Genomic DNA, 72089 nt, shown 5'->3' with positions numbered 1-72089 from the left:
ATCCTCTCCATTCTTGGTGTAGGCAGTTGATGCTTGCAAGTATCACAGCTCTGGTCTCAGAGCTGTGTCCAAATCCCTGAAGCCTGAAGCTTAAGGTCCTTGCCCAGCTCTAATTTGAGAGCTTTGACTCTCACACCAGCTGACTGCGTGGATTAAATGCATGTAAATACCTTCATAGTGACTGGCAAAACATACTCGTGGTGCTATCCTAAATTGGAATGCTCTCCCTCCAGGGGTGTCAGTTTGATGTTATCACCTACTCAGCAAATAAATCCCTTTATTAAAGGAGGGAGAATTCCTGCTCTCCATCATGCCCACAAACAGCTTCTTTACCCTGTAAGTCTGTTTTCTCCCCTGCTTTGCCATCACCAAAGTTGGTTTCCCTAACACTGTGAAGATGCTGTTATTAATGCTTCGATATAATCTCTATTTCATCTCAGCTTGCTGTGAGTCACTCCAATGTTTGCACCTTGGTGCTCTGTCTTATTGGTCTATGAAAGAGTCAGGATGAGAGTTTCCATTCCAAACACTCATCTCCCTCCCAAGCTAATGGGGTCAGACAGGTCTGTCTGCAAGGCTCAGATTTCCTTAAGGGCATCATGTTGCTGACAAAAGCAATGAGAAGGTGGTCGCTTCAATGTGAATAAAATATTCCCTGGCTTACAGCTCTGTCTATAAACCTGGGCACAAGGCAGTACCTCACATCCAGCATGAAACATGCTGCATTCCCTCTCGCCTCCAAAAATACTTGAGATGCCCTACACTGGTTCCAAACACTAGTTTTCTGCTAATTTTTCTCTTTTAAGGGTATACATTAACTTCCAGCTATTGGGTTTGGGTTTTTTTACTCTGTCTTTAGCTTGTAGGTGAGCCAAATAAAAGCATTCCCTCTGTTAACTAAGTCATTTTGGGGCAGTAGACAGTCAGACTTGTTAATCTGCATGGACCACATCTTGGGCTGTGTTTCCAGGTCATGTAGGTTACATTCCTGCTGGATACCAAAATCAGTCACAGGTTGCTTTTCTTGCCCAGAGGCTCATAGGATGGCAGGACTAAACTCTGGTCCTTCTCAGTGGGGTCTCACCTTCCAACCTGCTTAGCTGAAGCTGAAGTTAGTCTGAACCCTGAAAATCATGTCTGGGAGTCTGACCTAAATCAGAGGTGTCCCAGGTGCCTTTCCCTGTCCCCTGTCAGGGCATGCTGCTAGACCAGCGCCTCCCAAAACCTCCAAACCTTCTGGAGGGGAAGTGGCTGCTGGAAAAAAAAAAAAAAAAGCTGGTAGAACAGGCAGCTGGAGATGGGAGACAATCAGAAATTGGGAAGGGAATGGGGGTGCAGAGGGATGAAATATGGGTGGCATGGGATGACCTGAGGACAGCACCAAGCTGTTAACGTGACCAGGAAGCGCACAGAGAGCAAGTGCTGCAGTGCTCAGAGCAGCTTGGTAGTCTGGATGACGGCATTGCAGCACTGAAGTCTGTGTCTGGTCGTGTCTTGTTCAGTGGAATAGGAATAATCTCTTTGACAAAGGGCTCTTCCAGCTGGGGAGAAGCCTGGGAAGTTCCCTAGGACAGGCTGCTTCTCCATCTGTTCAGTCCCAGTGAGAAATCTGGTTGGTTTGTCAAGCCACCAGAAAGTGTGATAGATGCTGGTTTGAGAGTTCTCCTTGGTAAGCTCCTAGAAACTGGGAACTTTGGGGAAAGAATGTCTTCTGATTTTTTATTTTTTTCCCACTATGTTTAACCAATCTCATAATATTTTAAAAAATAAAAACAGATAAGCAGAGCTCTGCATTCATGTGTGTGTATACATGGAAATATGTGATTTCAGGAGGAATTTCTGAAAGCAATTCACCTGGAGAGGACTTCTCATCTCCATCCTGGGCTTTTGAGGACATTTTCCTGAGCCAAAACATGTTCTTCATTTTCTGAGGATGGAAAAGGTAGGCTATTTCTAACTCTAAAAATGAGTGCAACATTAATGAAGCCAAAGCCACAGAAGGGCTCAGTTACACTTGCATCACAAAGTAACCACAAAATCTAACGGTGGTGGGGTTCAAATATCTGCTGGCTTGCAAGAAGATGACCACAGAGAATGGAAAGCACGAGCTGGCTACTGCTGTCACCACTCCTGGGGAGAAAACCTGCTGGGCCAGAATGCCCAGCATTCTGTCCCAAGCAGAAAATGACCCAAGATGTGGGTGCAGTTTGGTGTTGTTGCTTCCTGCTCGTTAAACCTCTTTACTTCATGTTTTTCAGCGATGTTCCTTGTGCTAGAGACAGCTCACTTCGCTGTGTGACAGCAACATCACCCCAGGACCCAAGGCCAGAGTGAGACAAATGCATCTGACTCAGCAGTAAATCCACTTTCCTTCTCTCCCTGTGTGCAGCACAAGTGCTGCTGAGCCACAAAGGGTGCTCTGGGCAGCTCTCCCAACAGCAGCTGTCCCTCTGTGCCGAGCAAAGAGGCATCTAAGAAATCTCGGTATGTCTCCTGCCACACTCAGCAGGAAGGCTCAAACTGCACCGCAGGCTAAAAGTGATCTTGCAGCAGGGCCAAGAGGTTCAACACCCAGTCGTCCTTGTCATAGCACATTAAAAGCTGGTGATCACTCAGCTGTGAGCAAGCAAAGGCTTTTATGTAGAGCAAATGTAATTTCTGCCGCAGATCGGCGTGAGAAGCAAGTTCCAGGGGTGGGCTTTCTGCTGACACTTGGAATCTTTATAGAAAGATTGCATGCTGGGGTCTCTGAGAGGGGAAAACCGGTCGAGGACTCCCTTTTTCCTCTCAAGATGCTTTGTGAAGAGCAGTGGCAGTGGATGTCCTCCAGCCTTGGGGCAGACTCAGTCTGTCCTGCTGCCCATGGCTGGTGTTTGAAGCTCAGAGGGCCATGGGATGCTTCATGGGAGGCCACGTTGCAGTCCAAGAGCATCAGCCATGCCAAGGTACACTCAAGGAGCACCAGAGCTCCTCAGCTCTTTCCCTCCCCCAGGCACAGGGGTCTGCAGCTCATCACTGCTTAACTCTTGGCCAGGATTTCTCCTAACTTTCAGTGAGAGCAGTGCTGCCAACAGATGGTTTTCTTTCAATAGCTGAACAAAGTTCCAAATTCAGATCATTTGGGCAACTTTATGTTAAACATTTTGACTGAAGCAAAACTATGTTTATATTTATTAAAGGCAGCTTTGGCTGAAGACACTGTATTGAAATATTGTGTTCATATTGTTCAAATATCAATATCTGGACTCCTCAGTTTTCTCTCTGAATATGCTGGTTCCTTTACCTGACTTTTGTTTCATTAAGATTCAGGCTACAATTTCAAGGTTTGGTCAAGCTTAGGCATCCAGCTCTCACCAGTTGTTTCTGGCACTGCTGGCAGAATTTAATTCCCCTCTACTAGGACTCTGAAGCTGTCCCATGTCCTGGAAGTGGGAATCTCCATTTCCCACTGGGGTTTTTGTAGCACCTGGAAGTGCCTCTCCAGTGTTAATGCAGCAGCGAGCAGAGCTGGGAGCTGCTGCAGCAGAGCACTGTGATTTCAGGTGCAGGAAATCTGCCCCAGCTCTGCCCAGATCCAGCCTGCTCCCCTAAAAATCCATGTCAAGCCCAGCCCTGACCTTGAGAAAAACCAGTCCTTGTCCCAGGTGGCTGATGCTGTAAAGAACCAAGTTCATCTAATATCTCTCCAACGTATATATTCTTAAAATGCTATTGACATTTGAACCATGTCCAGCCTCATGCATATTTGAAAAAGGGGTTGAGAAGTACCCTGCTGTCCATCAGCAACTAAAATCTGTTACTTGAAGCCTGCTTGATCTGCTGTAACATTTTTTGGCTCCTCTGCCATGTTAGCTTTCCCCGGAGCAGCCTAAGAAAATGGCCACTGTCCTAGAGGGTTTGGGTGGCAATGGTGATGTCAATAATCACTATAATCACTTGCACAGCCTCCTTCCAGCCACACAGTGAAATGTTGCCTCTCTGGGTATTGCTGGGTCTGTGGGACTCAGCCTGTGGAGTCATGATGACTCACAATCCCTTCTCTTGTTGTTTTTCAGCAGAAGCATGGGAGCTGGGCTGAAGACACATGGCATGGACTGCCCAGTGCCAGCAATGCCGTGGCACCGTGGAGCTGCCACTCTTCTGCTACAATCAGCTTTATGAGAAGGTCAGTGCTCTTCCTCCTGTGGGACAGCACCTCTAATATCCTTGATTAGTTGACTGCTGAACCATTTGTGGTGGGATTCAGCTGACAGCTGCTCTTAAACAGCAAATACATGATCACCTGCTCTTGCACTCCATATGAAGGAACAAACCCAGTGTGACCATCCAGCTCTATACTTCCATGTCTCACTTTAAGGACACAAACCCCTAAGGACAGCCTGCCCATGTGTTTCTGGTGGGTTAGAAAATATTTACATTGCGACAGCCATTGCTGAAGTGTGGTCACTTCTGGGAAGCAAAGCAGCTGCTGTTTACCAGGAGAGGGAGGTTTTGTGGTTTGGACAGTGGCTGGAGCCCAAGATTTTATTCTGGTGACACCCCTGCTAGGAGCTGCAGCATTGTGTAGACATGCCTTTGGGAAGTAAATGGGTGTTACACAGCTCAGGTACTGATGGCAGTGTGACCACAGACATGGGGCAGAGCCTTCTGAGCACTGATTCATCTGCTGGCTTGGGGACATGTTTCAGCCCATGCTGTTCTAACCTGATGGCTGGAAGTCAGCAGGCTTAAAATTAATTCAGGTATTGCTGGAACCCAGCCTCAAAAGGTCCTGAAATGCAACCAAAGGGTTACAATGCAGAATAGATCCTTGAAGAATCTGTCAGCATGCTCTGCCCTTTGTGATATGGGTGAATGGATGGAGTGTGTGTACACAGATAGATGGAAGTGCAAAAAAAGGAATAATTACAGTGCTAATTAGAAGGTAACACATGTCCTCAGCCCAGCAAGGTCCAATCCTCTCTTGGCTGAGGCTCCATCTGATCTGCTACCTTTCAGGACTGTGAGTGGAGAGGTTGTTACTCAGATGAGACTGGAAAGTAGGAAGAATCTCCTGAGTAGATCTTTTCAAGGACTTTATGAGGCAATTTTTTTCCCAGAGAAGTGGTGGATGCACCACCTCTGGAATTATTCAAGCTGGGCCAGGTGGAGCTTTGATCCGCCTGGTAGAGGGGAGGGTTCCCTGCCCATGGGAGGGGAGTAGGAACAAGATGATCTTTAAGGTCCCTTCCAACCTGAAAGATTCCATGTATCTGTGATTCTATGAAGTCTAAGGCACTTTTGAACAGCTTTCACATCTCCTTTCAGTTCCTTTCTCAGAAATGTCCCTTCTCAGTGGGGATTTAGGAAATGAATGAAGTAAATTGGGAATTCTCCCTCAGCTCCATACAGAGAGATGGGATGTCCCATGGTGTAAACCATGAGAATGTGGCACTCCCTCTCATCTCCCCACCTGTCCCAAGAGCAGGTAGAAATAGCAAAAGGCTGGTTTTGCCAGATATCAGAAAAAAACAGAAGATGTGAAGCTGGAAATGACCAAATGGGGATGAGTAGGAGGCGGCCTGATGATTATTTTACTTTGTGAGGAAAGGGATCCAGTTGGATCCTGTCCCTAGTATGGCTTAGCCTTCTCTGTAAAGGTAGCATAAGGTCACCACTGGTAGCACATATCTCAAACCAGACAAAACCAGTGTTACTAGAAATATTTGTTCATTTAATCCTACACCTGGATGAGCTTTATTTTGCAACCAAACTGCATAGATTGTTTTTTTTAATGGGATCCTGATGTGAAGCAATTTTTAAGCACTAGCAAGGAGAGATTTGAATCCACTGGGTACAGCTCTTCCTCATCCATCACTTTAACGTGATGTAGCAGCCCAGGATTTTGGAGGGATGTGCTGAGAGTCAGCAGACAGCAATGGCTGTGTCTGTCAAGCTGCAGGACACTTGGGAAGCTGAGTTTGCAGCCCCCTGGGGATGGCAGGGACTGGCACTGATCAGTCAGACACAGAAAGTCTCTCAAGGGTGGGAACGGGGAGCAGTGCTGTTGTGAGCAGCAGCAGCTGGAAATTCTCCTTCTGCTTCCCTTCCGTCTACCTGTCTGGAAAAGCTCACCCAGAGATGGCACCTGAGATTTCCTGGATCGGAGTCGGAGCACATTGGGGTAGTTAGGGTAGCCTTTTGTCAGTGAGGTGTGAAGGGCTCCCTGACGCTGTCCCCGGCACGCTGACGAGGGCCCGCTGTCCATCCCGCGCACAGGCCACAGCGCCAGGTCACAGAGCCAGGAAAGACACTCGACAGGCCAAACGTGGTGAATCACAAAGGAACATGAAGAAATGCTCAGCCAGACACACTCAGCCACAGGAACACCTCAGCCATCCTGGATTCAGTAGATCATCTTCCCCCAAACGAGACACCTGAAACTGCTACAGTCCTCAGCCACAGCCCGCAGTGCACCTCCAGCCACATGTGGGTTTAGCAGGACTTGGCCAATTTCCTGGGGTGTTTTTTTTGTTGTTGTTGCTGCTTTTGAGGCTGCCTGCTCCCACTGCAGCCTCTGCTCCAGTCCCTGTCTCCATCCCAGCTGCAGAGGATTGCAGGGAAGAGCCAGCCAGAGCGGCGGCCTCGCTGCAATCCCTGCCCGACAGAGGTGGCTGCATTTGTCAGAAAGCTCCCATTAGTCGTGCATGCCAGCTATAATCTCCCAACCCAAACACAGCAGCATCTGCTCCACAGCCAGTATTATATAACCACAATTGGCCTGTCCAGGGCATGTTAAAGCCATGGGCAGGAGAGAGCCACTGGCTCCACCGCAGAGCTTGTCTTTAATATGAGCCTTTCTGTGACTCTACAGACTTACACTGGTGGGGTTTTATCCTGGTGGGATCTGGGGGCTGTGTCTCTTGCAAGTATTATAAATCTTAAATTCCCAGTCCTGGGCTGCAAGAAATTAAGAGTTTTTTTTAAAAAACACTTAGAAACAGTGACAGTGAGAACACACACTAGAGAAACTCCACTGTGATCTGTTGAGAGGCTAAAAATATGTCCATTTTTTAGAGAAAGGGGAAAGTGACTGGCAAATAGAATTAATCTGAGACAGTCTGAGGCCGATAGAGAGATTATACAGGAGTTCATTTAGGACTGCAGCATTCATTTTCAGGCACTCCTTGGCAAAATGCTCAGTGACTCCTGTGCACCCAGCAGAAGGTCTCTGAAAGCAGTGTGAAGAGCCCAGGGAGGGACTCCAGCCCCATTATGCACAACTGCAAATCTCTGAGTAAAGCATCATTAACTATACTCAAGTGACAGCCAAGATTAACTTGGCTGAAAGCAAACATAGCACAGAAACATGTAAGACTAAATTCAAGGATGCCTCAGAAACTGTGGGGATTATCCATCACAACAGCTGTAGAAGAAGCCAAAAGAGAAGCCAAAAGGTCCAGACAGACTTTTCTGCTCTCCTATGGAACTGATGTATTGGTTTTGAGTGCTTCTCTGTGTGCATGTGCACAGCACACATGCACAGATATACACACAACCTCTCCTTTCCTCTTTGAGGTGGTGGAAGACCCTCTCAATGTGCAACCACGATCAACCACTCAGCCTTACCAACCCTCCTGCTCCTGCCCTCAGGGCTGCCAGGTGGCTTCATGAAGGATCGTGAATAAAATCTCAGGATTTCACACTCCATCTCTCTCCATCTACAAGCCTGAGAATGCAAAGAAAGGTGTTTTTTCACAGCCTACCATGGTAGGGAGGGGGAGTACACAGGAGGAAAGGCCAATCTGCCTGAAAACACGTGGGTCACTGCTTGGGATAAAAGAGCTGGGGGAGAAGAGCACCTTTGGTTTCCAACTGTTGGCTCTTGGAGGGCACCAGCAGCACCCTCTGGTGACCTGAGCTGGCCCAGACAGCAGCAGCTGCTGAGGAGAAGAGGTTGGAATCTGCAGGGCTTTTGCCTGGAGTAAATCATTCAAAACTCTGACAGCTGCTGGGGGATTTTGAGGTTATGGAAAAGTGGTAGGGTAGGAGAAGAAAGAACTGCATGCTGAGACTTCTAGGAGATGGGTGAAGGTTACCTTTGTGTAGTCATCCTGTACCAGGGCTGCCCTAGAATGCAGAGACAGTTGTTTAAGCAGGTCACAGTGATGTGGGCAGGAGAGCTTTTAGTTTTTAGGTTTTTTTTTAGTTGCTGCTGCCTGCCCCAATTTCTACCTGCAAAGATCTGGTAAGAGGTTTTTGATGCTACAGCCTCTTGGAAGGACAATTCTGTTGGTGCCTTAGAGGTTCCTCAGGCATGAGGCAGTGTCCTACCATGAGCAACACCTACTAAATGCATGAGCATCACCCAGAAGTTTAGTCTTTCTATTCTCTCCTGCCCAAATATCCTTTCCTACTGACCAGAGAAGCTGATGTTTGTTAATGCTTCTCATTACCTTTCAGGTAGCACAGTGCAACATGCCTGCCATGGGAAACCCCAGACAGCAGCAAGCCAGGGGTCTCCCTGGTGGTATCAGCTCCTGCACACACATTAGGACTCCTGTGCTTCCTGTGCTGCCCAGGGACTGTCAGATCAAATTCACAGTCCTTAGTCCCTACCTTGCATGTAAATATGGACCAAAGGTAATTGAAAAATTGCCTGTGGCAAAAGTAAAATTTGTGGTTTATAACTTTGATCGCTGCTGGGTAAGTCAGCAATGTGCCATGAAACCACAAAACCATTCAGGACCTTGGGAAGTCCAATGCCCTGCTCAAGCAGGGTACACTTCAAGTATTTGATGTTTAAATCAGGTGGGTCAGAGCCCTGTCTACTGAGTTTCAAATTTCAGCAAGGACAGGGATGGCACAGGCTCCCTGGGACCCTGTTCCAGGCTCCATCACTCTTCTGGGGATCTTTTCTCCTTTAATAAGTCATTTTGCCACAAATTGTGCCATTGCCTCTTAATATTTTGCTGTGATCCTTGGGAAAAAATATGGCTCTATATTCTCATTAATCCCATATCAGGTAGGTGAAAACAGCTGTGTGGTGTTAGCAGATGTTCATTCAGGACTGTTAGTTTTGACTGACAGATCTGAGGGTGGGTTTAGCTGTCACCATGAGCAATGGCACAGTGCAGTTTGCTGAAAAGATCTTAGCAAGATTTAGCTTAAGAAGATAGTGGTTGGTTCTGAACTCTCAAAAATTCCCTTTCTTTAGCCATGCTCAGCTTGTTTATTTTAGAAAAGGAAGCAATAGGAGTGAATTTTACTCTTCCCTGCCTGCATTCAAAGAAGAATGTCTATCCTTTGGGTTTTTTATATCACTGGCTCTCACATATTTTAAATGTAACGAATCTTAGTCATTAAAGCCCTATCTGTTATCTTCTCTAATAGATTCATTATATTGCTCCTCAATTTTTTTGCTTAGTCTCTTCTTTAAAGGATTACAAAGCTCCATTTGTTTTTCACTATCTTGCAGGCCTGGGGTAAGCAAAAATACTGAAAATAGCTTGTATATATATGTCTGCATACATAGTTAGGAAAAAACTGTTCTTCCTTGTGCTCATCTCCAAAAGCAGACCCAGAGTGTGATGCAGGAAAGCTTCAATGGCCCCACTAGGTTGGACAACTTTTGGTGGAACTCATTATTTTCCTAATGACCATTAGAAGGCTTCCTGTGGGAGCCCTCTACCCAAGGCATGTGGAGTCAGTCTGAGGACCAGGCCACCCTAGAAAATGCACCAGCTCATCAACCTGAAAGGAGACAAGTGGCTTTGCAGCTCAAATAACACTTCATCCATTTTTATACCATCATTACCTAACCATAGAATAATTTGTGTTGGATCTCTAAGAACACCAACTCCAATCATTAACCCAACACCACCAAGTCCATCACTGATCCATACCCCTAAGCACCACATCTACAGAGCTTTGAAACTCCTCCAGAGATGGTGACTCCACCACTCCACTGGGAAGCCTGTTCCATTGCTTGACAACGTTTTCAATGAAGAAATTTTTCCTGGTATCCAACCTAAACCTCCCCTGGTACATGATGCTTTTTCTTCTTACCCTATCCCATTTTACCTGGAAAAACAGACCAACCCCTACCTGGTTACAACCTCTTTTCAGGGAGTTGTAGGGAGTAAGAAGCTCCATAATCACATCAGCAGTTCTTGACACACTTGTGAGTGAGGCTGAGCTCTGAGTATTCTCTTCTTCAGGAAGATGTGCAGGAGGGATCATTAAAGGGTTGTGGCCAGGGTGGTGAGAATTTCAGGGAGAGGGGGACTGACACAATGTGGGTGCTTTGCTCTCCAAGTTTGGTTGTCTATGGAGGAGAGGCTTTCACTCAGCTGAAGAAAGGTCTTTTGTTCCAATTTTTACAGAGCTGACTACTGTGTGAGAAACTCAAATCATCCTTTCAAGTGTGAATTACCTTCTGTCTGCAGAGGGGTGTAATCTGCTGCCAGGTCACCTGTCTCTGGTGGGTGAGCTGTGGGGGAGGTCTGCATGAGTCACTGCTGGACCAGCATCCCACTGATTGAAGTACTTCAGCAGAAAAGCTTCCTAGAAAAATGTGGGCTCTCTGGATGGGTATTCTGCTCTCTCCACTTGGGGAATCTTTAAAAAAGTGTTTTGAAAGGAAAAATTTTAAAAACTAAATGGGAAAATTTCCCAGACTGGATAAATTAGAAGACAAAGGTTGTGATGCGGACATTGCTCTCACACTGTTCTCCTCATTCACAAAGGTAAAGTTAAAACCTGCTTTTAAGTTCCTACATTGGAAATATGACTAATTGGAACTGAGAATTTTATTTAATTTTAACCCTAACCCTTTAATTCAGGGGCTGAAAAATCCTGCTGTAAGACTCTAAAATAGCAAATCTTCTCCTCCAGATTCTCCATTTGGGTTTCCTGTGAGTTAACAAGACTTTTGTTTTCTTGCAGGTGGAATACTCCAAGCACAGGTGAGAGTCACAGAGCTACACAATTTCTGCCCCAGAATAAATGTAGAAACCTGAACCCACAGTGCTTAGGTCAGCAGCCTACTTCTGCAGCTGGGGATTGAGGATATTACTATTATTTTGAATGTGCCATTATTATTTTTAGTTCACTTTGCCTTACCACCTTCCTCACCTGCTTAACCTGATTTCCAGCTGCTTTTACAGATGGGGTGGAACACACAGTCCCAGAACTGAACAAGAGCAAGCTTTACACTGTTTTATTACCCAGCCTCTCCTGACTGCTGAGCTGGCTGTTTGGGTGTCTGCAAGGCAGAACTAGCCACATCGCTCCTGGTGCAAAGCTGCTCCCTGAATCATGGAATTTCTCAGTGCTGACTGGACCTGTCGGGGGGTGGCTGGCCCAGTTCCCAGCACAAGGCTCTCAGGAGGTGTCACAACTCCAGGTCAGCTCCATCAGGATGCTGCAGAGCCTGGCAGGTGCTCCCTGCAGGTAGTGCAAGGCAACCTTAACACTTGTGACCCAGAGCCTGCCTCAATGAAAGCAGTCTTCTTCTGGGCAGGAAACAAGAAGAAAAGAAAGGGAAATATTTCCCAGCGGGTTTGAAGGAAGAGGGCAAAATAAAACCCTGCTAGAGTGCAGGGCCTGAGGTTGGCTTCCTGTCCAGAGCCAAGTGATTTCCTATTTAAAAGCTGATTAATCCAAATGCTTTTCAATTTAGAAGGCAGAGATCAATCAATAATTATCCCATTTAATCCCAACATAAATCCTTTAATTTTTTTTTAATTAAAAGCAGCCAAGCACCACTGGCTGGGATACACAAAATTGCATTAAAACCCTGGAGTCCCAGGGGAGAGGCACAGGCAGCAAATTGTGCATGTGATTTTCTTCTTTCACTGCTGGGTTTAATGGCCATTCTCTGTGCCTCCTGGTAGAAAATGATGAGCTTGGGAAGTGTCTGGCAATGAGGAGGAAAATTAGACATTTCTTCCAAGTATTCAATGACTCACAAATCAGAGAAGTGTCCCCATTCTGGAAAGAAAACCAGAAAAGGGGGAAATTCATCAAAGCCTTCTTTCCTGCAACAGTGCCCTCCAACAGAGACAAAGGACTTTGGCCATCCAGGATCCATCAGATTCAAATTTCCTAGCTCCATTTGTGCAAGCTTTGGGTATCTCCTGAACCTGCCTCTTGGTCTGAGAATTTCAAGGGAACCTAACATCCTATTTACTACCTTCCTGCCTGCAGCAGAGGCCTCCCTTCTTAGCAATTATCACAGTGTAATTGTAGGTCTAATCAATTGTTTCACCTAAACAAGGGTTGTATCTCAGGTCTCATGAAACTGCACAGCCACCATGCCAGTAAAGGCTGCAGGACAGCCACAGGGTGTACAACAAATACCTTTGTTTGCAGCCTGAATTTGGTGCCAATTCTCAGACAAAACCAAGCTCTACCTCTGCTGGTCTAAGTAATTAAGCTGGAGTCACACCTTTCTCCTTTGATGCCGAGATTATATTCTTCATTATATTTTTATCTAAGCATGCTCCTGCCACAGCTTCAATGATTAAATTTAACTAAAATCGTCTCTAATTAAATCAAGCTGGGCTGTGTGACTGTACATGTATTTCATGCTCCTTACCTGCAGTAATGAGTCATGTGGGGGACACAGCTATTGAAAGGGTCAGAGGCTCTCGAGGTTGGAGGATCCTTTCTACAAACTGTGTATAATCCAGTTCTTCCAGCTTGATGTGAACATGGTCAGGGTTTTAAAAAATGTAGGAATTTGCTGAAAATGGTGATGCTGCCTTTTACATAGCAGGATGGCAAGGTATCCCCAAGGCACTGTGCTGGAGGGGAAGCCCTTCCCATTTGTTTCTCTGCAGAAGAAGCCTGGAAGGAACAGCAAACCCTCCGTGACTGACTGCAAGCCAGAAATGAAGAGTGAGGATCATAAAAGCAAATAGACTCAAATCCATGAAACATTGCCCCTGGCTTGTAGAGTAACTTGCAATGTAATCTGGCAACAATTTTTCTCAAACCCTAATCTGATGGCCTTTTAAAGGCTTCTTTGGATTTTAAAAGGCTGTTTATATTGAGCTAAAAAAGGGCTTTGCAGCACTGTCCACTAACAGCAACTACAGAACAAAGGACCCTTATTTAAATACCTCCTTTGTGCTCTGCTTTTGAAGTGTGGGTAATTTAGATTACTCTGTAAAAGCAACCCTTCCTTCTTTTCTTGGAGTTGGAGGGTTTATTTTCTGCCAGCTGTTCTTTGAAAGCCTTTGAATAGACCAAAGTTTAATTATCCATAGAAAAGAAAAAAGAAAAAAAAAAGGCCTAGTTATTTTGAAATGATTGAGGCTTTTCAGAAAATAAATTGCCAAATAGATGTCACACCTGGGGAAAGTAAAAGCTGTGGTAGAGCCACACTGTGCAGGCATCCCCAAAAGTGTTACCTAAGTGTTTACCTAAGGAGTACCCTGGGAATATTTTGGATTGCAGCAAAGGCTACAGCATCACAGAGCTTTGCAGTATAGGCTGTTAGGGGTGTCTTGAAGATCAAATCCATTAATTTGGATATTATGTGCTGGCCTGGCCCATCTGTCTCAGCTCTGGAACATGATATTATTTAACACAGCACCTGCTGGGGTGTCTCAGGGATGAGGCTGTTTCAGCAGCTTCAGACCTGTGGGAACAGACCTCTGACATCACCACATGTGTCAGCTCCCTGAAAGGAAAGTGTTGAAGAAGAATTCAAAAGTTGGTGGTGGTGTCTAGTGCAATCACCAATGCATAGAAACAGAGCTGTGAATGTTGGAGGAGAGGTTGGGCATTTTGGTGCTAGCATTTTAGCTGCTTTTGGAGCTGCAGGCAGTGTCTGGGAGCAGCAGAAGGTATCAAGACCTGTGGTGACGATGCCAACACAATCAACACAATCGACACAATCAACATCCAAATCTGCCTTCTGTAACTTTTGGGTATGGGCAAGTCTGGGCATTCCCTGGACATCCCACCTCCCTAGACCAGTCCTTTCCTTCATTAAACCTTCTTTTTGATCTGCCTGAGCAGCAAGTACATGGTTTGTAGTCACTCCACCCAAGTTTGCTGCACGTAGAGCCTCCCCAGCTCCTGTCTTTGGATTTTATGTTCAGGGTGGGAGTGGGAGACACCCCCCACAATTCTGTCCAAGCAGCAGCTTGTATCTCCTCCAGTTTCCTTCTCAGATCACTCCTGCCTCAGGATTAACAATTCTGCCAGCTCTCTGGGTGGCTGGGGAATGTCCCTGGGATGGGGGGCACGTGGTGCTGTCATGCTGAGGGTACTCTGCAAACTCATTATCCCTTATCAGCACCACAACAACGCCAGCACTGGTTCTTCTCAGCTGTGTTTTGAGGAGACCAAGTGTGGGTTTGGGCATCTACTGCTGTGGATAAGCAAGGAGAAGGAAGCATGCCCTGTTCTGAGCAGAAGGCATTGAGATTTGAGGTGGCCATCAGCTCCTGGGTTATAACCCTGCTGAACTTGGGCTTGTCCTCTGCTGCAGCTCTTCCTCGTGCTCTTGTGAGCATCACCCTTATCACAGACAGCTCTGCAATGCCTCCAGAGCACAGCTGTCAACATCCAACCCTTGGACTTGTGAGAGGAGGAGGGACCTGCTTGGTGTCTTGGAGATAAGGACTGAGAGCTTGGTGTGATTTGGTGCTCCCTGGGGATGTTGTGCAAGAGGGATTTTCCCCTGTGCAGGAGCAATTCCTGCAGACAAGATGTGCTATAAGCTACTACCCGCCTAATTTTCCAAATGAAATTCACCAAAGAGACAAATTTTAGTCCTTCTGCACAATGTCTCTGAGCTGCAGCAGGAACAGGGTTTGGCATACAAAGAGTTCAAGCAGTAAATCCACAGTCCTAGGGAAACTCATCCGTGCTCCAGCTGGAGTCCACATCTTCAAACAAGGGTCACATGAGTGGGTGTTGGGGGAGAGGAGAACTTCACTGCACACTGTGAGCCACCCAGAATTTTGTCCTCCAGAGTGAGGTGGCAGCAGGGTGTTGCAAGAGAGGTTGGCAGCACCTGTGTACAGTGGAGGTGGTGCAAACTCCAGGGCCACAGATGCTCTGGGAAGGTTGTCTGGGGTCTGTCAGAGGAACACCCTGAGTAAATGTCTATTATCCACTCTGGCTGGCAGCCAGGGAGCTGAGTTATGCTGCTGCACACCAGCACTGACAGCTTCTCCCTACCCTTCCAGCCCAGCACATCAGGAATGACTGGGAAGAGCTACCACATAGCATAGGCCATAATTAAATGTCAGCCCTGTCAGGGAACCCATATAGAAGAAGATGCCCAAAGCCATTATTTATCCTTTAGCCTGAAGCCTGTGGTTTAGATTAGATATGAAGAAGAATATTTTATTTTTTTTAACTTAGAGGGAAGAGAGACATTGGCACAGGTTGCCCAGAGAAGCTGTGGCTGTCCCATCCCTGGAAGTGTCCAAGGCCAGGCTGGATGGGGTGTTGAGCAGCCTGACCTAGGGAAAGGTGCCCCAGCCCATGGCAGAGGGGTTGGAGTGAAATGATCTTTAAAGTCTCTTCCAACCCAAACCATTTGATGGTTCTGTGTTTCTATGTCTTCCAAGTGAGACCCTTCCTCATGTATGTTATTATTAATGCTTTTTCCTGCCACTGTCCTGTGGTAAGACATACACAAGACATCTTACAAGGACAGAAAGGAACCCCCTGTTTCACAACTATGAGCATCCCTAGGGTGTATCACAGCCTGAGGCAGCCTCAAGTTACCTTTGCCCTTGCAGTTCCAGCATATTTTCACTTTTTAGCATGTTTCATTAATCAAAGAAATCCTTCTACTGTGTGTGAGACCTACTCTTCAAGGACATCAGATAAGCTGTTAGTGAATAATGATGTTAATGAGTTACAGTTTCACTGCTTCTGGCTTTGGATCCCGTTCTTGCACCCCCTTGATATTTAAGTTGTGTTGAGCTGAAGGAATATCCCTGGATCTGAATAGTAAATTCACATTTTAATTTGCCTCCTTCCTCAGCATGGATTGTAAGCTTCAGAAATGGACTTTGGAAAAAAAAAATCTTAATTTTTCTTGCTGTTGTGATCACACCTGCCTTCAGATTATATTCAGTGACTAACACCATGGCTTCATATAAAATGAGGACAAGAGCTGATGTATTCTGGAAAATTGACTTATTCCTTTGTAGACCTTATATTTTTGTGTTATTCAGGAAAATCATGAGGAAGTGAAGAGCAAAACAGTATTTCAAAATCTGCGTTGCAGTACAAGTATGTTCTTCTGGCATATTCTTGGTACCTAGCTAGTGGAATCCCTGTCATTTGTCATCCATCAGTAAAATTTGTCCAAGTCCTTCAGGTTGCTTCTTCCAAAGCTCTGCCAGTATTTTATGTAACCGGCTCAGATTTGTGGGCAGAAACGCAGGAAAATGTCCTGCATTTGGATTTCTACATATGCAGCTAAAGGCAAAGCTTGTTCTGCCTCTTGCTCCCGGGGTCATCTCAGTTCCAGTCGAAATCCAGCTGCAGTGGGAGGGCTGCAGGACACAGTCCTGTCCCCACATGCCCCAGCAGGCTTGCTAGACTCTGTGAGATGGGGATGTGGAGCTGCTCCTTGGTGTGACCCATGGCCAGGCCTCCAAGTATGGGCTCAGCCCAGAGAAAACTGTTGGGTGCAAATGGTTCATGCACCTAATTCAAGAGTCCTTAGCGAAGGGCTGTGGGAAGATTTCAACAGAGATAACTTTCTCAGCTGACAGGACAGGAACTCACATCTCCTAACCCTTCTTCATACTTGATTCAGGTTTTGCTTTCTGCAGCAGATTTGGGCAGCAATAGACTTTCTTCTTTCTTTCCAGTCTTTTCCCTAGGACAGGCTTAACAGGATAGGGCTGGAAGACTCAACCATGATATTTCTCTTCAGGCTGACCCAAACAGAGAAGGAAGCTGTGGGCTCCCCATCCCTGGAAGTGTTCAAGGATAGTTTGGATGAGGCTTGGAGAAACCTGGTCTAGTGGAAGGAGGGGGTTGGAATTAGATGATCTTTAAGGTCCCTTCCAAACCAAAACCATTGTATGAGTTTGTGATGATTCTGTGAAATTTGAATAAACTGGGGAAATGTCTTTCCACAAGAAAGCTGTTGATCAGTGACCTTCCTTCTGCAGTCAAAGCTGCAGACCACTGCAGGCAGGTGTGGAGGAAAGCTCATGGGGACATCACCTGGCAAGGACTGGTTATGGGTCCTGATGGAGACCCTACAGCTCAGCACCCCCTGAATGCACTGGCAGCCTAGAGCACGAGCATTAATTTATCTACAGATATATTCAGTGGACTAAAATCAGCCTGCACCCAGTGTCCACTGCAAGGCAGGTGAAACATTTCTGACCATGTAGCCCTCATGCCAGTGCTCCTGTACAAAAGGGAGAGTTTAGGGAAAAGGAAAGCTGAGCACTGTCTGTCCATCAAAATCCCCTTTCACTAGGAAATTGACTCTGCAGTGAAGCCATCTGTTCTGAGAACTGTTGTGATTAACAAGTTTCAGTCTTGTAAGGAAACCAAATCATTTTATTAAAACAACAAAGCAAAACAAACACCAGAAACCAAACCAAATCAGACCAACTTTTTGAAAAGAAAAACAAAACAAAACAAAACAACAACAAAAAAAAAACCGAGTAAATATGTTTTTGGGGAAAACCAGAATTATTCTTAACTCCTGTGTAATCCATATGTTTAGGAATGCCCTTCTTCCTAGTCACGAGTGACCCCAGACCGAGGAAGCATCTGTCTCCATGGGATCACATTCTCCTTGGATGCTGGAATTACAAATACTAATGCTCCTAAATCATGACTGGCTCCCCCTTTTTTCTCCCTTCCTGCCCCCAACAGCAAGGTGGGAGAAGGAAACTATTAAAAAAAAAAGAAAGAAAAGAAAGAAAGAAAGAAAGAAAAGAAAGAAAGAAAGAAAGAAAGAAAGAAAGAAAGAAAGATAGAAAGAAAGAAAGAACGAAAGGAAGAAAGAAAGAAAGAAAGAAAGAGAAAGAAAGAAAGAAAAAGAAAGAAAGAAAGAAAGAAAGAAAGAAAGAAAGAAAGAAAGAAAGAAAGAAAGAAAAAGAAAGAAAGATAAAGAAAGAAAGAAAGAAAGAAAGAAAGAAAGAAAGAAAGAAAGAAAGAAAGAAAGAAAGAAAGAAAGAAAGAAAGAAAGAAAGAAAGAAAGAAAGAAAGAAAGAAAGAAAAGAAAGAAAGAAAGAAAGAAAGAAAGAAAGAAAAGAAAGAAAGAAAGAAAGAAAGAAAGAGAAAGAAAGTAAGAAAGAAAGAAAGAAAGAAAGAAAGAAAGAAAGAAAGAAAGAAAGAAAGAAAGAAAGAAAGAAAGAAAGAAAAAGTTCAAATTCTCTGTTGTTTTTTTTTCTTTTGTTTCTGGCATTTCAGCATCTGCAGGTCACATTTTCAGGCTGCAGCATGAGCAGCATTTTCTCCTCTATAAGATAAAATATTTGCTTCTTCAAAATCCCTCCAAAGGAAATTGTTCTAAACACCTCATCAGTATATTCCCAAAGCCAGGACTTTAAGAACACAGGCTACATCAAAATAAATAAATTTAAGAGCAAGCATTAACAGAGTGTGCTCCTTCATGCATGGCTCTCATACAGACCTAAAGGTTTTTAACACCTCTCCCCAGATGAGGAGAGTCCTCTTTTTTGCTCACTGAAATAGTTTTATCCCTTTATTTGGTATCTGAAATGATTACTTTGTTTAGCATGCAGTGCCAGGACAACATTACCACACCCGTGGGCACTCTCTGCCCTTGGGCTGCCAGCATTTTCACAGGATGCAGAGGGAATTTTTCCCATTTTAACACTCTATACCCTGCTCCTGGTTTTGCAAACATGTGCCAGTGCCGACGCAAATATGATTTGCATCCACTAACCTTTGTGCCTGAGCCTCCTGGGAATACATTTCTCATCTCTGTATCGCCTTGTAAAATACTTACAGTGAATGGGCAGTAATACACAGATATTACTCCATGGAGCAACCATCCGATATGTAGAGTCAGGAGTTCAAAGAGGATTAAGGATTGCTGGCAATGAGCAAGCTGCATTGCTTGTGGATGTGGAAGCAGCCACAGCTGCTCTCACTTTTCATACACTGGAATTATTTCAGTGTCAGTAGAGAATTGCTCTGGAGTTTTTCCCTCTCCAAAAGCCGCTGACCCATATTTGTTGTGTTTGGCAGAATGAAAGGTCGCAGGGTTAGGGAAGGTGTCCTGCCCAGCAGATATGAGGAAGCTGTTAGCCACTCAGTGGGAGAAACCTCACTGCATGCCTGCAAGGTGCAAGGCAGGCTTTCTCCATCTAGAAACCTTCCTTGTACTCCAATCAAAAAAAGGTGAAGGATTTCCCATCCCATGTCATCCCTCTCACCACCAGTGGCTGCTGGTTCTAGTGTTTGGACTGTCACATCAGACAGGGTGCTCCGCCTGGCTCATTTCAAATGCATGTCAATTTTTCAGCTAAATATAATTAAGAGAACAGAGGTGATAGCACAAGAAAAAGGTACTACAGAGTAATATTACTGCACAGTTATGTGTACTCAAAAGAGCTGGTATTTGGGACATTTATAACAATCTTTTCTATGTTGGTAATAGAAAAGTAAACACAGGCAAAATCCTCTTGGGTGCCCTCTCCATATCCTGTCTCCAGAGTGCCATTTAAATGCTTGTGGATAAAACAGGGTGTCCAGAATTCAGACCACCTCACAAGGCATGAGAATTGCTTCTTGCAGAATCCATAATTATGGGAACAGTGATATAGATCTTAATTAGCATGAGCAAGTATTACAAACACCCACCGGCTGCTGAGGAGATGGGGACATGATATCTCTCAGTGCCATTTTGTCTGGAGGAGCCTTGCTAGATGACAGCTGCCAAAGGAAGGCTCATTCCTGCGTGGGTTGCCAGCTCTTCCCATTGTGAAAAACAAGGTTCACATATTTTTTATAGAATTTAAAAGTTTAATAGAAAGACAATCAGGAGATAAAAATAAAGTATACAGCTACGGCCGGGTGTCTCTGCATTCAGCTAAGAGAGCACACTTTACTAACAAAGGATTGTCTCTTAAAAACAGAACCTTACTGCATATTCATAAATTCTCATACATGATTCAAACATTCCTCTTAAGTTTTGGATGTTTCTTTGTTTAGTTTTTGACTCACCCCCTTCTCAATAAATCAATCTTCTTGTCTCCACCAAGTTTCACATCCCTGATATCAGAAATGCAATAAATTCCTCCCCCAGAGCTCTGGTCACTGCTGTCCTCATCTGGACAAAATAATCTAAGAATGGAGTGGGGTCTCTGACTATCTTTTTCAGTCTTTGGATTATACAAACAAAAGTAGTTTTTGTTTTAATACTATGCCATAGCTCAACATATATATATATTATACTACTATTTCTAAATTTCATCAATAGCAGAAATAGAAGGAACTATATTAATATAACAAAGTTTTCTAACCTTATACATATAACATTCATTTTAATATTTGCAAAAAGCCAATACAATATGTATCTGTAACAACATCCTCCCTTCTCCAGCCCCAGGGATGTGCCCCCAGCTCCCAGCTGCCTTGAACCTCTCACTCCTGGGTCAGGGAGAATGAGCCTTTCCAGCCCAGAGATGCTCTTGGTGCCTGGACAGCCTGCTGTCAGTGGGGTGTGGGTGGCACAGACTGACCCAGCAGCTCATCTGCAGTTGCCCCTGTGCCACCTCTCTTGCAGGTGCAGCCAGACAAGAGCTGGTGCTCTGTGCAGCAGCTGCACACAGCTGTCCATTCTCCAGCTGGGATCTCCTGATGGAAGGGTCAATTATGCAGGTAAAGCCACACTGAGTGAGGCCACCTCTTGCTCTGATTGTGTTTGTGTGATATACAGGACTACGGACCAGGAACGGGATGAAATAAGTTCTGCCAGTGTAATGGTCATTCCTGGATGCAGAACAGGGAGTGAAACTGTGCTCATGAAGTATGAGGCTTTTTTTTATTGTTATTTAATCCTGCTATTAAACTTTGTGCCAGTATTTGTAATCTGGAAGTTTTTACCCTCTCGTTACAGCTCCTGCTGGAAAGTCCTTAATGAAATTAATGAAGCCTTCATGAAATTGTGGAAAATCTTAACTTCAAGGAATTATAGAATTCACACATGGATCTTGTTTCTCTTTACTGCTCTTTTTAAGGCTGAATAGCTGAGTGCTTGCCTTCAGGGATGCTCACAGCCCATGGGTTATGTCACTGCAATGTAGGCTCTTCTCCTTTGGTGGTTTATTTGTGACTGAGATTCATGTAAATGTAAACCCAGAATATTTGATATGGGACAGTTTTGTCTCTAAGTCTGCCAGTTCACTTGGCAACAAGGTGTAATTGTAGGAGGAAACTCTCTGGAAGGCAGGTAAACTTTTTGTAGATCTGCCCAGTGTCTCCTCTGTGGAATATGATTTGGTTTAGCCATAGAGTTCCTTTCTAGAATACTCAATTTCACCAGCTGCTTTGAGGTGCAGGGTGATGTGCCCTGGGTGTTACAAAGCCATGGGAAAGGTTGCTCCAGGGGTTGTTTTTCACTGGCAGAATCCAGGTCAGTTCCCCTCTCTGACTTTCTCTCCTAAAATGATGTTTCACTCAGAGACAGAATCTCTCAGCTCCAGTGGAAGGGAATAGAAACAGGCAATTTCAGAGAGCAATTCCCCATGGACAGCTGTAGCAGGAGAAGATGGATCACTCTCCTGAGACACCTATTTCTCTCCATTAACTTAAAGACAGCCTGGAGCAATAGTTCAGATGAGGTCCCTCGGCAGAAGAGTGTCACCCTGGCTCTGTCCACCTTGTGCTCTTAGAGAAGCCACAGACATAGTCACAGACCCAGAGTTTGTTCCTTGTCCTTCAAGAGACAATTCACCACAAAAACATCCTGTCCATGTGTTCATGTCCAGAAACAGGAGGGTCTACACCTGTGTACTTCATGCCCAGAGTTTTTTACCTGCCCAGCTATCCACTGGGGACTCAAAATCCCAGATTTATCCTTCCTGGTCTCACTCCCAACAAATAAAGTAAGAATGATTTCATCTCTGCTCCCTTCAGGGTTTTTGCAAGGACAAGTACACTCAAGCCTTGAGAAAACCTGCTCCTATAGGAGTTGTGGGGAGAGATGGCAGAAGAACACCTAACTGGCATTTTCAAGAGGGCCTGTGACAGAAGCCACTGGCATTCTGTTATTTGGGAAAAGGTCGACTCATACCCTAGGAAGAAATTTTTTAAACAACTTCATTGGATGTTGAATTAAGTTTGTCATTCTGCTTTTTCAGATTATGTAAAGTTTAAACAGATTTTTAACAGAAGGAAAAGTTTTAAACCCCTGTATTCTTCTCTTGCTGTCTGTGAACACAATCTGAGCCCAGATAAGCCTCAGACAGATGTTTATCTAAAGAGCATTCTCATGCAAGATAATACCAGATGCTTGGAAGGAAGATGTCAAGTGACCTTATAAAAAAAGCCTCAGTGTGGGTGTTCAGCTCTCTGATCCTGGTGCAAAATCCTTGGCAAGATAAAAATCAAAAATGAGCAATAAAACATTATGTGAAAAACCCACTGCAAGAGCATATCTGTCTCACTGGTGATGAAAAGAAACGGTGACTTCTTAGAACCACAGAATATTAGAATGTTAATGTAGGAAATGACCTTTAAGACCATCAGCTCCAGCCATCAAGTTCACCATTAAACCATGTCCTCAAGTGCTGTATCTACACATTTTTGAACACTTCCAGGGATGGCAACTCCAGCACTCTGCTGAGGAATCTACACCAATGTTTTACAATTATTTCTGTGAAAAAAAAAATCCTCATGTGTAATCTAAACCTCCCCTGGAGCAACCTGAGGCTGTTTCCTCTCATCCTGTCACTTGTTAACTGGGTGAGGGAAGAGACACACAACCATCTCATGATAACTCTTTCAGGGAGTTACAGGGCAGGATTAGGTCCTCCCTGAGCCTCCTTTTCTCCAAGCCAAACAACCTCATCTCTCTGAGACACATCCCATAGCCCTTCCACCCCCAGTCAGAGGAGGCTGTGGGCCACAAGACCCCTGGAAGAGCCCTTGGCCGTGGCAAAAGAGAGCCCTTGTGACTTTGGAGACTTCCTGGCATTTATGGATTTCTTCAAACATTCAATAGGCAGGAGAGAAGGTAGATGATGGACAGGGAAGTATGAAAAAGTAGGAGACAGAAGGGCTAAAAATACACCAGGATTAAACTGGTTTATGTAAGATGGCAATATAGGAGTATACAGGTGTGCTGTGAAGCAAGTAGGCAAGTCTAAGGAAAAGTGAGTTATGTTATGTTCTTTTCTACCCATATCTAACCTCATGTTAGGGACTGAGGAACAGTTTTGGCAGAATCTGATTCTTAGCTTGTAGTGGCTGTTAGCAATGGAGATTGTTTCAGTTAGGATAAAAGGACCTGGAAATTTTAAAATGCCATAATATAAGTGATGGAGGAAAGAAAAGAGAAAAACATAGCTAAACTAAGGGCTGATAACAAAATCAATGCTATTTTATGCTTGGTTTTCTGGTTATAGAGGCACATCCCCAGCAACACCTCTGATACCCAGAAACAGCAGCGCACTGCTGGAGGGACTGTGCCATCATACCCAACTCCAAATCAAGCAGAATAACACAAAAATCAGCCCAAAGTGCAGTATTTTAGTTCTGATCACTCTTCAGACCATTCATTTTTCAGCTTTCATTCAGCCACTGGGTCCTTTACACATCACACAGATGTCCCAAGAAGAGCTTGGCAAACACTGCTTGCAAGCAGCAGCAAAGCAGGCTCAGAGAAAGTGTTTGCAGTACCAAAGTTACAAACAGACACCAAAAATTACATCTGCCTTTAGGGGAAACAATGCTGAGAAGAAGGTTTGAGAAACAATGGGAAGATGAACCCTTTACCCCTTGCAATCTTGTCCCTTCTGCTTGCAAACAAGCAGCCTTGGACTCTATTTTTCCCCCTTTTAATATCTAAGGTTGGTTACAGTCGAAGGCCAATAATGTTCCTTGCTCAGTCTGATCTTGACCACAGCTCTGTCTTGAACCAGCAGAGGAGGTGGGGGCATAATTAAACAGACCTGTCATGTCCAAACTGCAAAAAAGAGTGTAGAAAAGAGGAATCTGGCATCAGGCAGCATCTCTCTCACCATATGTGGGAGTTCACCTGGAGTTCACATCTGACTGTAACGTGAAGTTGGAGCTGATGCGTGGGCTCACATCCATCACATCCCTTGGCTGTGAGGAATTCAGCGGGGGAGATTGTTTTGGTGGAGGAAGATCACAGGGATCTGCCAGCAGGAACTGAGCAGCAGCAAAGACTCCAGGCAGAGACAGGAAGGAGGAGGAGGAGTTTTAGGTAACACCATCCACGTAGGTGTGAAACACATTGATTATGCCAACCCCAAATTGCAATGCCTGTATTTCAGTTTTAACTCCCTGACTGTACTCAGACAAAAGCCATGAGAAGAGACTTGTTGAAATATTTCTTTTTTTAATAAGAGCTTATTTCTGTCTCTGGTGTTTTTGAGCTCTCCAAGTCACAGCAGTGGGATGATTTTTTACAAACTACACAAGCACTCATGAATGAGCAAGGAGTGAGGCTAATATCAAGTACAGATAGGTTTGAGTTTGCTTTGACAGAGCTGGATCAAACCCTAAGAGAAGCCCCATGGCCACACTTGCACTGCCAGCCTGATTTACCCTCGTCTGGGCAATGCGAAGTGAATGGGGGCTGCACACCAGCAGTGCAACAAACTCCTTCCCCAAATGCCATGCAAAGCACCCTTTAATCCGTGTGCAGGGAGCACAGGACTCAGAACTGTGTCACATTCCCCCCTCACAATTTGAGTGGATGACCTGAGTTGCTTTCCTCTACCACCACTCTGTGAGACAATTGGGTGAGCATTTTTGGTGTGAAAGCACTCAGCGATACGAGGCTTGGCATCAATCCCTGCAAAGCTGGCTTTATTCAGCACTCTTCCGACAGCCCTGCAGAGCATTCCCTGTTAGAGCAGGATGGCAAGACAAAGAAAGAAGCAGCAAGAAAAGCCTGCAGCCTCCAACGTGCTCTTCGTAGTTGTCTGTGCACTCCGAGTGTCTGGCCTGAAACGTGTATACAGGCTGCGTCCTAAGTGCCCTGATAAGATTGGGGCTCCAGAATGTGTTGTCCTGAGAACATTTGCTGCTGTTTATCTGCCAGCTGAAAAACTTTCCAAAGTCCCCCAGCCATCAGCCTCAACACCCTGGCTCAGAGCAGATGACAGGCAGAGGCGATACCCAACAGCTTTTGTGCCATGGGGGTGATACCGAAGTGGCTGAGAACCCAAAAGCTCAAGCTGAGCTGTTGAGTGGGGTCTGCTGACACGGTGGTGGCTGTTGATACCCAGCACTGCTGCTCTTGTGGCATCCTGTGGGAAAACGTGGGATCTGTCCCCTCCCCAGACCCAGGGTGCTGCTCACCCTCCTGGAGCCAGTCAGGAGGTGACAGCCCCATCCTCCCCTCTCCTCTCATCCAGGCTGTCAGATCCAAGTCAGGGGTGAGTATATGCATATAAATGAATGCATATAAATATATTGATGTATTTCTCCAGCACTGATGTGTTTAATGTGATGGATGTGGGACAGGTGCCAGAGGCTTTCCATGTGGGCACCTGTGTTTCTCAAAGCGTGGGCACTGTGCAGTGCCAGTGGGTAGAGGCTGTTTTAAAGCTGAGGGGATTGACATCGAGCTGTGCCTACTTTACTTCCATGTGCAGGATAAGGAAAACATGGAGAAACCTCCCATGTGGTGCTCATTGATGTGGTCCCAAGACTACCCACCCACAACCTGCCTGTCTCTGATTTGCTGACATTATCCCAATGTATCAGATGTTTAAGTCATTTCTATAGAAAAATAGCTTCTGGATTTATTTTTTTGATTTTTCAGCCAAACCCTCCCCCCCAACCCCAACCTACTAGGAGTAAAACTTAATCTTCTTACTGTACACATCCCTATAAATCCTTTCAGGCTCAGTGGGGTGTTGTATGGTTTAATGGCTTAATTAGTGAATGTCTATGAAGCACTTCTGATATCTTTGTGTGAAAGATGCTTTAGAAGCACAAACTTACAATATTTTCATCACCCAATTAAGTTCAAGCAACATATAGGGAAGAGATTTATTTATATAACTTAAGAATTTAATAATTCTTACAGAGCTTGCAAAAAAACTCAGAGAAGAGTTCAGCTGCTCCAGCTACCAACTGCTGACAGTCCTGGAGGTTTCTGGTAACCTGTGTCCTGTGGGAAGGGAAAGCATTTTCTCTGAGAAGTTGTTTTTTTTTTTTAATCCTGCAATCTGCAGGGTAGTGAAACATGTTTGGCACCGGGGCTTCCCGCTACGGTTTGAATCCCAGGCAGTAGTTGCACTAGAGAAACCCTGTGAAGACTCTGGATTTAGGCACTATTTCTGGAAGTTCTCCTCATCAAACAAGCTAAAAATAACAATAAATGCCCCAAGTTTTTTGGCAGGGGAGCAACAACCAGGGCCCATCATGCCTAGTTCCCACCTACACAGCTCTGGAGTAAAGGTCTAAGTGGAGTTATTTGCTTTCTTCTCATCCATACTCCTGATGTCTGTGAGCAGCAGTGGTTTTAATCAGCAATTTACGTGCTTTTTGTATTTAGAGCAAACACAGAGACATTGATTTGCCCCACATGTACCACTTTCTTCGTGTGACTTGAAGTTTTGAAGTGTCTAATTCTCTTCCCAGCTGAGCTGGGAATCTGGTTTGTGCTACCACCACACAGCCAATTTCAGACAGGGGTGGGCAAAACCCCTGTATTCTGGAGAAATAGCTGCAATGTAGGAAAGAAACCCAGGAGGTGAAACAGGTATTCCAAGAAAATGTCAGCTGAATGGGTGGTCTTGAGCAGCAAAACCACTTTAAGGCTTTGCTGGGAGAGATACCAACGTGCTGTCCCATAAATGTGGGGTGAGTCTTCACCAGGTTCCCATCTCTCCTTTGCCCAAAAGTTGCTGCTGAGTTGCTGCAGAGAAGGGTGACAGGCAGGATCAAAGGTATGGAACAGCTCTTGTGTGGGAATGGATTTAATAGAGGGGACTCTTCTTCCTGTGGGGCAGATAAAGTGAAGGAGAATGTGATAGAGAGGTATAAAATCATGACTGGGCCAGAAAAAAATTAATCAGAAGGAGACTCTGGCTCCTCTGATCCAAGGACTAGGGAAGTGTCAAATAAACCAGCAAATGGCATGTGGGATAGAAATAAAATGAGATATTCTGCACTGTCTGTGCGCTGCAGCTTTGGAGCTTGGACCAGGGGATGCTCTAGACATTCTGGGGTATTTTGGTGGTTTCAAAATGTGACAGTGCAAAGCAATGAATGAAAGATCCTGCAGGGACTGCCAAGCACAGAGAGTTTGCTGGGATGTCACAGGGCACTGCTCCTGTCTGCCCACCCTGCCCTGGCTCAAGGTGACACTGGGACACTGGGCAAGCCTGAGCTCTGGCTTGGCACAGCACAGGTATTTTTGTGTTTCTGTTATACGGCATAAATTTGTCAAAAATGAGACATTTCCTTTCAGCATCTGCAGATAACACCTATGTTTTAACACACCAGGACTGTGTCCAAGGCACAGCATTCAGAATGAAATCTGCCTGTTCTGGAAAACCTCCTCTGTTCTCACCCAGACATGTAAGGGGTCTCCTTGCACACATGATCAGCCAATATAATTTCCATATTTTCTCCTCAAGGCTTTCTGAAAAGATGTTTAGCCACAAAACCAGAGTAAAAACACAGGAGCTCAACACTGATTTTTTTCTTTCCTATTTCCTCCCCTAAACACAAGAGACTTTTCCTCCTTTTGATTTTGTGATTAAATCAAAGTTCATCCTTCATCACAGTTATGAGGACATTACAAAATCCTTACCGATGTGCTTCCTGACTCTGTACCTTCTAAAACAACTCCCAAAACTTGGGGACACCATTCCCCTTGGTGGTGATCAGACAGCACTACCTTGTCTTCTCTCAGCTACAGTTCCATTTTGATGGACCTCTAAAATGTAGAATCATGGAATACCTCAAGTTGGAAAGGACCCAAGAGGATCACTAATTCCAACTCCCTGAAGGACCACCTAAAATTAACCCCATGACTAAGAGCACCGTTCTGTGAACTCTGGCAGATTTGGTGCTGTGACCACCTCCCTGGGGAGCTGTTCCAGGGGCTGACCATCTTCTCAGTGAGGAACCTTGTCCTAATGTCCAAACTGAACTTTCCCTGGCACAGCTTCGTTCCATTTCCTCGTGTCCTATCACTGGCCATGTCACGAGTCTGCTCTGATCTTCCTCCCACCTAAGCCCATGTAAATTTGAAACATTCCCTCTGCCTTTGATCCAGGTTGCCAGCGTGAGGAATCTGGCTCTGAAGTCTAGACAGAGGATGTAGCCAAAAGAGCTACAAAAGAGCTGATAGAATTCCAAATCCAAAGTTATCCACAGGACTGTCTTAGTCTTCTGGCTCGCTAGAGACCTGATCATGTGCAGGTCCACGTGTTTCTTCAGTGTTAGTGAAATTTGGAGTGATTTAATGCACTGCTTTTAGCATAGGCAAAGAGCAACAACTAAACAAATTAGTTCAGTCTCATTTACAATATATTATCTCTATATTATCTATACACCTCTATATTATCTATATTATCTATCCATCCTCTCTCCTTCAATGGCTATATTTTCACTTTTCCATAGAACAGGCCTTTCAAACATTGCAGTACCATCATTGCCTCTAATTCAGGATTGTTTCAGGCCCCTCTGTACACTGGGAGAGCACAGGGCCCTGTATATATTTTTTATATATTTTATATTTTTTGTATATTTTGTACATTTTTGTGTATATTATTTGCTCTATAGCAAAATAAATCTTTGGGTCTTTAAGCCATTTTTTTCAGTTTATCATTTAATTTGGAGATCACTTGAGGTTTTCCATCAGCTGTGAAATTACAACCTATACATTAGTAGTTATTTTGTCCCTCAAAACACCTTGTCACTGTATTATTTCATGCAGGAACCTTCTTATAACTTATCTTCTCCTCTAACTTTTTCACACTTAAAGGTCACAGTCCTCTGCCTCTGATATCACCAGCTCTCACTGCAGAAAGGGTAAGAGTCCTAACATGTGGCAGGAATTTGAGGAGGAGACAAAGCACTGCAGGAAAAAAGATTTTTTTCAAATATTTTTTTTTACAGATAATGAATGGGCTGTTAGAGAAGACGGAAAAAAAAGATAAAATGAAGGAGAAAAGAGCTTCTGGTTGGAGCCAGACAGGACAGACATTGATAACCAGAACTCATGGCTGCACACAGATGTGGTTCCCACCTCTCCCTTGCTCCCTGTATGGATTTTGCTGCCTATTTCACCACTTCTGAGCAATATTATTTAAAAAAAAAAACATGACCTGAGTAGCAACCACTCTCCTGCCTACCCAACAGTGCCCTATAAACACAGGCCTTATAAACACAGCCTGCAAAATGTTCAGTGGAGTTTCTGCACTTGCAACAGGAGTCCAGGGCAGGGGTGAAGTCACCTTGAACTGAATTCCCCCCAAAACACCCCTGATGGGGTTTCAAACCTCTGATTTGGGCTTTGTCAGATACAAACCAGAGCAGAAAGATCTCTTAGACAAAAGGAGCAAGGACTTGCTGTGTGAGACAAAGGAAGGAAAGCAGGCTGGGTGGGGCTGTAGTTAACACTTCTGCTCCTGAAGGCCTTCCGGACCCTGCAGCCAGGTGTGCTCAGAGACACCCACAAGCCCTGTTTCAAGGTCAACATCAACTACAAAACTCCTGGTGTCCAAATTTAGACTGGAATCCAAAACACATGAGGGACAAGTTAATTCTGCCTGTGATAAAAGGGAGGGAGGAGGCTGGCCAGCAGATTTTGCTGTCGTTCCAGTAGCAAGTGGAAAGTCAAGGACTATCCCCAAAGGAGGCCTAATTAGGCCACAGAATCACAATTCGGGTTTCCACTTGGCAGGAAATATGTTAAAGCTAAATGGATTTCCTTTGGTAAAGCAGAAACTTAACTGAGACAACACAGTGTTTTAACACACTTTTAAAGTAATAAAAATTGTTGCTGAGGCTCTGCAAAAAGCCAGAGCAGCAGGTTCTCCCAAACCAAACCATATTCCAGCACGACATGTTATGCAAGGAGCAGAAAACCAGGCAAATGACAGAACAATGGGTAAAGAGATGGAAGGGCATTTATAGATAAATTGGGATTTGTAAATATTAAATTGATTTAATATTTAAATTGATTAATTAAATTAAGTCTTAATGGACTTGCATTGTCTGCCAATATGTTTACAAGGAAAAAGGATTAACAAGGATTTTGGCACAAAGGCCTCCATCTTCAGTGCAGTTTTTCAGGAGGGCCTGTTCTTTGCAAAAAAAACATTTATGTGGGTAGTCTAAAAACTACTGTGGAAAATCCATCTCTCACACAGATGTTGACTTGTGAAATGTTTGCTTTTTTGCTTTCTATGGTCACCAGGGCCTGAGATCTGCACCACTGTTCTGAGGTTGATTCTGCCTCTGGAAGGACTGTTTAAATGCCTTATTATGAAATGATATAGATGTGCTTGGCTTTACTGTTGATTTCCAACAGGTTCATGTGAATAATTGATTTTTCCCTGTATTGCCAAAGGAGAATACTTAGAGGGAGAATCAGAATATTAAATAAAAACTGTTTTTCATGTTTTTTCTAACTCAAAGCCATGCTTTGTTTAGTTTTGTTTTCTCATCAGTGTTAGTCCACTGCAAATTCATTGGAAAAGTGAACAGGTCTTTTAATAATTGTACATTTCTTGAGGGGCCATCACTTGGATGCACTTCATCTGTATCCAAACAGTGGATGAAGAACAAATTGTGTGGGGCTGAGCTGCCCACTGGGGTTGAACTGTGATGCTGGGCACTGTCATTTCTCCCACAGCACTCCTGGTTCTCCACACCTCTGAAATTACTTGCCCACTACAATCCACCTGAACACAGGCACCGTCTCAGGTTGCTGTAGAAACTTCATTAATTACAGGATTAATGTCTCAGGATAGCATCCACCTTAGCCTGCATTCCCACTGCCTTCCACAACCGTGACCTTTAAGCAAATTGTTGCTCTTCTCAGTAGGAGCAGAAGAAGCCACCCACGAGCCTCACAAGATGAGTCTCCTATCTTCATCACAATATATTACAGAAAAGTTCAATCTTGACTCCTTCCCTGCACCATCTGAACCACCAGCATTACATCTCTATTCAGGAGCATGAAATGCTCATGCACCACAATGGATTTGGTCTTTATAACATTTTATTTCATTCCTGCCCCTCATCTCTACCTGCCAGATTCTGCCCATCCCAGGTAGGACTCTGCAGCACAAACACCTCCCATGCAGGAACAATGTTGGGTATTTTCTTTTTTTTTTCTCCCCCAAAGCCTATTTCTATTCTGATCTCAAATTAAAATTAACAATCTCAAATCAAATTTTAACAACTGAAAGCTAAACACTTTGCAGCAAGAATTGCTGGTTTAAGTGTAGGTACCTGTGGAGCAAGGAGAATGCACTGCCATGTCTCAAACTCTGAGAGCTGGAGAAGGGGCCTGTGAAGAAATAGGACAGCATTTCCCTTGGGACCAGCTTGGTCCATGGAGACCACAAAAGCACAGGAATGGGATCAAATGGAAAAGACAAGTAGAGGGGCATTAAGGCCATCAAAGACCTTCAAAGTCCTCAGGCCTATTTCCAGAAAGATCCAGGGGAATGGGCTGCATTTGCTTTTGCGTTTGCATTTGCATGAGAAATGAGAAACCTGATTCCAGAGCTGGGAAACCTCACCTGTGAAAAGGTACCCCCACAAAACCTGGGCAGTGCTCTCAGGACCCTGGGCACCCTGTTGGCTGGATCAGTGCTGGAACTAGAACTTGTGATCTCCTTCCTCTCCTACCTGATCTCCCTTTCACTGCCTCTTTCTTCCCTCTTCTCATTTATACTTTTATCCCTCTTATTATTAGAGGATAGGGGCAAAATTTACAAACTTCCATGATGAATGCATAGTTTGCTAATAAAACCATTTTGGTTTTTGCCATTCTTTTCAACAACAAACATCTACCATTCTTGTGTCTTCCCTTCCACACAGGAATGGGACACAACAGTGAGGGGAAACTTCAAATCTGCCAAACTTAAACATTTGGATAGTTCATGAAGCCCTAAATGAGCACACCTGGGATGTGTACTTTACTCATCCACGTTTACCAATGCAAGGTTCATAAAATAATTCACTCATTTTTGTAGATATGTGCTTTTTAAGAAACCTCTCAAGCCAGAGTTTCAAAAATACCAGGTTTCAGTTTGCTCCATTATATTAGGATATCACCATTACGCCGGTGGTGTGTTTGGTTGCTGTTGTTATTAAGTCCTCTGATGTTTGTGCAAGGAAAAAAAAAATCACTGCACTTCAGATTATTTAACACCTAAATGAAATGGAGCTTGTTCATCCCACGGAGTTGCTAGGCAGCCATGGCAGAGCGGAGAGCAAGGACACCTGAACAGCTCAAAGAACATGAGCTGCAGCAGGGTAGACCCTATTCCTCCAAGCTTGTGAAAAACACACATTTTGTGAGCAGGAAATTATGCAATTAGGAGAGGAATAAGGCAAACTGCTTATGAGGCTGTTCTGAGACTTCTCAGCATTTTTTTCCATTTCAGAAATTTCAGACAGGAATAAGTCAGTACCTAGGTTCCCTCCTACTCTCCCCTATGGATCGGAGACTCAAAGGATTGGCTCCTTTTCTATTATAGGACACTCCCCAGAAGAAAAATTCAGCCTGGGAATTTCAGAACTTCAGAGCAGTTCAGGTTTTTCATTATACAAAAAGCACCATACATGTAATTATCAATTAAATGGGAAAAACTGATGTAAAATATTTCATGCTGGCATAAGCTTTCCAGAGGCTCAAAAGGAGACTGCCTCCACTGTCAGAAGAAACTTTGATTTATCAATATCCCAGCCTGATATTCTGACACTTTTTTGTTTTGCAAAACTGACCATACAAGTCCTGATTCCTCTCCAAAATTATCTCTTCCTAAGATATCCTTCCACAGCACCCTCTGACATATTTCATGTTGATGCATGAGCACCAAGGTAGAGGTTATAGTCATGAAGGAATGAGGATCATGGAGAAATGGGCATTCCTCTCCTGGGAAGAGGAGAATCTCCCTGCTGGGAAATTGGCACAGGGCCCTCTGAGTCTGGCTTATGAACAAGATCCTTTGGAGAAGCACCATGGGCTTTGTGAGGCTGGATATATCCAGAGCTGCTCTTCAGCTGCACAGTGACTATAGTAAAGTTCAAAAAGAGAGGTATGTCAGGAAATGTAGCAACCAGTCACTTGGTATTTTTTTGCTTTCATATGCAAAATAGATGCTTTGAGTTGAGTCTGACAAGGCTGGAATTTTGTCACAAATTTACAAGTTCTTGACTTGGAAAGAATAGTTCATATTTATTTAAAAAATCTTTCAAGAAGCTTAGTTTTCTGGATACAAACAACATTCATGAACTGCCTTAACAACATGTCATTCTGTTCTGGAGTACCCACACAAAGTGCTTTTCATTTATTTGAAGATGAAAGAACGTATTTATTAAAACAAACAAACAAAAAAAATGGTTGAGTAATTATTTCTGAAGTGAGGGTGGGAAAAAGGTATCTAAAGATGTGTGAGGTTTCACATGCAACTGACAGGTTTGTTTGTCAAAGTGAGAATGTCTGGGTCTGGTGGGGGCACCAAGTGGTACAGCCAGAGAGGAGTGAAACACTTCATGGTCTCCACGATCTGGCTCCAACCAGGGCAGAAAATCAGTGCTAGAAGTGCCCCTGTCTCTATAGTGACCTCAGGGAGAGTTTGCAGCATTTCTGCAGGTGCCTGCATGGTAGACACCTTAACTGAAATGAGATTAATCCCCTTCAAAAGGTGGTTACAGGAGGCAGAGAGGCCACACTGCTCTGAGATCAGCTTTTAAAGGGTGTGGTTGGAAGATGAGCTCTGTCACTGCACCGGGGCTTTCTGCCTGCTCTCTGACCCCTTACAGAGCTGCCTTGTGCACCAGATATTTGGGAGATCTGAGCCTATGGAGCTCTGCCATATAAGGGATTTCACAAAGCGTGTCTCCATCGTGCCTGCTGGGTATTATCTGTGTAACCCTTTCGGGCTGGATTATCTCCTTTACTGAAATCTGTTCCATATAAGGGGCTGGGAAAGGGCTGTGCTTCTCCATCTGCTCGTGCCTTGGAGTGGCGAAAGGACTGTGTGCCTGCGAGGACTTGGCTCCAGCCCCAAACCTCCCCATGCCGAGAGGGCTGGAGCAGTTGGCATGGGAGCTTGTCCTCCCTGTGATTTGCCACCCTGCAGACCTTCCTCGTGAGAGTTCTTCAGAAATTGGGTAGTTTGGTTAAATAAAGTTCTTTAGTGCCAGGAAGGTGATGCCCAAATGCTGGTGCAAGGTATGAAATCAGCTCTGGAACATGTCACCCCTGGGAGAAGTCAACACCCAAACCTTGTGCCAGCATCCAGGGAAGTGTGGTCAGATTTTTTGTCATGGAACTTCTACAATTCATTTCATTTGTGGCAAATGTGCTGTCTCATCTCCTTTATAAGTACTAAGATGTAGTAGCTGTAGGTAAGATTGATGTAGCACAGCAGAGAACTCTGAGAAGCAAAAAGGTTTTCAACCCATTCCTGGGATGCATAATAAGCTAATATCACATAACAACCCATGGGCAAAGCAACTTTCGCACTTCCCCCACAAATATATGGTCTGTTTTGCATATGAGTGATTCTTTGGAGAATTTTAGTCCCATAAAAGCTTTTTTTGCCTCATTTTGTTCATGTGCCAAGTGGCAAGGAAAGCCAGAGGCAATTAAAACAAATATGGCTTGAATTACAGGCCTGTGATTACAAGACCATGTGATATGTAAACGGGTTAAGATGCACAACAAGGAAAAGTAGATGCTGTAGAGAGGCCACTCTCTCAGAATTGGCATTGGCCCTGGATTTCTTGTGCCCACCCCTCTCCCTGCGAGCCAGGGTCTCTCCAGCACCACTCCATGCAAAGTGGATGAAAAGGGCTGCACCTCCATTCAGTGCCTGGTCCCCATCATCCTGCAGTGTGGAGCCACATCTGCTGAAAGGCCAAGTTTTACCTCCCCAGCCCAAATTCCAGGACTAATTCCAACATGATTTTTCTGTGGGTGAAAGTAAGTAAAGAGCTTCATGTTCCCAAAGAAAAGAGAGTAAGAATATCAAAATACTGAAGGATGGGGGAAAATGAAAAAGGTTGTCCATCTTAGACCTCTGCAGTCACAACAGAACAGGGAAGGCAGAAACGTTAGAATATTTATTATTTCAATACTGCATTTCCTCTGTGATCTCTTGGTAGTGCCACCTTCTTCATTGTGATAAGATAAAAGGATTGGGATTTGGGGGAATGCTGCATCCTGAACTAGCACTGAGGAAGGCATGGTCCAAGTGCAAGCTCCGTCACATTCAAAGGGACATCTTCAAGGTGTACCAAGTCTTTCCATTCATTTTGACAAAAATTTGAGAAGAAAATTGAAGAAATGTTGTATGCAAAATGACTCCAATGCAAGTGTTGATCAGGAAAGTATTAATCTGCGTGGTCCGGTCTCTAGAGTAGAGCATGAGGCTCCCTCAAAAGGTCAAGAAGAGAGAAATCATCTGTGGTGACATCACAAAGGTGTGGATGTCCCTGATGTCCCTCTCTTATGACAAATTTCTGTTCCACACAATCTCAATCCTTTAAACTGTTGTGATTAATGCATTAAACCTTGTAGTCAGCCCTTTTCCATGAAACTCTAGGCTTAACCCTCCTTTTGCATTACATTTCTGGCAACTGGGATGGACACAGGCAGATCTTGACATCACCATGGGTTTTAGTCACAGGAACACTATTAATCACCAGGGAAAATGATGCCTCAACAGAAACCTTTAAACAAAGTCACACTTCAATACCTGCAGATTGTTTAATGTCCTCAAAAGCCAGGACTTGGTCCACATCCCTTATGCTGATTGGTCTGGCACAGAACCATTTGAATGGATAACAGGTAATTCCCCTCTGGCTTTTGGCCAAAACTCTCCATAGGAAACTTCTTTCTTTTTCTTTTCTTTTCTTTTCTTTTCTTTTCTTTTCTTTTCTTTTCTTTTCTTTTCTTTTCTTTTCTTTTCTTTTCTTTTCTTTTCTTTTCTTTTCTTTTCTTTTCTTTTCTTTCTTTCTTTTCTTTTCTTTTCTTTTCTTTTCTTTTCTTTTCTTTTCTTTTCTTTTCTTTTCTTTTCTTTTCTTTTCTTTTCTTTTCTTTTCTTTTCTTTTCTTTCTTTCTTTTCTTTTCTTTTCTTTTCTTTTTTCTTCTCCTCTTCTCTTCTCTTCTCTTCTCTTCTCTTCTCTTCTCTTCTCTTCTCTTCTCTTCTCTTCTCTTCTCTTCTCTTCTCTTCTCTTCTCTTCTCTTCTCTTCTCTTCTCTTCTCTTCTCTTCTCTTCTCTTCTCTTCTCTTCTCTTCTCTTCTTTTTTTGATGCTGGCAACATGATCTTGAAAACTAGGAAAAAATGGTGCCTTTGGAATGATGCCTGTGCTTCCCTGAGTTGGTGGAGGTTAGGAGAAAGAGAAATCTTTCTTGTTTTGCTGTCAAGGAAAATTAACCAGACATCTTAATTTGAAAATTCCATCCAAAATTATGCTATTTTAACAACTTTTGCCATTTTTTCCCTAAGAAAATGTTTATTAGAATTTTTCCTGCATTGTCCTATCATTGTTCCATAGAGGAAGGGGTCTCTGGGTAGAACATGTTGAGAAAATTGTTGCAAGGTAGAGGGGAGAGGTAGCAGGAGGAACAAGGTGACTTTTTTTTTGCCCTGTATTTTACACTGCGGAAAAGAACATCCCAGACTTTAATCACAACCTCCACACTGGGTCAAAGTGAAAAGGAGACCTTATGAACGGTGCAGCTTGAGATTGCAAGGCCTCATTCAGGGCTTTTTACCTTTTATGTTTCCATTCCATTCCCACTTCACATTCCTCCTCTTGCAGGTGAACCTTCCATGCACACTTTTGACCCAATATTTGCTGAGGTCAAACACCTACAAAGCAAGACCTGCCAAAGCTGGTGTAGGTGGCACTGCAGAGATCCAGCTGAATTCTTCAGTCTTGTGACCAGTGACAGGACTTGAGGAAATGGAACAAAGCAGAGCTGAGGAGGTTTAGGTTCAATATCAAGAAAAAGTTTTTCATGCAGAGGGTGATTGGAAACTGGAACCCAGGGCAGTGGTCACAGCACCAAGCCTGACAGAGTTCAAGAAACATTTGGACAACACTCTCAGGGACATGGTGGGATTTTTGGGGTGTCATGGGCAGGGCCAGGATTGGACTCCATGATGCCGATGGATCCCTTCCAACTTGGCATATTCTGTGAACAGAGAAGGAAGGAGGGAACATCTGAGTTAGAGCTTAGGTCTTAACACAGACCGCAAATTTGGACAGCTAGGAAGAGGTGAATGGGGTCAAAAACCAGTGAGAGCTACAACTTAAATAGACAAATAAATATAACAACACTGCTGACCTGTTTTTCTTTGCCAGATCTCATTACCCATTGAAAACATTCACTAATGTTAAGTATTTACAATATGTACATCAATTTATGACCCTTCCTCCACCCAGGCTGCTGTGCCAGAGATGTTTTTAAAACTTTTGCTTACAGGGGAAATCTGTCCTAAAAGGGAATTTGTGAGCTGGTCAACAGATGCTCTAGGTCTGACCCCCCATAAACTGGTGGCAGTATTATTGTGGGTGAAAACAGCAATAATGCAATTTCTCTTAACCCAGTGCAACAACTGCAATATTTTGCTGGTCTAAGAGGTCAGAGCATCCTCACCTGGCTCCCTGCTTTGGCAAAATGGTCTGGCTCAGCCCTGTAACCAAACATGGGTGATGGCTCAAGTTGTTCCAGTCTGCTCTTTAGGGACCCACCTCATCTCAGCACCATCCCTCCACACCCTTCTCCCAGTCCAGCAAGAGGAAAGGAATAATCCCCCAGGAGCACAGGTCTGTCTATAGCATAAACAGGGTGAACTTGCTGTCAATACAGCCCTGTATCATCTGGGGGGAAAAAATAGCTTTTGCACATGGCAAATTCTCTTCTGGTGATTAATACTTTTATTTTACAATATTTGTGCCTTTTAATGATCATGTTACACTGAGCCCCACAATGTTGCTTTAATCAGTCTCTGGGTCAGTTGTGGGTCCTGTGTGGGTCAACACGAGTTGCTCCAAGCCTCAGCCATGTCTCCTACAACAGAGGTAAAACTGGGGAGGATGAGCACCAAGAATTATCATTATCATTATCATGACTGAACGAGCAGGCACAGCCCTCCAAAGAGGGTGGAAAACATTGATTTTTGCTTAATTTATTGCTATTTATGCACATGCTTATCCTGTCTCCCGGAAATGGAGACAAAGGCTTCAAGTGATCTACTCATTTAACATGTGTGTTAAATACTTCATTGTTTGCAAGCTTTAGGCCTAAATCCATGAGAGCAAAGCGTCTTGCTGCATGCCTTGAATTTATCTAGACCAGAAACCTTTATTCCATCTTGAAACTTCCCAGACCCTCTGCCTGTGCTTTCATAAGAGAATGACCTTAAGCCCCCGACATATTCTGTTGAAAAGTGATTTAAAGTTCTGGCAGAAAGGCAAAACTACTTTCTTTTCTTTTCTTTTTTTTTTTTTTCCTTTTTTTTCCCAGGAAGAACACAATAAGCAAACATAAGCTGCTGCCTTTCTCTGGCTCTTTACTTATTCTAGTAGATGGATTCCTCAGTCAGACAGGTAAGACACAATTGAATTTGTGAGCCTAATGCATATCAGTTCATGCACCCTAGACTAGCCCCCAAAACTGCACATTGCACCATCTGTCGTGAATAGGTGGAGGGCAAATGGCAAAAGATAATCTGCCTTGCGACACAGAAGAAAATCATTAGCACTGGAAAGGGTGCTGTTACCTGAAAAAAAGGCAATACTTGCCTCAGGGAATGAGAGCTCATTAGAGTGCTTGTCTCTGTTTCCTTTATTGTTAACCTTCATGGGTAAACATAAGTCCAAATGTTCATTTAAAGGATTTTAATGCTCAGTCACAAGTCATTTTCAAGCACTTCCTAGATGTCTGCTCTTGCCAAGAGCTGTTTTTTCTCTCCTTCACAGCATTTGGGCTTTCCCTCCATATTGCTCCACATCTCAGCCTGTGGAACTTGCTAACAGCCTCTCTATGAAAATACTTCATTTTCTCAGTCCATCCCCTCACAAAACACCAGCAGAAGCCATCAGCTTCCTCCCAGAGCTGCTCTCCATCATGGTGCAGTGCAAGGAACAGGCCAGGCTTTACTAAGATGGTTTCATGACAGTCTGTACAACCAAGGGTCCAAGCTACATCAGGCATTTGTTAAACATCACCACATTTCCCAGTATTTCCCCTAATTCCAGCTTGGCTCAAATGGTTGTGTGAATGGGTTGTGTCTTCAGTGAGGTTTAGACTATGGTCCTTCCATATGATACAGAGGTGCTGCCATGCCAAATTCCCTGATTTATTTTCACTCATCAGCCTAGAGGATGAAAGCATGTCCTTTTCATTTAAATGATTCGATTATGAACTTCTCCAGTGCTCGCTCTGTAATGAATTCCCTGATCAGAAATACTTGAGACGTTGCTAGTCCTGGGTATAATTGAATCTTTGTTCTGTGACTTGAACCTGCTATCAATACTTATTGAAGAACTGAACACACACTTGTCCACTGAGCGCTTAAAAGTGACTCAGGTTATTATGTTGTGGTTGATTTACAGCAAAACCATCTGAATTATGAACTGCGTGAGGAAGAGCTAATTGAATTTGAAATGTTAAGGCTGATGGTGCTTCAGACTGTGATTAATACCAAGTCAAAAGCCTTCCCCAGGCATGTTGGCATCAAGAGATGTTCAGCAGCTCCACAGGCATGTTTTATAGTGGGACAAGTCTTTCATTGGCAAAATGGGATTTATCTTTTTAGAGGTGGTTAATCCAGTATGAGCTGCAAAAGGTTACAATGGGAAAGTTGTTTAATTGTGAGAGAATTAAGAAAAACAATAAAATCCCACACATCAGACTGATTTTCTTTCTTTACATTTTAGCTTTCTAATTTATGGAGGCAGTTTTAACCAGGTGCCTACATGCAACTTAACTTGAAGAAGAACTTAACTGGCCAAGAGCAAATTTGCGGCTATTGCTACTGCTCAGCAAACACCAAACTCTACATTATTAATTGAACCTAATAAATAGTTGGTGGAGAGGGATTAATTCCTCCAGAGTCTGATTCATCCCACTTACCTGAGATATCTACTGTAAGAGGGGATGAATTGTCCTTTGTGAGGCACCCGTGCCTCATCTGGGACTTCAAGTGGACCTTTTTACACCTAACCTTGAATTATATTAGAGGAAATACTCCTTGGAATTGGCAGCTGAGACAGGAGATAACCTCTAGTTCACTTTGTGTGACCACCCTTTGCTCCTGTTTTCCCTGCTTCACACAAATATATCTTCCTCCCAGTGATAAGACCTGGGTGTACATTGTCTGGTCCATCAAAAAAACTACAGAGGCACAAGACATGCAAGATTAATACCCTTCAACTTCAGGCATTTTCCATCCAAGCTCCTGCATGTCATCAGGCTTAGCTCTTGTTGAGCCAAATCATTCACTTTGTGGATGTGATTCACCTGACCAGCTTTAGAGAAAAAGGTGGACTGTGCTTCCAAACCCACACACTCTTATAACTCCCAGGCTCCACTGCCTATAAGAGAAGCAGATAAATGATTCATAAATGGGTGTTTTCAGCAGTATAAGATGTTTAATTACATGTGACCCACTTTCATAATCATTACTGCTGGTGACTGGGATGGATCCAAATCACAGACCAGAGCAGGAAAGGTTTGGGTGGCTGCCCCTTGAGCAAGAGAGCTATTGAAATGTCCAGGATAAGTGTTTGAATCACATTAATGCACTTGATGTCACATATTTATTTTTAAGGTCCACTACATCCCTTCTGGAAACATCTCCATGAGTTTGCTTCCCTCAGTACACTTTAGTCCCTCCTCAAACAGGTGATGGATGAGATCCATTCTTTCACTCATTTATTCTGCATCTGTTACTCTAAAAACAAGACAGCTTTTAGGGGAAGGAAGGCTTTTGCTCTGATTCTGGCTCCCAGAAGTCCTATGTTTGGGAAAGATAAATTTTCAAGGTTTCTTTCAGCTCTGGTTTGGATTGTTTTGTTTTGTTTTTTGTTATTTTTATGAATAGCTGACTTCTACTTTCTATGAAGAGGCACATTTGTCATAGACTTATCACACACAGTTGTCACGATTACAAGATCTGTTCCTACTGCTTTTAGTGTTAGCAAAAACAATTCCTAACTCCAGAAGAGCCAGTTATTTGTGGGCAGCTTTAAAGGATACCTTTGTATTTCTTGCTGAATTAATAGCTGCAGATGTGGAAGCACAGAAAAATTTGAGACCCTAACCTATCCTACTTCTGCAAATGCATAAACCAGATGTTCTTGTGATTTCTAAGCTGACATATATTCACTCCAGTGGAGTTAAAGGGATTTCCTGGGTGGATAAGGATTTAAGACATTAACTCTGGTCATTCCCTTCTCCCAGCTTCCCAAACATCAATTGTCCTCAGTGTCTGTCTCCTTGAACCCCTCTGTCTTACATCCTCTTCACCTCTGATCAGTTTTTCCTGGTACATATTTTGATGACTCTTACTGTAATGCTTGTGCAGATGGCCAAATACATAATAAATATTTTATTCTCCAAGAGCCCCATCATAAGAGCATTATCATGTGCCTGGGGAGGGTTTGTCATGCAGTGTTTCTGCCTTGCCTGGCTGTTAAAAAAAAATGCTGAGCTTGCTGTGCATGGGATGACAGATGCCTTTTCTTTGGAAATACCAACATTACATTCCTGACTCAGGGTCCCCTTTGGCTGCCAGCTGATGCAGAGGAGTGTGCCCATGTCTGCAGCCCCCACCACCATCCAAAGTGGGATTCCCCTCACTTTCTAAATAATCAGATTGTGATATTGGCATTAAGCTTTGGTGATGGTGAGGCATTAGCCATTTCATGAGTGATCCCAGTGAACAGAAAAAGGTTCAGACTGTGAAACAGGTTCTGGACAGAAATTTTGTGTCTGCTGCAAGACAGCAACTATCAAAGAAAGAGCAAATCCAGGTGAAGAGGAAAGTGAGAATAAAGAGAAAGGAGAATAAAAAAGACAAGAAAGTGCAGTATCCTCAAATGGATCGACATTAAAACATTGAGCTCATGCCTCACCAGACATTTTCTGGTGAAGGACACATTCTCCCACTGCTACAAACCACTGGCCAACAGTGGTGATCACTCTGTCTGCGTTATGAGATGAAGAAACCTTCCCTTAGCCTCGGCCTACAGATGTTAAATGTAAACTCTCATCTTTTTCCACAGGCAAATTTGATGCTCCTTGACCAGACAATGATAGAAATAATTTTCATTAATTTCCTAGACTAAACCACATCTAGACTCTTTGGATATTCCTGCAAATTCAACCTCCCCCTCTCTCCCTCCGGGCTTCAAGTTCCTGTCTAAATCAACTGCACAAATGGAGATTTCTCTCTGCCCATGAGCAGCTGAGCAAGGTTTTGCAATAAGGCTGACAGGAGAGTAGACCTCTATTAAGAGAGGTGGCAGCAAAGAACAACAGAGTGATTAAATGCAAAATTGAAATCATAATGGAAATTGGGGCACTGAAAAGAAATTTTAATTAAGTAAGCAACTGCAAATCAAACAAATGTATTCATTATTTAATCAACTAGTGAGTGCAGAAATCTCAACTAATCAGGAAAGTCTCGGGGAGCAGATAAAGAAACAAATCAAGAAACCAATTTAAAACCCATAAGAAAATAGCACACATTCTCACTACAAAAGACTGTTTGTCTGAGAAACAGAAGGGAAGCTTCTTTTTTTCCCCCCCAAACATCATATTTCTTATCTTTCTAAGGGTCTATTTTTTATTTTTTTGCTGGGATTTGGGATGCTATTTTCTTGCATAGTTGCTTTTAATCTGTTCCATCACAGAAAGATTGACTGTAAAGTGATGTATTTCTTCGCCTACTTCCACCCATTTTTCACCTGCTGCACAGACCCCTTGAGGTGTCACGATAAATGAATTTTTACTAAAGCAAATAAAACGCTGGGTGCCCCAAGCCACTGCTCAGCTCCACATATGAAGTGGGACACTGGCAGTGCAGAGCACAAAGGAGAGGTGGCTGGGCTGTTTCACAGATGTGAGCAGAGCCAGCAGAGGAATCTGATTTATTATTAACCAGAGCTTTGCCAGAAATCTGCCAGCTGGCTCCTGCCCAAGGGAAAGAAGGGATGATGAGAACCACATCTGTATAGTCCAGGGGAGGGACATGAAGGTTGTGAGAGGACTGGAGCACTCTCCTAGGAGGAAAGGCTTGAGAGAGCTGGGATTGTTCACCCTGGAGGAGGCTCTGGGAAGACCTTAGAGCCCTTTCCAGTGCCTAAAGGGGCTCCATGAGAGCTGGAGAGGGACTTTGGACAAGGGTGTGGAGCGATGGGACAAGACGGAATGGCTTTAAACAGAAAGAGGGGACATTTAGATGAGAAATTAGGAAAAAATTCTTTACAATGAGGGTGGTGAGGCACAGATTATCCAGGGAAGCTGTGGCTGCCCCATTCCATCCCTGGAAGTGTCCAAGGCCAGGTTGGAAGGGACTTGGAGGAGCCTGGGATAGTGAAATGTGCCCTGCCCCTTGGCAGAGGAGCTGGAACAAGATGATCTTTAAAATCCCTTCCAACCCAAACAATTCTGTGATTCTGTAATTCAGACCTGCATAAGACTGTGCCCCTGGGCATGTTTCCACCCAAATTTTTTCTGCCTGACCCATGTGAGTACCAGAGCAGGTGTCCACCATCCACTTCAATAAACTCCTTGCAAAGTCAGCAAACAGCTCAGCATGAGCTCAGGGAGCCCTTTCCAGCCTCAGAGATACTTTGGGGTAACCAAATGAGTCACAAGCAGCCATGTAATTACTTTTCCAGGCTTCCTTACTTAAGAATGTGGATCTGTGTACAAAAGCATGAATCCAGAGAGAATTTGCCATCATACCTTGTGAGTGTAGACATGTTTGCACTCAAAGCAGTTGGGTAGGGGCAGGAGATGAGTTAAGGAATAGTACAAACAAGTCATTTACTGCACAGTCTTGTAAGTATAGCCTGTCTGCAGTCTAATAAAAATCACATATTTAATTACTGGCTTTATTCAGTATTGTGTGAACAGTGATTCACTGTGCCAAGCCAGAAGAAACAGGAAAAAAATAGACCTTGTATAAGGTATTTGAGAAGAAAAGAATAAAAAAATAAAAATAACAAAATAAAAATAAAAATAAATTAAATTTGAAAAACCCCGTTTTATCCAAAGAGTAAAAATCAGCTGTGTAACAAAGACGTGAGAAAACGATGGGACTTTTAAAACAAGTGTAGCAAACTCATATACAGAACAAGTGGAAATTGAGTCCACCTTTACACCAAAGGGAAAGCAGTCTGATTTTTTATCCAGACTCAGAGACTGGGACAGCAGATATCTGGTTTCTTATTCTTTCTCTTTGGCTGGAGCACAGACCAAACACTTTTTGTATTTCTGCTTGTCTACATTATTTGGTTGGTCCTACTGTCAGAAGAGCCGAGCACTTCACACTTGTAGCATTTTTCACCTCATCACACCATTTTGCAGATGAAAGTGCACATCCCTTCCTCTGCACTGAAATCCCAATGGCCTCAACAGCTGCTTGGGGCTGCAAGGTGAAAACCCCTCGTTCTGCAGAGGTAGGGCTCTGGAGGCTCTCAAGGTCAGAGCTGCTAATGTCTTTTAAAATTAGCGTTTCCAGGTACTTCAGGGTCTGACAAGAACACTTCCCAGTTCACCCATCTTGGGAGAACCAAATATCCCAGCATCTTGCTCATTCCTCACGCTGGTGTATGGCAAAATCAGGAGCTACCAGGTGCTGTTTGGGCTGCAGATGTGCTCCAAAGATGTTTGCAAGGTCACACTTTGCCCTCCCCAAAATTCAAGAGTTCCCCATGCTCCTCCTGCAGGTCCACAGCTGAGGAAGCTGATTTTTTCATGGAAGAATCATGGTTCTGTCTCCAAAAACAGGAGCAGAACCTCCCATGGTGAAAGGGGTCAGAACTACATGATCTTTAAGGTCCTTTCTAACCCAAACCATTATAAAAGAACCAATTTCCTGGGCTCCATGGCCACAGAATCATAGGGGATGCTGTAGGGGTGATATGTGCTTCATTCCCTGATGGCAATGCAATGTTGGTCTTTGAAATAATTCAGTTATAACTGGGCTGGGCTGGGAGGAAAGGAGAAGTGTGATTCTATAGCTTTATGATTAGGGTGCTCCCCTACGAGGAACAGTAGCTGACTTCCAGTCCACTTAATATCTTACTGCCTAAAAATGAAAAAGTTTTGGTTTCATCCAGCTTTGCTGTGAGTTTGGTGTCCCAGCATGGGAGAGCAGAAGCATTGCAAGACCAAATGGATGCCTGCCACTCCTGGTCTGGAGGGTCCATGGAAGCATCAGGAACTCATGGACAGTCCCAGGGAAGCCCAGCTCAAGAGCCACATAGGTTTATATTTTGCCGAATCAGAGTCGATTTGTCTTAAACTGCAGAAATCACAACAGAAAAGCAATTTTACATGGGTGTCACGCTGCTGCCCAACGCTGCTCAGAGCAGTCTCAGCACAGGACAGGCTTCAGTGTCCCAGCTTGAGCATTGTTCCAATTCTGTGGTCAGGATAGAGCATCCCTGCAAGCTGCAAGTGCCCCCACAGCCCAGGGATTGCACACGTGCTCTGGTGCTGCTCCACCACCAGCAGCCAGCATCCCAGAGCATCTCCTGCTCCCTCCTAACCACATTAGCAGGAGGTAATGACGTTGTTGGGCTCGAAAGGAAGCGGCAAATTGGATTGTGACCCCCTGGCAGGACGGGTGTGATGGGTGTGCTGTCAGGCAGCACACGCACACGGACCCACGCACATGCCCACGGAGTGACCTGTCCTCGCACACACGCCAGGGCTGGGCTCTGCAAACACACTCCCTATTAATTAGGCAGAGATCAGAAACGAGCCTCTTAGTCTACTACAGAGGTAATGCCATTCGGGGCTAAAAATAAACCTATCAGCTGGAAACTGGATGAACAAGACTGGTTTTAAGAAGGGTGAGGTAATTTTTAGGTTACATCATGCAGCTGTGTTGCGTCCTATTTGATAGACTATGAGAGCATATAACAATTTCAGCTCTGCTCAAAGACCATATTTGAATGAGCAGTCTCAAGAAAGAGGATAGAAATCTTTCTGTGCCCAGAAAGCTGCTTTATGAACTTCTCCATCCTACAGCAAAGAAAGCATTATTATCCCCAGAAAATCCATCTCCCCAAAATCCCTGCTTAGATGTGGAGTTAGAGGTCAGAATTGTGCTTGCTGGAGGGAAATCCCAGTCAGCACACATCTAATTATGCTGCTGTCTTCCAGATCTCACATAGCAGCTCCTGATGAAAGAATAGACAGGAAAAGTGGAAGCAGTTGCAGTCTGGTTTATGATTTTGCATTATTAAGACATTGGGGACTGCCAGACAAGCTGAGAGCTTAGTGAACTGAACTCTCTAAGACCTGCTAAGTACTCAGGAGGCACTATGCAAACCCACAAAACAGGAGCATTAATCATCAGGCAGACTTGTCAGGATACTCAATACATGAGTGACAGATGAGAATGGAGTGGAAAAGAGAAGAGGGAAGGGCAAAAAATAAGAATTAGGAGATTTCCACAAATCTATCCTCAAAATGTCACTGTTCTTCAGAACTTTCCTCCATTTTCTTTTTTTTTTTCCTTTTTTTTTTTTTTTTTGTGAGCAGGCCTTTGTTTTTCATTTCATAAGGGCATATCCATGCTTTAGTACTGATTTCACTGGAATTACTCCAGATTTACTGTGGTCTAGCTGCATGGCATTGGCTTTTTATAATAATGTGCCTCATTAGTAGCTACTTACAGTGTAACTGAATTATAACATATCTAGTTCTGGGCAGTTGCTGCAAAATGGGGCACTGACGTGACACCTAATAAAGTACTTGTTAGAGCCTTCTGGGACTTCCAATGTTGTATTATTTATCAAGTGCCATTGTGTTTTAAAACCAGAAGACCAGATGTTAAAATCTGTTTTACTTACACACTGTCACCAAGGATTAAATCTATTGTCTTGGCCGAGAATATCCCAATCTATGCAATGCATATGTTGGCATGGAGCATCCCTGGAGGCACAGGGATCAGGCATGCCAGGGTGCTCCAGCACCATCTTTGGAGACAGAGTGGTTCAAAGGGGATGTGGCCTGGTTTGAGCACTGAGCCAGATGTTGAAAACTTGGGCAAAAATAAGTAGAAATAGTGTTCTTCCCAGATGTGACTTCCCACAAAGCTTTTTTGTGATAACTCGTGCAGCACTCCTGCCAGCTGAAGAGTGCTCTTCCACAGCAGGACAACTCCTAAACAAAGAGTTCCCCTTTGGGACTTTTGGGAACAAACAGATTCTGACCAGTTTGTTGGGTTTTTTCCCCTGAGGAACAAACCTTTGTATACAAGCTGTGAATGTGCATTAAAAGAGGCTTCTGCTGTGAGAAGGTAAACTCGGTGTAAGCTTCAATCTCTACAGCAGCCACATGCCCCAGCCACACTTGCTGCTCCTTCTGCTTGGTGCCTGAGGGCAGAGCATTGCCTGGAGCCCCAGAGCACGTAGGCAGAGGTGTCTCCTGCCAGGTAGCAAGTTTAGCCTGGTCCTGCGCCCGAGGCTCTGCCACCAGGCTGCTGCAGCCCCCAGCCAGCTGTCACATCCCGGTGCTGCAGAGCCCTCCCTGCCCAGTGTCCCATGAAGGAGAGCCAAGCTGAGCTAGTGTTGGAGTGCTGACAGCAGAGCAGGAGGCTCTCTTGGGGGGAAAGGAAAGAATACATTTTAAAAGGTGGATTTGGGATCTCTGAGGACATTCTCCTCCTTGAACTAAAGGGGATTCAGCTTTTCCGAAGCCCACACAGTGGTGAAGCGTCTCTCTTGCCAAGCTGGTGCCCAAAGTGCTGCTAAGGCATTGCTGGGCAGGGAGCTCTTGTGAGCTCTCACACATCCTCAGCCATGGGGCCCATCACTCCCCTGGGCTTATCTCCAGTTGTGAATACCAGATTGGGTGAAGTCACTCCATTGGAGATACTTTCCTTTCTTTTTTTTTATTTCACAAACACATAGAAGCAAGAAACATCTTACCCTTGAAAATGCTGTGTTTTTCAAAGTATTTTCCCTGATTTGAGCATTTCTGGAGCTCTCCCAAACAGGTATGACCAGCAGTGTCCAAAAGTGTGAGCTGCTGTGAGCAACCATGGCAGCCCCAGCACCACAGAGGTTGTGCTACAAATGTTAGAATTACCCTTTGCTGAATTGTTGAAGAACACCTGAAGTGGATGCTTGACTGACCACAAATGTTGACCTAATTTAAGTAAGCACTTCAGCAGAAGGTGGGTTTGTCCCTGGGCTTGTCAGAGGAGTCTGGGACTTGTTCTTTGCTTGGGTCCTGCCTGTACAGTCACTCACCATCCTCACTTCCCACTGGCCTCCATATTCCCATGGCCCCTGTGTTCTCGCCATGGAAGGGAAAACAATTTACCCCATGAAAGTACCACTGATCCCCTCCCCACCCTGCAGCCTCTCCCTACCATCATCACTCTCTGAATTCATGCTGAGTACTCCAGGGATTTTGAAAGACAGAAGTTTTGCTAAAAGAATTCCGTAGGCAAAAGGGTTCCGTTCATTTTCTAGAGGGAACGAGTTTTAATTGTGGAATGCTTAAAACCCGAGACTGCTGTTGCTTCCACAACACTGAAGGAAGGCAAACTAGAGATCCTGAGATGGATTTACTGAAAAAGTTAATTTCTGCACAGGAAGCCACTGGGCTCATAGCTGCCTTTGAAGTTCTCCTTACAAAAAGCCCAAAGAGATGTGAAGGGGTCAAGGTTTTGGACTGGATTTCACAGTGGAAACCTACAAAACTATGAAGGTAATTATGATGGCAAAGGCTAGGGTGGGTGTGAGGGTGACGGGAAAGATGTGTGCTAATGTCTTTACAAACACTTCCATGGGTGAGGGGATGGGTGTTGATGTCTTTGAAACAGGTCTTAATGTCTCTACCAACTTCAAGCCAGGTTTGTTACAGAACCCAGAGAGTTTGACTCCTGGAACAGAAAAAGGGGTCTGTACAAGCCTGAGTTTCTGAACTTTGGGGAAAAAGGACAGGTTTAAAGGGGGAATATGTGTTAGGCTGTACCTTCCTGGTACCTCAGCAATGGGGAAAAGAAGAGGACAACCTGCGGCAGATTTCAGGATAACAGGAGGCTGCACCCTCCGAAACCCGAAAGAGAAAAGCCCTTGGGCATGTGCCCCAGTGGACTCTCTCCCTTTATTCAAATAAAGTAGCAGGACTCCTCTGTCTCCTTTGTGAGCACTGACTTTTCAAAGTGGGATTTTCCATACAAGGGCAAGGTTCCTCTTGAACAAAAAGCTCCAGGAAGCCATCACCCAGCACTAGGGCAGCAGTGGGCTTGTGCAGGGACATGGAGTGGCTGATAAGCTTTGGATAGGACCAAAATCAGCCTGGGGTGCAAAATGTCTCAAGAGAAGTGCTCTATAAAAATAGATTAACTCTTATAAATCTTTAACAAAACACCTCCCATGTTGGGTGAACCCAAGAGTGCATGTTCTCCCACTGTGGAGACACCTGGGTGTTTAAGAGGTTTGGGACGTGGTCCCAGCTGTGTCCCATGAAGGTGGGGTGGTCATTCTCTATTCAGGAGAGATGGAGGTGGTAAATAAGTTTTTTACAATGAAAAGAGCTGAGTTGCAAGACTGATCAGAGGAATATGTGAGGCTGATCAGAATTACACCATGCAAGGAGAACCTGGCTTTGGGACAGGATCCAGAGCAGAAACCTGTGCACTGGTGCTGGAAGAGTGGTGTGTGTTTGGGAAAAATCAGGGGGAAAACAATTATTATTAAATTTATTATTTATTGTATTATATTAATTAATGAATTATATTAATTAATTAAGTGTTAATTATAATATATAATAATTATATTATCAATTATACTTGTATATTGGTATATAATGTACAATTATATGTTATAATATATCATTAGATATTAAATATAATAATTACATTGTGAATTATACTTGTATATTGATATCTATTTTGCAATTTTAATATTTTATTTATTCATTCATTTATTTATTATTAAAAATATTTTGAGCAAATTAGGAAAAGTCATAGAGAAAGGCTGAGGCACTGACTGGAGAAGTGAACCTGGAAAAGGAAACATGTGATCTTATTTGGTTCCTGAAGCACTGAGGCACCAAACATGTGCAAGATTACAGACAGTTCCCATCCCTCCTGGAAGCAGCCTGTGGACACCCCAGTATTCAGTAGCTTCTTGACTCAAAGTGGAGAAGAGCAATTCCCACCCTTCAGTGGGAGCAGTGCCGTGACTCTGATGGGTAGGAATGGCTGGCTCAGAGATAATTTTGCATTTCTTGGGCCTGTGTCTGTGTCACACATCCCTTTACACACCACCTGCTGCAGTGTTCTCCTCCCAGATCCTGCCCAGCTCTGAGCTGGGATGTTCAATCAGCTGTTTGAGCACACCACGGGCAGGGGGTGCATTTCTCCTCTGCTGAAATCTCATGAGGACCTCATAAGCTGTGTGGGATAAATTAAACCTTGACTCAGCTCCAGTGGCACAATGAAGCTAAAGCAGGGATGGATTTAATCACAGGATAGTTAGTATCGAGTGGCTGAAGAGTCTCCCTTTGCTGCCATTACCATAATGTGAAATACAGCTGATTCTGGAGAGGGGAAGCTGCCTCTTGCAGGTAGCACCAAAGGGATGCCTGGGAAAGATTTATGTACTCCCTGTTCAAATGGATACAAACTGCAGCGGTCTCTGTAGGCACACACGGACTCCTTTTGTAGGAACAGTTCTTCAGAGCTGGGATTTTTTTCCCCTGAGGCTACCAGAAGGAAAGTGTGAAGTTTATTGGTTTCCTAAAGCAGCCCTGTTTGTAAACACACACCGAGTTTTAGCCTGGGAAAAGTTTTCACTTCCATTTGCCAATGTGTTCACCTTAGAGCACGTTTTGTCCCGGGGAGCATCCGGATGAGGCGGATCTGAGCCGTGGCCCTGGGAAAGCTGGGCTCTGGAGGGGATGAGCAGGAGCAGGGGGCACAGGAAGCACAGGGGGTATTGATTTCAGACTTGCAGGCTCCTGCCAAAGGGCCGGCTCCCAGGCTGGAGTGCCCTGTCATGCCATTAGCCGCTGTCACTTCCCAGAAACGAGGCCCTGCCGTGGTCTCCCCTCGCTAATCCGTGAGGCACATTGCCACGCTGGAGGTTTGTTTTGAGGTGGCAGGCAGGGGGGAGGCGAGGAGGAGATCAAATTATCCTCCTAGGCATGTACACAGGCACATTGCCCCCCTCCTGCCTCTCCAGGATCAGCTGCCTGCATATAGCTAAGGCTGGGGGAGCCTTACTAAATACAGCGGGATAAGGGCGCGTTTCCCCTCTCCAGATCCCGGGGCACCCCAGGGACAGGACCGCAGAGATGAACCTGTGAGCAGCTGAACCTGTGAGCAGCTGTCTCCTGTGAAGCCTGTGTAACATTTGTGACTCAGCTTCTGACTGCTCAGTGCAGGGCAATTCCCCCAGCTGGGGAAAAACCCACTGGGGCTCCCTGATGCAGGTGTCCCACGGGAGGAGCTTTGACCAAGGGGGCTCCATTGGAACTTGCAGTTTTTCAGACCAGGTGAGCACTACAAACACCCCCACAACATCCCCCAGACACATCCAAACTGACCTTTATCTCACCAAACCCACAGAGGACCACCACCCTCACCCCAAAGAGAACCCCACCGCCCTCACCCCAAAAAGAACCCCACCACCCTCACCCCAAAGAGAACCATGGGGAGAATGCTGGGGATGAACTTGACCCACTCGTGCTCCTAATGACTATGTGTGTGCAAACACTGCCCTCTGCCTCCTGCAGAAAGGTTTTGTTGTTGGGCTGGGGATCTGATGGGTTGTTAATTTTCATCTCCTATGATTACAGAGATTCCTCCAGCCTGGCTGCAAGCCAGCACACAAAATGTTGAGAGCAAAGTGCCAGTGTACCCAGCTCGGCTCTGGTAGTGCCAGCCCAAATACTCAGAGCCATGTGGTGAGTGGGCTGTAAAATTCTTCAGCCTTACAATAAGGAAAACCTGGAGATTTTCTTATATGTCTTATGAAAGGGAGAAATTTGGGCTTGTTTCACCATTTGGGCTCACATTTTCCTGCATTTTTCTCCTAGGAGAAAGGTTAGGAGCATTTTTGTTGGTTTTAACTAAGCTGAATCTCCCAAGGGAAGGGGATAATAAAATGCCATCAGACCTAATACCCAGCCAGAGACACCTGGCCAGGGCTGATACCCAGAGCATTCCTGGAGGACCAGCAGTGTAGATAAGCACAGCAAAGACAAAGTTTAGCAAGGGGATGTGGGAGCAGAGCAATGAAATGATGTTTCCCAAAGTGACAGCTGGCCCAGGGCATGTCCAGAAGTCAAATCTGTGCTTCTGCCTAGCCAGGACAGCAGGATGAAATCCCCAAGCCTGCTTGGCTGGCAGGCTGTTCCCAGCTGGCCCCAGGAGGGTACATGAGCTCTGTCCCATTGTTGATGCCCCTGGACCTTGTGGGGTGCCTGTCACCCAAGACAGAACCTCCCAGGGACATCCAGCAGAAGGGAGGTGCCTGGCTCCTGTCACATTTTGGGAAATTCCCTTGGCCGTTTATCTGTGCCAGTTATGGCCCTGAAAGTGTCGGGCTGGAAGAGGCACAGAGGGCAGGGAGGCAGCAAACCAAGCCCTGTGAAGAGAAGAAAATGCATGGAGATTGCACTCAAACTGCTCACAGATGAGTTCATAGGAGGAGTTGGATCTCCCAGGCATGGTCTGTCCCTCCCCAGACTTTGGTTTCTCACTGAGGTGGCAGCTTTGCTCCCATTTCATGCTGTTTTGTCACAGAGGATGTCACAGGCAACTCTCCTCTAAAGAATGCATCCTTTTTTCTTTTTTTTTCTCCTTTCTGGTCAATAAAACTGCATTTTGACTGTAGGGTGAAGATTTGGATCAATTCTCATTTTCTACAAAATGATTCTCTCTTATACACCAAGGAATAGAATTGAAAATGTAATCTATCTTGTTGAGAGGTAGAGTCAGGGTCATGAAAATTAACCCCCAAGTGCCATTTAGTGTGTCTTTTCACATGCCAGCAAATAGCAAAGAACATCTTTGGATTGCTAAACAGTAATTTAGTAAAAAATACAATCAGTTTTGCCCAGGTCTCTGAAGGAATCCTGCCACCAAGTCATTTTTTCTCCACAGTGTAAAAATAACTTAAAGCAACCACTTTCAGCCGTGATTTGCTAGTAAATACTCTTGCCAGATGAAAATAGGGATCTGGGTGACTTTGTCTCATAGCATTATATTCTAATATTTGGCTATATAAATTGAAGCAGAACTGGACTCCTTTAATTAAATAATTTCACTTTCAGAATCCATAGGATTAAAAATTGAAAAAAATATGGAATAAAATGTTATGAGTGTTCTCATTTAAGGCCAGGAAAATGTGACATTTTAAAATGACTCAGACTGATGAAAGGAAAATGAGGTGTAGCTGGGCCTACAGAGAAAGCTTTGAGGAGACACTACCCTGATATTGCCTCCAGATTTATAATTTGGACTTTATACTGCGAGCAGGGGTACTGGAGGCAGACATTTACTGCATCATGTCACTTGGATAGTTGTTACTGCTGATCACCAGAGATGAAGCTCATAAAGGAGGCCTGGGCTGGATAAATGGGCAATGTGATCCACCAGGGTGTGCAAGAAATGTTGGGGTTTGTGGATGAGGAAGGAGGACATTGAAATATTTCTTCACTGAAAAGGTGGTCAGGCATTGGAACAGACTGCCAGGGAAAAGGTGGAATCATCATCCCTGGAAATGTTCAGAAATGTGCAGGTGTGACATTTGGGGACATGGTTTGGTGGTGGACCAGGCTGGGCTGGTTTAAAGGTTGGACTTGATGATCTCAGAGGTCTTCTCCAACTTCATTATTCTGTGAAATAGGACAAGACCTAGGAATGGCCCGTCCTGGTGCAAAGAGTTTGTGTCAGCACCCAGACACACCAAGGGATCAGCTCTGCAAAGCTGGAATTTTATCTGTGTGCCAGGCTGCTGGGGTCCCTTCTGTGAAATTCATTCAGCAATTGTCTGTCAGGGTTTTGACCGAGCACTTTATTCTCTTTAAACCAAGGAGTGTCTGTTTTTCATTGCTTTGTGGTTTTCATTTGTACTGATTACTTAAAGCAAGGGGAAAAAAGTGTTACTCAGGAGGTTTCTGGTGATGGATGGCAGCAGTTTATACTTTGTGAATCAGGCTTGGTCATGTCTCAATATGCTCTTTCCAGGATCTGCATAGTAACACAGGAACTGTGATGCACCACAGCAGTGATGTGGGGGGCAGGCAGGGAAAAGATTTTTGTTAAAACCTCAAGGCTTCAATTATTTGCAAAAAAAAACCACCAAAAGAACCAAAACCAAATGAAAACAAAAAAACTCAAACAAATAAAACCCAACAAAAGCAGTCAAGCAAGCAAAAAACAGTAACAACAACAAAAAGAAACAAAAAAACCCCAAAAAACAAAACAAAACAAAAACACCAGAAGGAAGGAATTTTCACAGTGACACTGCAAGCAAACTAACCAAGCTGACAAAGGAAAGACCATTTGGACTCCATTCAAGTGATACATAAAGGAGAAAGCTTAGAAACCAAGTCAACTGATTTTTATCCTCAGCTCTGAACTACATAGAAGTGGTCAGCTCTAAATAACTATTCTTTTATTTGGCACTTAAACTCCTACAGCACTTGAGAAAGTCTGGGATATCTTTGTTCCAGGGTCTAAAAATGTCAAATAAAAAACCCTCACAAGAGTTTCCAGGCTGAAGGAAAGGAAACATTTAATAACAGGTGCAGTGGATTACTGGGAAATGATGAAGCGGTATCTGTCAGAATTGTGGCCATGATACTCATCCATCAGTGATTTAATTACTACCCAGGGCTCTCCTGCAGCAAGGCAAGTTCAAAGGAGGGCAATGAGGGCACTTTACAGATATTTCTAGGTGCCTATAGGAAAACACAAAGTTGCTTGTTCAAAAATTGTATGAGTGACAAGGAGAAGGTGTGGGGCAGGTTAGAGCTGGGAATTAGAGGCAGAAAGAAACAGACAGGAGAGGTTTTGGAAACACAATCTGACTGCTCTGCCTGATGCAAAAGGAAGGCAGAGCAGGGGAAAGTTAAAAGCAGAAAGGTGTTCCAGCCAACACAAAGGGATGGTGAAATGCAGAGTAGGACTCTGCTTGCCAAAGGCCAGGGAAAATGCTGCTGCAAATTTAGATAATGCAAATTTGGAGTAAATATTGCCTTTTAGGTCTGCAGGAGAATAGGAGAGGTTGTGTCTGCTGGATGGTAGGAAGAACAAGCCAGAAAAAACAAGAAGCAACCTGTGTTGGGAGAGATTGGAGGAGTAGAAGAAAATTCTTATTTAAGGGCATTGATAGGAACCCAGTTCATGCTGTCCACAGAGATTTGCCAGGGATGGAGTCAGCAGCTGAGTTTGGATACCCAAATGCCAGTGAGATAGCTCAGCCCCAAGAGTCAGAGGAACATGTTTGAACACCTCCCTGCCTTTCTCTGCCACCTCCACACTCAGCAAGCGCATCTCCGTGGAACAAAACCCTCAGAGCTGCCAACGCGCCCAGGGCAGAGGCACCTGCGGCTGGGAGACGTTTGCACAAAGCCACCCTCTGCCAGCCCCCGCTGTGGCACCCACGGGTGACAAGGAGAGATGCCACCCAGCACAAAGATGTCCCTGTCCCCACGTCCCCGGTGGCCGTGTCCCACACGGTGTCAGCTGTTCCGCTCCCGCAGCAGCCGCTCGAGTGCTGCTCTAGCACTTCAAAAGGGGCTGCTGGAGTGGCACTACGGCAGCCACCGAGCAAGCCACTGCTATCTATCTTCAGGGATAAGATAAGACATCAAAGTGATTGATTCCCAGCTCTCCACGTCAAAGCAGAGCGTGGGGGCCGGTGACAGCCCACGCATCCCCCCATCCCACAGGAGTGTGGCTGCACGTGAGGAGGGCTGTCAGATTCCCAATGGCATTTCTTTCTTTTTTCTTTTTATTTTTTTTTGTTTGCTTTTTTTCCCCCAACTTTATCTCCTTCCTGTTGGCAACCAAGCTTAATTTGTGCTTTTGAAATTATTTCTTTACCTTTAAATAACAATGAGGAACACCCACAGAAAAATGTCTTGGTGGCCTGACAAGCAGATTTTCAAAGGGAAATTGTGACCACCCAGCAGCAAAAAATGATCATTATAGGCACATAATCCATTCTATCAGTCCACCAATCACCACAGCATGAAACAGCCCCATTAACTCCCCCCAAGACCTAATGATTCACCTTTCTTTAATACCCTGTCAAATAAACAGCTCATGGAAATGCCTGTTATTTTGCTGGATGCAAAAGCCTGCCTGCTAGCCAGTGGAAAAATGAAGGAAAGTTGTAGAAAAGAACTATTTCCTGATTTATTTTAAATTTCTTAGCAGATAGTTGTTGATGGTCTACTTGAGAAGCAGCTGTCAGGCTGTTTTGCCCCCCGTCTCCACTCTCCTTGGTGCCCAAAGCCCACGGTATCATCCCTCCTCAGCAGCACTGGGAGGAATACCTTTGTCACACTGTGAACCCAAAGAAAATGAGGACATCCCTTATCAGAGCTCAGCCACCCTGAGAGGGTGCTGGCTGATGGGAGATAGGAGGAGGCTTGTTTGAGGGACCTCTGAAAGCTCCTTATGGCCTGTTGTGAGGTATCCAGATAGGGGCTGCCACAGGGTGTGTTTAATATGTGACTTTCAGAGTTTTTAACAGCAGAAAGGAAAATACATTGTCCCTACTTCCCCCCAGAGTGACTTCTGGGCTGTCACAAGGTCCCAGGTTTATGGTTCTCCTGGTTGATGGATATTCCCACCAGGGAGAACTCAGCTTGCTGTCTTAATACAGGGTTTTTGGGGGACTCTTGCAGGTTGGTTTGTTCATCCTGGAGAAGGGGAGACTCAGGGAAGGTCTCATCATGGTCTGTAGCTTCCTCACAAGGGGAAGCAGAGGGCCAGGCACAGATCTCTGCCCTCTATAACCAGTGAAGGGACCTGAGGGAACAGCATGAAGTGGTGTCAGGGGGAGTTTAGGTTGGATATTAAGGAAAAGTTCTTCACCCAGAGGGTGGCTGGGCACTGAACAGGCTCCCCAGGACAGCGTCACAGCACCAAACCTGACAGAGCTCAAGAAGCATTTGAAAAATGCTCTCAAGGCACATGGCATGAATCTTGGGGTGTCCTGCCAGGACCAGGAGTTGGACTCGATGATCCTTGTGCATCCCCTCCAGCTCAGCTTATTCTGTGATTCTGCTGCTTGGGTTAAGTTCCCCAGCCAATGTTTCTTTCACATCCTTCACATTGTGAAGCCCCCATTCCTGGTGCCCACCCATAGACACATATGAAACCACAAAATTAAGAAACTACTTGGGAAAATGCAAGTCTTTGTGCAAAACTGAGTACAGAGGTGAATAGAAACTCTGGTCCGGGAAAGCCAGAGTTGAATAAACCCTATTTGTTCTTCACTGAAGAAAGACATTGCACTGGGACAACATCAAGCTCCCTAACACATGGTGTGGAAGAATGAGGATGTGCTGCCTACTGTCCTCAAATCACCTCCTGCTGCACAGCAGTGACCAAATAAATGTGAGAAATCGAGCCCTGAGGCTGCTGCACTGGCAGAGGAGGGAGAAAATTTAAATAAATAAATAAACAAATAAATAAAATTTAAAAATAAAAAAAGAGAAAGAAGTGTTACAATCAGTTAAGCAGCAGAACTCTTTTCCAAGGAGGCAGTCAATAAGGCAGGAACATGGGGATACAAATAGCCTGGAGGAACACGCTGGTGGCTTCAGCGCTTTTCCATTAGCGGGGAGGGACGGCTCAGCCAGACACGCGGGGTCACTTTCTGCTGGGGTTCCTCCCAAACAACAGCTCAACCAACAGGTGCAACCCTGTGCTTAAATCCCAACAGGGCCAGTGGAGAGCTGCCAGAGCAGCGAGGAGAGGAACGGCGTTGGATGCCGGTGGAGATGAAAGTGGGGAGAGCGGCACACGGGCTCCAGGGAGGGACAGCGAGGAGGAGAGAGCTTCAGCCCATCCCCAGCACCACGGCTGCTGGATATCCCCTGTAACATGAGTGGGGGATCTGGACACAGTTACAAGAGGTCAGGCATCTGCATCAGAAAGCTGTGGAAATCACGGGAAGTGATTATTAATAGCCACGGCAGAGAGGCTGAGGACTTGGCAGGTGGTCCTTTCACAAGAGGGACGTACCTGTTTTGCAGGGGAAAGCAAATCTTGCCCCTTGGTGCTGTCAATCAGGCCCTTTCTCTCTGACAGAAAAGGTCTCTGCTGCAGGAGAAATACAATGGCAGTGGATAAGAGCAGTAGGTTGGATGTGTGTCCTGCTCTGCCCCACCCTTTCTGTGAAACCACGGGCAGAGCCTCCCCATGCCATCCCATTTCCATCCCACCTAAATTGATATTGTCTCTCTTTCTCTTGTGGCCAAGCATTGGACTGATGAGGCACGTGAGAATCCTGAGGGCGATGGTTTTCAAAGAAGCCTGGGAGACTTGGGTCATGCTTAATGCCCTGCCTCATGACTTCTTAGCTGCATGGGCTAAATCTGATTTTCTTACCCCTAAAAATGCAGGTACAGGACATGCCTTGGGGTAGAGAGGATCTTCCCTGAAGAACTGGACTTCCAGTTCTTCCATCAGGCATGAGATCCAGCAGCAACCTCTGCTTTGGGCTGGGTGTCACACATCACAGGAGACACCAGGTCACAAGCCAGCATTTTGGTCACTGGTATGAGCAGTTTCAGAGCTTTCATCCAAACCAAGGCAGGAGCAAGGCCATTTTCTGCCTCTGGATGGGGAACTCCTCATGCAACAGCCTTGTTTCTGCCAATCCTGTTCTTGGTTTGCCTCCCTAATTTGGGCTTCTGTATTTAATTTATAATTCAGTTACCTGAAATACCCAATTTTACAATAATTTCCTATCCTGGGAGACACCAGAATGCAACAGATTGATGTAGAATTCTCCTCAGTAAGACACAGATCATTTTCTAAATGGTTTAGCTTTTTGGGGAAAGAGGGAATGGGACCAAACTCCATCCAAGAGCAACCCTGAGGATGATGCCAGATTTGGGAAACCCCTGAGGATGATTCCAGATTTGGGGCAAGTTAGTTCTCTGGTCAGAAAAATTCTTTCTCTCTGGGTTTAAGGATGAGAATGATGTGGTGTGTGCCCCTTTGATGGGCTTGGATGGCAGCTGCATCCCTGATGTTTTCTTTGAAACAACTCTTTCTCCTCCCCTCTTGTGGAAAAAGAGCTCACAATACCCACATTTCCAGGGCACCCTATTTCTCTTCAAATCTGAAGCCCAAAACTCTTGCACAATAAAATATGTAGATATAAAATGCTCAGAAAATCCACCATATGATTTATGATTTATAAATATGATCAGTATTTATGATTTATGATCGGTATATATATCAGTGCTTTGTTCACTCTGAGAGTCTGCAAAAAGAAGGCCTAAAAATTTGAAAATGTAGATTACCAGCAAAAGGTCATCTTGACACATAAGGCATTTAATGAATTCTGGATTGATCTTTTTCGTAGTTCTTCTGGAATTGGATTATAATGATTGTATTTGCAGAGTTTTTTTTTTTTTTTGAAACAAAGTATTTGGTTTCATTAAATAAACTGGGGGCTGTGCTTTGGAAGGTTTAATTGCAACTAAAATATGAATGTAGATGTCGCAATAATCATCCAGCTCCATTATTGTTTCAGTAATTCAAGTAGTCTGACATACAAGAAAATAAAGTAAATTCAGCTTTCAGCTTCAAATTGAAGGCTATGTAAATTTGGCGTTTTTGAATTCAGGGGATATTTATCAGCTGATTATTTTTTGGGAATTTATGCAGTTATGACTAGGACTGAATTTTTAAAGAGACTGTGTACAGATACCAAAATAAATGGTCAGTGCTTGTGACAGTCCAGCCTGAAGATCCTCTAATAATGTAGGTCCAAACACTTGAAAAAAGTCAGATCCAGGGCTTCCTTAAGCAGAAGGCATTACAATTTATAAATGCTTAAATCTACACAGGAATTATCACTAATTCCAATTTCCAAGTGCTACATTGAAAATGTGCTTATTTAAAATTGCTATTCAGCAGTTCCTTAATTATAGTTTACAAAGCCTGAGTGTGCAGGAACTCCCACTGGAAGACCTGTAATTTTTGGCAAAGGGCAGAATTGAAGATGTGGCGCTTTTTTTCCACACTCCTGCAAGACAGTCTAGGGAGTTTCTGCCATTCAGCCTTCCTGGTCCTACACTAAGGCACCAAACCTCTCCAGATTCTGTGTGCAGCTCCCTAATGCCCAGCTCAGGGTGCAGGGTCCATGAGATATCAGAGAAATAAAAAGTCAGGATGAATATTTTAGTGTTTAACTCAAGTGAGGCAGTTTCCACGAGGATTTATGTCCTAGCACAAACTTCAGCAGTTAGTCCAGTAACACAGGTGATGTTTCCAAAACCTTATCTTCTCTTTATCAGTTGAATAATACAGGCCTCTGCTTAGCCAGACTAAATGGGATTTTAATTGAGTGTTTCCTTTAAAAAATCAATGGCATGGAAGGGACAGGGTCAGTGTTGCCTGAGCATGTGCTCCATCCTCCCAAATGATGGCATGCACCCCCAAACACATCCATGTGAGCAGTGCAGCTCTGGTGTAATTATCATTATTATAATATTCTTCTGAAATCTGCATTGTTTCCTTGGGCTGTGGGTGGGCACACACCTGGGGAGCAGGCAGGGAATTATAAATGTTGCAGCTGGTGCCCATCACCTCACCCAAAAATCCTGGGAATGCTGCAGGAATCGCTGAGCCCATCTTCATGACCTTCCCTCACCACACAGAAAGGCAAATCAGATGATCACTGTGAGGTCTCCTTGTTCCTGTCCTTGCTAAAATAAAAGTCACCCTGTTCCTCACCCTGTGCTTGGTTCCCAAAGGCAAGGGCTGCCTCTCACATGGCTCCTCCAAAATTCCATGCACCGCAGTTTGGATGGGCTTTTGCCTGCCCTGATCTGATTGCAGGAGACAGCCAGCTGTGGATCTGCTTGGGATGGGGCTGTCTTTTAAGGGCTGGCCTGGTCTTTGGTCTAAACAGAGTAAAAAATATCCCTCAGAATGAGTCTGAAGGGCCGGGACTCAATGTGAGCCCTCGGCTGGTTTGGCACAAGCTTCACCCATCCACAAAGAGCAGTGCCTCAGACTTGGCTTCGGGCACCCTTTGTCTCCCAGTTTCAGCCCTCCCTAACAGGAGGGGTGGCCTTGCAGTTTCATGGTGGTGGGCTCCCAGCACGACTTGGATGACCCACCAGAAATGCTGCTGCTCCACCTCCTCTCCATGGGTGGGATGGGTATTCCTAGCTCAGCTTCTGCAGGTGGCATCTGCAGATACAGGGCTCTCTGTTCCTGCATTTTTCTGCCCCTTCCCATGCCCACAAACCATGTTCCTTCATCTGTCCCTTCTCAGTAATTCCCTGTGCACTGCCTCAGGCCACAGGGCTGATTCTGAGCCCATTGGTGCTCGCTCAGCTCAGAAAAACATGCTGTGTGCTGTAATTCCTGCTGGATTTCCTTCCTGTGCCCCAAAAGGAGCACATCATGTTGTTCCCCCAGTCAAAACTGAATTTGCTTTGCCATGCATGCTCTTGGCCCTTTGCTGGGATTCCTGGCCCCTCTGATGCACCTTTGCAAATCTGTCCCCTTTTCTTATACATCCCCTGTGCTTTTCCCACATTAATCCCTCCACTGTGTCCAGACTTACCAAATTTTGAAGCTCTGGCTCAAACAGGGGCATTTTTAAGCAGTATGAGCACTCTAGAGTTAAATCCCTCTCCAGACTTTCATTTTTTTTTTCTTTACCCAAAATAAGGATGTCTTTTTCTGGTTAACTCATAATGTCTGCATCCCTCTTTGCTCCCAGCTACATCTGAACCACTTCCCAGTAGTAACAGAGAAAGAATTCTGTGTAGCATGAGCTGGAGAGACAAGGGCTGCTGTGCAGCAGCATCTGCTTCTGGGACCACTCCACATCTCCCTTCCCTTTCTCACCTGAGCAGAGCTTGCATGGATGACTCTGAGCTAAAAAAGGTGTGTGCCCAGGACAGTCTGCACAGCAGAAATCTAACCCTGTGCTTATGGATCTGGAAACTAAAGAATTCATACCAAAATCAAAATGCAGTCATCCCTTTCAGATTTACCACCAATTCAGTGAGGATGAATATCAGTCACATTCCAGGTCATTACAGCCTTCTCCAACCATTGCCTTCCAAGCTTTGTTTTCCCAACCTGAGGTCCCAGGTATTTACAAAATACTGCAGTAAGGCAGTTGCAGTTTCTGGGACATTGATGCCAGTTTTAACCAATATAATGAAGAAAACCTTTAAAAATTCTTCTTTTTTCTTTTTTTCCCCAGTTGAAAACTGGGAAAAGCTTTAAAGCTTTTTGCTTTAAAAGAGCAGTAACTATTAAAATCAGATATTCTGGAGCCCTCATTGCTCTAGGATGGGTTATTATTGCCCTACCCTTGTTACAGCGCATCAATCTCAGCAGCAACCAAGCAATTCTTTTCCCTTTCCCCTCCAGGCTTATGTTACCCCTGAGCTGATAGAGGGAAATACAAAAGCTGGTGTTTGACTTTGAGGTGAGCTTCTGGGGGACTGTGCACCAGTTGCTTTGCCACTGAGTAAGGAAAAGCTGTCTCTCCACATCCCCTGCAGTGCTTGGCTGGCTTGGTACCCGTGATAACCCAGCTGCCCAGACTCCTTCAGACAGTGCCTTGGCTCAGCATCCATCCCCTGGGCTCTCCAGGGAAAGGGCTATTAGAGAGAACATGCCTTCAACTTCCCCTGGCTCACTCAGGCTTGGAAATTCTCCATTCACAGCTGGCTGTAGCAAAGGTCAGGCTTTTCTGTCGGCTTTCTCTTCTTCCCCCTCTCTGGCCTGGAAAAAAGCAGCAGAACCACAGGTGATGCAGTTTGATTAGAAGCTCCTGAGGCTTCAATTAAACAGAATTATTTATCAAATGTCTCTGCCATTAGCCCTGTCTCTAGTAACAGCCTTGCCAGGACCTCTCCCTCTCTCTTCCCACATACATTTCCCTTCCCTTCCAAAGGCTCAGTGAGATCTAATAAAATAAAATAAATACCACCCCCCTTCCTTTTTAAAAAGAGGGAAATGGCAAAAACAAACAAGTGAGGGCAGAGCTGGATGCTCTGCATGACTCTGAGTGTGCTGCATCCCTGGGGGGCAGTGATGCCCCCCCAAGCCCCTCCAAGGACCACGTGAGGCTTGTGAGGGTGGCAGTGCTGCCCACTGCCACTGGCCTTTCCTTCATCCTCATCCTCAGCCTGCACAAACCAGCCAAGGCTTCACCTGTATAAATAAATTGGAGTCCTGGGATGTAAGCTCACTGCCAGGTAAATTTGGGCTGATGCAGACTGCTCTTAGCACTCATACATTCCCTTGATTCCAAGAGCTGATGCTCCCTATGCCACCATCAACATCCACCCCATCCCACCCCTCCATCCTCACTGAGGAGCACCCTGAAGAACCCAGATCTCATGTCTGAGACTGTGTGTATTCCATTTTTTCCTTTTGGAATTTCTCTAGTTTTTTTGGTTTGGTTTTGTTTTGTTTGTTTGTTTGTTTTTTTGTTGGTTTGGTTTGCTTTGATTGTTGTTTGGTAGTTGATGAGAATTTAGCTTTCAGGAGAGCTGGACTTGTGCATACTTCACCTCTGCCACAGCAGCTGGGCTTTACCTGGGGTGAGATCTCAAAATGAAAGTCAGAGTCAGCTCTGCCTTGCTGCTGGTGCTCGGAGCCCCAAGTCAATTATCAAGTTATTTTGCAATGTAAGGTAAATCCATAGTGGCTGGTAATGTGGCAAATCATCTCTGTGTTGCTGAAAGGAAATCAATAAACTGGCTGAGCCTGGAAATTTTTACTTCTCTGGCTTTCACATTTTATCCCATAGGTTCTGTTTGTCTGATCGAGTTTTTTTCTCTGGGATAAAATCAGTCTGACAGACATGAAATTTCTGTTTACACAGAGAAACTTTGTTCTTTCCTGTTTTCCTGCCTAAGCAAACTAAACACTTTAAATTTTAGTCATCTCTAGTATGCCTGCCCTGCAGGAATGTTACTGGTGCTATTTGCAGAGATATGATGCTGAATAAAAGAGCACAACTCATCCCTTGGTATTTTACACTTCCCCTACCCTTGGCTGATTATCAAAGATTTCAGTTCTATTTAGTACTTCTTCCCAGCTTTGTCCAAATTATTTGTCTTTAATAATTTTTGCCTTGAAAGTGTGTTGAGTTCAGTCTCCCCATGGGACTCCCAGGACTCCCACTCCAGCCAGGAAATGCTGTGAGTGCAGCCTTTTCCAAAGCAAATAAATCAGCTTGCACAAGGAAAAGTGGCAGGAAAGTCTCTCCTCTAAAATACCATCCACCTCTCAGGCCAAAGTTTAGAACTGCTTCTGTTTGACTTGCAGCAATTTCTCAGTTCCCAAGTGAAATAACCACACAGTTAGATACAGTCCAAAGTGGTCAGAAAAAGAGGAAAACAGGGAGAAGAAGCCCACAGAGCTTCTGTGAAGCCTCTATAATTATCTATTTATTTATATGTATAAAGATAAACTTTACAAATATAAAGAAGGTATGGGTTTGCCATCTTTAAAGAGATGTCTGTGTTTCATTTGAAATTTAATTACAAATGTCACCCATTAAAGTTCTTCCAAGCTTTTGTACACTAGCTGGAGGCCTGTCATGACACTTTGAAATGATATTCAAAAGGAACCCATGTTGAAATGAGTGAAGTAATATACATGATTAAGATAAACAGCAATTGTCTGATTAGGTATACAAGTAATACAATAAATCTTATTTGAAAGTATGTTCTGACTGCCTCCTGAGCAGGGAGGCAATTAAAAATTTAAAAGCAATGAGAAATGCAACTCAGAATGTATCAGGCCAGAATTGTTCTCTAGACAAAGGGCAAAGAAAAGTGCCAAGGCTTAGTGGTCACTCCTAAAGAAAGGAGGAGTTCAGGCTTTCTGAGTGGACTCTACTTTTGACAAAACAAGTCATCCTATGTCTGCATTAAATCATAACCTGAAAATAAAGGGCATTTCAAATGTCACAGTGATGTAGCTCTATGACATGGCTTTATTTTGCTAAGAAACCTATCTTTAGCTAGATTTCTCTTTAAAGTTTGTACAGTACTCAGCACCCTTTTGATGCTGTGCTGCAGCACCACAGAGATAACCTCGATTCTGGCCTTTTTCCACTTGTCTGAGCAGGGCTGCACAACCTTAAGCCCATTGCCTGTATGTGGCAAATATTCACTTCGAGAAAGACATTGAGGGGCTGGAGCGTGTCCAGAGAAGGGCAACAGAGCTGGAGAAAGGTCTAGAGAGTGAATTCTATTAGCAGCAGCTGAGGTAGCTCAGGGGGGCCCAGCCTGGAGACAAGGAGGCTCAGGGGTGACTTTCTCCCTCTCTACAGCTCCTGACAGGAGGGAACAGCCAGCTGGGGGTCAGGCTCTGGGAAACAGGTGACAGAATGAGAGGACACAGCCTCAAGCTGAGCCAGGGGAGGTTCAGGTCAGACACCACAAAAAGTTTCTTCACAGAAGGGGTGGTCAGGCACTGGAATGGGCTGCCCAGGGAGGTGATGGAGTCACCATCCCTCGAGGTGTCCAAGGAATGACTGGACACAGCACTTTGGGCTTTGTTGACACAGTGGTGGTCAAGCAAAGGTAGGACTTGATGATATTATAAGTCTTTTCCAACCTAAATGATTCTGTGAAATACAGATTCTATTTCTCCTTTTCCTTATTTTTGCTCTGGTCATTCAGACCCATGCAAAGCCAGTGCAAAATGTCACAGCTGTGCAAAATGCAAGGACAGTCAATGCCAGTAATGTTGTCTCAAAGTTCATTACCCCCTACTTTTGGGAAGGGGGAGTAAAACTATGAATAGAATCCTGAATTTAACAAACACATAAGAGCATTTAATTGTTCTGGTTACATTGTTATCCCCAGACACTTTCTAGTTCTGGACAGGATCTGCTCCTCTAGGGCAGGAGGTAATTGCTTATTTCCTTGTACACTTCAGTGATGGTTCTGGAGTAGTTAATGATTTATTAGGAGAGCTGGGAATGTTCAGCTGCTCTTCAAGTCAGCCAGCATTGCTGTGTCCAGCACCTCTGATGCTGATAACAAAAAATCCAACAGCCCAGAATCAGGATCACTAATCAGGAGTGCTGCCAGGTGGTGACACAGTGATGACACAGGCTCTCTGCAGAGATCCCACTCACACCATGAGTCAGGCCTTGGGAAGAAAAGATAATTCTCGTGTTCTGAGGACTCTCCCACCCCTTGTTTACCTGCTGCAAAAGCCTCCTCCAAGCCAGGGGAAGCCCAGCTGCATTGGCACAAAGCCTGTGGTCAGGCTGGAACTCTCCCCAGACTTACAGGTTGTCAAATGAACATTTGCATCAATTTAATTTTCAGTGACTCATGATTGAGTAATTCAGTCCCTCTCTGGACAGCCTTCAAATGGATCTGACCTTTCTTTCAAAGCTTGACCTCAGGTGGGGATTTTGAGGAGAACAGGAGAGTGATTCAAGCACACATGCCAGGGCCAGGCAGCTTTGGCTTGACAAGGTGCAGCTCACAGAGGAGAAGCTCTCACTGCACTGATACCCTGATTCCTGCTTTCCTGCTGCCTTGGACCCATTAGCAAAGAGGGCAGCATGGACAGAGGTAGGGCAGGGAAGCCACTGCAAGGCAGAACAAGAGCATTGAGACTGAAATGTGTCTGTGAGGTGAGACCTACCCCTTGTATGAGACTTATCCCGCTGAGCCTCCTTGCCCTGGGGTGTCTTTTTTGCCTGGGACAAGCTGGGACACATTAATGTTAAATATCAATAGAAGGGAGTACAGAGAAGTATTTGTGGGAAGCACACAGAATTCTCTGAAAGCACAAAGGTCCATCCCTTTCCAACCTCTCTGCCAGCTCCTGCCAGCTACGTGTGTCGCCTCCAGCCATCCCTCTAGTGCACAGAAACAGTGATTTAACACCCAAGCAGCCAGCCAGGCCAGTTTGAAGACCAGGCCCTGTACAGGGCACATGCAGAGGGGCTGTGGACCCATCACTGCTGGAGAAGCAGGAAGGGCTGCAGCACAAGGTTTGAAGGATGTAGAAATCCATTGTGGGGGTGATTTTTGTGCTTTGAGAGACAGGGAAGGCAAAGCTCTGAGCAGAGACAAGCACCAGAGCAGGAACCCACTGACACCGGGGTAAGATTTGCCAACCCACCCCTCTGGAGGCATCTCCTGCTCTCACAAAACCAGCAAACATCTAAAATAGGTGGTCAGTCAGTCTGAACTGTCTCTATTGTCAACACTTGTCCAAAACTGCCAAAATGTGGTTGGACAAGGTTGGGCTCAGCCTGGCAGTCACCTCCTGTGTGCAGCATGTCACCGCCACCAGCTAATGGGCCACCAAACTGCAGCTTTTTGAGGATGCCCTGGGCCCTGTACAGGTCCAGGTCTACATTTAACCCATGGTGGTCACCCTCCACACCTCCCTTTCCTGCCTGTGTCACATTTTCTGTATCTACAAAGGTGCAGTGTTAAATGGTTTCTCTTAAGCACTTATTACTTTACACCATCCCAAATGATTCAGAGGGAAACTCAGTGCTCTCCCACTCTGTTTCTTGGAGGAAAATTAAAGGCTTTCAAGGAATAAGGAGGGACTGCTGGGTTTAGGAAGTTCCCAGAAAAATGACTGCCTTGAGCCCACCTCGCCAAGCAAAGTCAGGTCTCCTGTGCTCCAAAGTGACCACATTTCCAACACTTCCCTCCCCTTCTTCTTGTGTGTTCCCATTCTCCAGTACCCTCCACACCAAAAATCCTCCTTGCTTCACTCAAAAACTCATTTGTCTCAGTTGTTTGACTTACACCAGTTTTAGGAGCCACCAGAAGCCTCTGTACCCTGCTGCAGTCAAGAGGGGCACGAGCCTGATGTGGATCATTCTGTCTTCTCCTGAAGGCTTGTTTTTTGGAAACTCTCTGTTTTCAGAGGTTACTGGCTTGCTCTTATCATGAAAGCTGCCCCTGGCAACACTCGTCCTTCCTTTGTGAGAAAAACATCCCAGGCCTGAAGTTATATAAGTGTCACATGGGTTTAAGGCATTTTTTCCCCTCTCACTCATAAGTGTCAGCCACAGTTTCTTATCCACAGGCTGGGAGTCCAGGAGCAGTCTGTGTCTCTTTGGCTCCCCTATCTCATCACAGGGCACTTTTCACTTCAGAAATCTCACTTCCCTTCTCAGGCTGCTCCTCAAGTCAGGAGAAGCATGATCAACTGATGTCTGAAGGGGGATCAGCCCAGAAAGTGGCTTGTCACAAGGTATTCTTGAGCTGGAAAGATGCAGGGTTCTGATCCTTTCACCTCACATTTCACTGGGAGGGATTTGAACTGTTGATTTTCTCATGTGCCATCCAAAGGGGCAGCAAAGTCCCTAAAAACTGCTGTAAAACCTACACAGCAAGCAGCAAGAGTCCCTTTGCTTGACAAGTTACTGTGGTCACATACATGGAGATAAGCATGAAAAACTCTGGGAAATGGAGACAAAAAAACAAGAGAAAGAAAAGTAGTCCCAGGCTGCCCCCATACTTGAGCACTGTGCAGGCCCAAGCTGGAAAAGCCAAGAAAAGCCTTGTCCTTTGCTCTGTTGTGGGAATGTTCCTGCAAAAGCATTTCCAGAATCTCCCAGAAACCAGAGCCTCTCGGGGTGTGAAGCTGTGGTTGGTTCCCCACAAGAAGCACAAGACAATCACAAACAGGAGTTAGGCTCAAATGTTTCACAAATTGGACAAGAAAGATAAGATGGGAAGAGGTCATCCTATTTTTTTTTTTCTGACCAGGAATAATTCCATTTATAATGGTTGTGAGCAAGACACTTTTAGAGGAAAGCACAGGATTTGGATGAATGCCTCTACCTCTGAAATTTGCCTTGCTGATCTGTAAACTGTTCCCATGACTCAGCCACAAATTCCAGCTATGGTTTAACAGAGGTCTCTTTTTCCTCCTGCTACATATGCCTGATTCACCTCTTTTCACAGAATCATTAAGGTTGGAAAATACCTCCAAGATCAAGTCCAATAAAATAAAATTCAGTTAAATACATGCAATGTCACAGAAGCACAGTTTCTGCCAAGCAAGGAAACACTCTGCAGGGATGAGGTTTTTTTTCTTGTTCTCCCCTTCTCCTACATGCTTACACATTACGGTTGGCAGAAAAGTTTAATATCTAAAATCAGAGTCCCACTGTGGACACTGTGACGTTAATGATTCAGCCAATGCCCCTAATCTTTATAGAAGGGTGTAATTCATTACCTGGTTTTAGTTTAAATAAATTTTGCCTTTTTTTTTTTTTTTTTTTTTTCTGATCCTTAGATCTTTTTCAGGACCTTTTCAGCCTACCACTGGGCTCTTTTGATGTGAACTGGCACTGATCTGGAGTGATGATACAGCAAAAGTGTGACATGATGGGTTTCTTCACACCTCAGTCATCCATCTGTTGATGAGAACAGTTCCAGATCAATTGTGCTGCTGTGCATAAAACCCTCTAAAATAAAATATTTTGATACATAGCTTGTTTTGAGGTTTTATTTGGCTGGGAATTTTTTTGCTGGTTGGTTGGGTTTCTTTAAAGGCTACAGGAATATATCTTGTTTAATATAAACTCAAAAAGAGGGAATAAATGTAGACCAAAAGCAACTTAGACCCTTGGGGCACCTACAAATAAGAGAGCAGCTGAGCTAGGGCTTTTGGAGCTTGGCTTATGCTGAAATGTCTGTCTTTAATGTTTTTCTTTTGGTTTTTCAGTTGAAGTTCCAAGAGATTGAAATTCCCAACTAATTTTACTTCTCCAGAAGGTTTTAATGGGTCATTAATATCTGCAGTTTATTAAGCAGGCAATAATAGCATTACAACAGGAAAAGAAGGGGAAAAATCACTGCAGTAACTTAATCAAGTGGCTAAGCCTGCAAAAAGGGGTGAGGGCCTCTGGGTTTCACTGACTCCACGTTTGACCTTGAGACAGCCCTGTCCATCTGTTCATTCATCTTCAAAAGGATAACCTGCATCACGGATGTGCTGCAAACTTCCAGTCCTGCCTAGGGAGTCCTCAAGGTGCAGGTGGTGAGCAGCACCTCCATGCCCTTCACAAACCGAGCCTGCAGCTCAGCTGGAAGGGAAATCCTGTCCCTGGAGACATCAGAGCAGTGTCTGTGAAGCCACACAAGCAACTGGCTCCGCTGTTCCCTCATTCCCAGGTCTTTTACCAAACTTTTATCATCACCGTTGATTTTTCTGCTGATATGGGGCAGCAGCCGACCAGCCCTCGATCAATTACCTGAGCAGGCATCACGCCCCATCACCTGCCTAATTGCATCCCTGAAAGAAATGGTGCTCAGCCCTGTAATGCTCTGCTTAAAGGTGATGCAGTTGTTATGGGGGGCTGCTAATGGTGCTGAGCCGCGTTTGGGAACAGCACAGCTGTTAAAAACTCATTTGGGAGGAAGACACTGACGGTAGCCATTGAGAGGAGAAGTGATGTAAAGCCTCTGTGTTTGCTGTTCTAATTGTTTAATGCAGGAAAACTGGCTGAGCTCGTCAACTCTGTCTTTGTTTTAAAGGCAGAGTCCGTAATGTGAGGGCACACGGGGGAGGACGGGGCACACGGCCACCTCCAGGGGCTGGCACTGGCCCACCGGGGTCATCACCCAGCTTTTCCATCAGCAGCAAATCTGGCTCTGCAATTACACCTCACCAAGGAGATAATTGCACATTTCATGGCAGGCCCTGACCCAGCAGTGCTGACTCCTAAATAAAAGTGCATCTCGGAAGGGTTTGACACCCCCTGAAGGCTGCAAGCACCATTTGGGTGATCTGCTGAGGGGGTTGCACAGGACAGCAAAAATCCTCTGTGTGCCTTGCTACACTGGAGTGATGCAGACTGCCCAAATCCCTCGTGCCTTCAGCAGGAGGAGATCTCTGGAGGTTGAAGCCAGGAAGCTGTAGCTGAACCAGCAGAGTGATGAGCTGGTAGGAGGCACCAGGCAGAGACACCTACCTGAACTCCTGCCTTTCCTGGAGCTTGGGTCTCCCATAAACTATCTTCAGTCACTTTGAACTCTCTTGTGGAGTCAAATGAGAGCTCCTGCTCTCCACACCACCACTCAGCCTGTGCAGGAGGTCACTGTGCATCCTCAGGGGGTTGTCAGATGGGAGCTTGAGTTTATAAGGAGCAAGAACAGGGTCAAACCTACAGCTCCTCAATTCCCTCCTCCCACAGGCTGTGGGTGTGCCAAGACTCAGGCTTTCTCCATATCCAGCTCTGGAGCTGGAATGGC

The 72089-nt window shown here is 44.7% G+C and overlaps 1 long non-coding RNA gene across 1 annotated transcript; it reads left to right on the top strand.

Annotated features, from left to right (window-relative positions):
• Window positions 1-26247: 26247 nt before the first annotated feature.
• Window positions 26248-30278, top strand: LOC148185257 (uncharacterized). The gene is made up of 3 exons (XR_015773956.1): window positions 26248-26320; window positions 29162-29208; window positions 29296-30278. It is a non-coding gene; the product is annotated as an uncharacterized LOC148185257 (long non-coding RNA).
• The last annotated feature ends 41811 nt before the right edge of the window (window positions 30279-72089 follow it).

This window comes from Pseudopodoces humilis, chromosome 1, assembly GCF_049639895.1.
Source record: "Pseudopodoces humilis isolate 2021_Gansu_Grassland_sample_001 chromosome 1, ASM4963989v1, whole genome shotgun sequence".
NCBI classification, from domain to species: Eukaryota; Metazoa; Chordata; class Aves; order Passeriformes; family Paridae; genus Pseudopodoces; species Pseudopodoces humilis.
The sequence above is the reverse complement of the archived record's forward strand: the minus strand, read 5'-3'. Positions and strand labels throughout refer to the sequence as shown.